The 72,089-nt window shown below is 37.6% G+C and overlaps 1 protein-coding gene and 1 long non-coding RNA gene across 2 annotated transcripts; both read left to right on the top strand.

The window, feature by feature from the left end:
* The first annotated feature begins 32,985 nt into the window (after nucleotides 1-32,985).
* On the top strand, nucleotides 32,986-34,219 carry CLDN17 (claudin 17). Its single transcript, XM_004062667.4, has one exon. The coding sequence runs from the start codon at nucleotides 33,174-33,176 to the stop codon at nucleotides 33,846-33,848; it is 675 nt and encodes a 224-aa protein (XP_004062715.1). The 5' UTR covers nucleotides 32,986-33,173; the 3' UTR covers nucleotides 33,849-34,219.
* Nucleotides 34,220-39,409: 5,190 nt separating this feature from the next.
* On the top strand, nucleotides 39,410-55,143 carry LOC129529228 (uncharacterized). Its single transcript, XR_008674687.2, has 3 exons — nucleotides 39,410-39,449; nucleotides 51,920-51,982; nucleotides 55,085-55,143. It is a non-coding gene; the product is annotated as an uncharacterized lncRNA (long non-coding RNA).
* Nucleotides 55,144-72,089: the final 16,946 nt, after the last annotated feature.

Here is a 72,089-nt window from a genome sequence, read left to right as displayed (position 1 = left end):
ATCATGCTGTTTTTGTTACTGTAGCCTTGTAGTATAGTTTGAAGTCAGGTAGCGTGATGCCTCCAGCTTTGTATTTTTGCTTAGGATTGTCTTGGCTATACGGCTCTTTTTTGGTTCCGTATGAAATTTAAAGTGGTTTTTTTCCAATTCTGTGAAGAAAGTCAATGGTAGCTTGATGGGGATAGTATTGAATCTATCAATTACTTTGGGCAGTAAGGCCATTTTCACGATATTGATTCTTCCTATCCATGAGCATGGAATGTTCTTCCATTTGTTTGTGTCCTCTTTTATTTCATTGAGCAATGGTTTGTAGTTCTCCTTGAAGAGGTCCTTCACATTCCTTGTCAGTTGTATTCCTAGGTATTTTATTCTCTTTGTAGCAATTGTGAAGGGGAGTTCACTCATGATTTGGCTCCCTGTTGTCTGTTATTGGTGTATAGGAATGCTTGTGATTTTTGCACATTGATTTTGTATCCTGAGACTTTGCTGAAGTTGCTTATCAGCTGAAGGAGATTTTGGGCTGAGACGATGGGGTTTTCTAAATATACAATCATGTCATCTGCAAACAGAGACAATTTGACTTCCTCTTTTCCAATTTGAATACCCTTTATTTCTTTCTCCTGCCTGATTGCCCTGGCCAGAACTTCTAATACTATGTTGAATAGAGTGGTGAGAGAGGGCATCCTTGTTTGTGCCGGTTTTCAAAGGGAATGTTTTCGGTTTTTGCCCATTCGGTATGATATTGGCTGTGGGTTTGTCATAAATAGCTCTAATTATTTTGAGACACGTTCCATCAATACCTGGTTCATTGAGAATTTTTAGCATAAAGGGCTGTTGAATTTTCTCGAAGGCCTTTTCTGCATCTATTGAGATAATCATGTGGTTTTTTGTCATTGGTTCTGTTTATGTGATGGATTACATTTATTGATTTGCATATGTTGAACCAGCCTTGCATCCCAGAGATGAACCTGACTTCATCGTGGTGGATAAGCTTTTTGATGTGCTGCTGGATTTGGTTTGCCAGTATTTTATTGAGGATTTTTGCATCGATGTTCACCAGGGATATTGGCCTCAAATTCTCTTTTTTTGTTGTGTCTCTGCCAGGTTTTGGTATCAGGATGATGCTGGTCTCATAAAATGAGTTAGGGAGGATTCCCTCTTTTTCCGTTGTTTGGAGTAGTTTCTTAAGGAATGGTATCAGCTCCTCTTTGTACCTCTGGTAGAATTCAGCTGTGAATCCGCCTGGTCCTGGATGTTTTTTGGTTGGTAGGCTATTAAGGATATGAACAGACACTTCTCAAAAGACATTTATGTGGGAAAAAAGCTCAAACCCTACTTCTGGCTACCCACTTCCACCCTACCCCCAGTTTCTAGTAACCATTATTCCACTCTCTAAATCTATGAGATCAATGTTTTTAGCTTCCACATAAGTGAGAACATGCTGTATTTGGTTTAATTCACTTAACATAATGTTCTCCGGGCTCATCTATGTTGCCACGAATAATAGGATTTTGTTCCTTTTTTATGGCTGAATCATAAACACCACATTTTAAAAATCCATTCATCTGTTGATGAACACTTCGGTTGATTCCATATTTTAGTATTATGTATAGTCCTGCAATTGACATGGGAGGGCAGATATCTCTTCAACCTACAGATATCCTTTCCTTTTGTTACATATCCAGTAGTGGTATTAAGAAATAGTCTTTTAACAGTAAGCCTTTGGAGAACCTAATGAACTGAGCAACTATCCAGAAGCATCAATACATGACTATCATGTCTTCAAAACACCCCCCAAATACCCAGAGTACTATGAATTCTCTCTGAAGCACTATGAAGCACCAAGAGGGAATGAAACTTGTTCATCAACTCAAATGTGGATAATCCTGGTGCATGACATAACAAACTGCTTAATAAAGGAGGGTTGTGCCTTGGATTAACCCAGAACAAAATTTTTCATTGAGGCATATTTGATCTACGGACTGATATCAACCCAACTTTATTTTAATTGTTTCATAATCAAAATTGATTTGTTAATTAGCTCTGTTTCCAATTATATGTTTGTCTAATATACAAAATCTTGTGGAATACTTTTCACTTAAAAATAAAATTACATACAAAAGTAAAAGTCATCTAAAACCCCTGCCTCAAAGAGATAAGCAATATTAACATGTCAATATTTGATTTTAAATGATCACTCTTCCCAAACATAGTCAATAATCAGAAAGGAAAATATGAACATATTATCAATCATGGTAGCCATGGTAGCCAATCTTTTCATAAGGCATACACTCTGTGATTGGACTTTACAAAAATAGCCCACAATCCTCACATAAACAATGAAAAGAAGCTCTTTTACCTGAGGAAAGTTATGTTCAGAAAGGCTAAGGAACATATCCCAAATTACATGGACAGTAAGTGGAGAAGCAGTGCGCAAATGCAGATACATCCAAATCTAAAGCGCTTTCAGTACCGTGTGCCTCTCAAACACCAGTGTCTCTTCCATTTCTGAAACAGACAAGGCTGGTTTGTATCCTGGGTCGTTGATAATTTTGGCATATTAAACTAATATCTTTTAAATATTCATTCAATAGTTATATAACGGAAACAGAAAAAACTGATTTTTTTTGTGAATGTGTATATTCAGAAACAAATTCACTTACTGATTCACTTCCAAGAGCAAATGCAAAGCTAACATTCTTTAAAAATCTAGTAAAATATTCTCTAACTCTCAGTGTTTTCTTCTTTCTCTTTGAGATGTTTTTATTGTTTTCCAACCTAGGCCACTTCTTAGGAGGCAAATTAAAGGGTTTTAACTTGAGATGTGAAAATTATTACTTATTCCCAGTAAACAGTATCACTCAATGCATTAATGTGTTTCAGAATTTCAGCAGAATTGGACTTCATTTACAAGTTGTAAAAAAATATGGAGTCAAGATGGGTATTTGCCAGCAAAAAGATATTTTTGCAAAAGCATTTTGCAAAAGCCAGTGTCTCTTACTTTGGGGTTTAAAAAGGATAAATGATGGTTTTGTAATTCTCCCTTCTTTTGGGGTTTAAAAAGAATAAATGGTGATTTTGTAATTTAACTAGGTTTCTTTTCTGTTTTTTGGGATCAGAGAGATGATCTTTAGAGACTGTCTATATTTGAACTGGGAGAGGAATCCTATATATTGCTGCTTAAAAGGAGAAAAAAAGTATAGCATAAGAGGACAGAATTATGAAGAACACACTCCCTAAACAGCGGTGGAAGTTTTTCTTCAAGCATCCACAATCCAGTTCAGTCTGAGAGGTCCTTCCAATCCTCTACTATTTCTCAAGTCTTGGTGTTGATAGGCCCTCCTAACCTTAGCATCAATGTCCTAAAATTTCATTTCTCTAAAAATTACCCAGCTTGGCAATTTAGAAGATCTAGTCCTTCATTCAGCAAGTATTTCTGGATGGTCTGCACTAAGCTCAGAGTCAGAGATTCACCAGTCTTCCTGGGCCAGTCTGGGGAGCTCCAGCGTCACTCCCCAGGTCAGTTCTGCAAAAACCTCTTCAGTTGTCTCTTCATGAGGAAATTCACAAATTTAAATGTTAGACCCTTACATGCAAAGTCAAAAAACTAGTAAATAATAAAATCTCTGTTCGGGATGAAATGGATTAAGGAATCTAACCTGAGTTATCCAGAGCTCAGACAAATAGAGATGATTTTTAGCTTTTAGTCATGAAATCTCATCTCTCTCACACACACACACACACACACACATACACACAATTTCTTGAGTTTTACAAATCACTCTGAATTTATGGGTATATTCTTCATTTAGGTATAATTCATTCATTCAAAAAATAATTAATGAGCACCTACTGTCTACAACATTCTAGATCTTGACTTTTAAGAAGCCCTGGATTACCTTGAAGGAATTTTACACTTAAAATACTTTATATTTTTTAAATTTTCAGATGGATACTTGCTGTATTCTATAGTGTTCAAAAAAGCATCTGGCAGGAAGCATATGAGAAAAGCTGAAATAAGACAATAGATGACGAAGGGAGTTAGACTGAAATTGTCGGGTTCTTTGGACTTAAATGCTTCATCTGTCTCATGATTGTGTTTAGGATCAGAAGTGTCTGTTAGTATTAGAACTTTGGTTCTAATTAAAAGGACCACATGGTCATTTTCAGAAAGTAAGGGATCCATACAGATGTTGTTGTGGTGGGGAGGACTGGTTTATTTTTGAAGACAAGAGTGTGAACAACTCAAAATAAAACATGTAAGAATGAGACTATATAGTAGACTAGGTAAGCTCTCTAGTTCATAAAGTTATATAGAACTGGCTGCAAATCCCACCTTTGCAAACCACTAGTTGTGAAAACCTAGGAGTTATGAAGCCTCTGAGAGTGTCAGTTTTATTATTTGAAATAAAATTTGAAATATATTTGTTATTTGAAATAATAACAGAACCTCATAAGTTAGTTTGTGAAGATTCAATATAATGATGCCTGCAAAACACTTACCACAGCTCGGAACAGTGTAGGTGTTCTCAATAATATTGAATTACAAAGAGCCCTTCTTGAAATGTAAGGGGATAACTGTATATCACTTAAAGACTATGCATAAATGTTTAGATATTTTGGGTGAAGATGGTAACATTTAGGGAAAACCATTCGGAATTCTGAGCTCAGATAAGAATTAATAGATCAATGATTCCCTAAAATCAAGATGGTTATAACACAACTAATGGGTCCAGAATTCAGTATTAAGTGCCAGACATTACAACAACAAACTTCTCTCATATTAACACTTCATGCAAACATAGAAACCCTAGTATACTGAAGAGGGTAGTGATGTCATCCAAACACCAGGGGGTGCTCTAGTCTACTTTGTGCAGAAGAAACAAGCATGGATCATCCTTGTAAATAGAGAAGATGAAAGGTATATGTCAAAACATGAAAAACGGTAGGACATAGACCTTTGGAACAACTCATCATTGTGGATTATATTTAGAATTGACCATAGCTTTATTTTTCCCTATTACTTTGGCTTTCAAACGTGAGCCATAAGAGAGGGAAAGCAATGCAAATCTATTTCTAGTTATTAAGCCAATATTACACAGTATAGCTTGTATCGCATGGTTTTTTTAAAACTCTTTAGAGACTCCATAGTTTGAAAGGTCATTTCCAAGTCATTTGCAGGCAAGAGAGCCTACACAAACAAACAAAATCTACTCAAACAAAATTACTGAATCTTGGCTTCTCAGATTAGGTAATTCAGTCTATTTGATGTGGCATATCTTTCATGTAACCACTCAAGAAAATAGGCATGACCATATATGGCCCCCTTTTACTCAAATATTTATTGATCATGTACTATTGCAAGGCACTGGGAATAAGAAAATTCACAAACATGAATCTTGGTTCCTAACATAATAAATCACCTGACACTGTCTTTGTCCCAAGATTTACATGTGAGTAGGAAGAGACAACTATTATACATCTAAAAGAACAAATATATGAGAAACTGGACATATAAGTGGACAATGTTCAAGTCATGTTCAAAAACAGAACTCTGACCAACAGTCTACAGGAACTTTCCCAGAAAACCAATCCTTTATTTACAATAAACATCCCAGAAAGCCAGACTGCTATAAGTCAGACTTGTAGGGAATCAGACTGCTATTGCTAGTACTGATACCATAAGCTAAACAATAATTTCTATAACAATCAGCCCCAAATGGCCAGAATTTCATTAATAACTGACAGTTTCTCACATTTTTGTCACTGCTTTCAATATAGGACCAACCAGAAAAAGCCAAAAATGCACCCCTAAACAATCACATGGAATATCCAGCTATCATTACCCCACCTGCAGCTTCTCCATGTTAAAGTCTCCAATTAGAGGGTATCTGAGGTCTTCCCACTTCTTCAATTAAGGTGTGCCTGAGGTCTTCCCTTTTCTGCATGATGAAGCTTTTCCACTCCTCTGCCTGCCTTTGAGACTTTGCCAAAATGCAAACATTGGTGGCTGACTCCCTGGCCATGGCAAGTTCTGAATAAACAGCCTTTGCTTTCCTCATTTGGTTCATCTTTGTTTATTTCCATATAAATAATATGACAAGTTGAAAGAAGTATTATTGAAAACAACAGATGAGGGTCAAGGAATAGAAATACCTGTGTAGGAGAAAGGCAAAACTTTTCAAGCAAAGACCTAAAGAAAGCGAGAAACTGAGCCATGGGAATATCCAAGGAATGTCATTCCTATGTGGAGAAAAGAGAGTGCAGCCTTGAAGAGGAAGACTGCTTATGCAGTTTAAGTAACTGCCAGGATTTCAGCTTCTCTTGGGCAATACAGGCAAGGAAAACAATTGCCAGAGATGAGTTCAGAGAGGTAGTGAGGTAGTGAGCCATTGTAAGGGGTTTGACTCTTACTCTGAGTAAGAGGAGATGCCTTTTCAGGCTTAAGCAGAGGAATGACATAATCTGACTTCATTTTTAAAAGACTATCCTGGTTGCTGTATTGAAAATAGATTGTAGGGGTGCAAGGGCTAGGAGACCAGACTGCTGAATGAAGACAAAATTGATGGTGGCTTGGATCAGCTGATAGTGGTGGAGGTGGTGGTGGAGGAGGTGGAGGTGGTGAGAAGTGATTTGATTCTGGACATATTTGCAGGCAAAACTGACATGCTGATCAGTGGAACCTGAAGAGAGAAATACAAAGATGCTATGAGGGTAGCACCAATGTTTTTGGATGAATAAACTCTGCAGGAGAGAATTGCCACTGAGATGGGATAAGCAGTTTGGGGTGGTTATTTGTAACAATTGGCAATTTGGTCTTTGTCATTCTAGATTTGAGATGCCTGTGGAGATTTTCAAGGAAAATAGCAGAGTTGACATTTGCATGTATCTCTGCATTTCAGGGGAGTGCTCCAAGCTAGGGATAAAAATTTGGAAGCTGTCAGCACATACACAGAAATCAGAGCATTTATATTGTCACTCTGGAACACGTAGTGTTTAGAGGTTGGCAAAATGAGAAAAATCTCACGAAAGAGAATGTGAAAAATTCACCGGAGAGGTAAGAAAATAAGCAGAAGAAAGAGTGACATCCCTAGAACTTAACACTGAACAAATAAGGAAGTTGTCAATGGACCACCTTTTTCTCATCTGTTAAGTAAGATGAGAGCTAAGAATTCGTAGCAAAATTTAACAATGTGGAAATTATCAATGGCTTTAAAAAGAGTTTTTTATGGGAGTTATAAAGAACAAAGTCCGCTTGAAAATAATTGAAAAGAGAATGGGAGGAAATATATCAAAGAAAACAGAAGAGGCAATTCTATCGATTTTTATTTTTAAAAGAGCTTAGAAATAGCAGTATGAAGGGGTTGTCATTCAAGGTAAGTATTCATTTGTTTGATTTTAAAGACTGGCTGTATTGCATGGTTTGAATGCTTATGTAATAATAGGTAAAATCATGACCCACCTAAGATGTCCACATTTTAATCCCCAGACCCTGTGAATATGTTATCTTACATGGCAAAAATCCTTACATGTGATGAAAAATCTTGAAAGGAAGAGATTATGTGATTTTAAAAAACTCTTGAAATGAAGAGTTTATGTAATGAAAAATCTTGAAATGAAAACGTGATGAAAAATATTCAAGAGATTATGTGGGAATATCTAGGTAGGCCCAGTGAAATCACTAGTTCCGATAAGGGAAAGAAGAAAGTGGAAGAGTTAGAAGAGATGTGAGAGGAGAAAGAGAGAGAGCAAGAGAGAGGGAGAGAGAGAGAGAGAGAGAGGAGAGAGAAAATGCTACACTGATGAATGCGAAGATGGAAGAAGGAGCCATGAGCCAAGGATGAAGGAAGCCACTAGCTGAAAAAAGACAAAGAAACGGACTTTCCCCTAGTGCTGCTAGAAGGAATATAGCCCTGCCTATCTATTTTGGACTTCCGACTCCAAGAAGAGTAACATAATAAGTTGGTGCTCTTTATGCCACTAAATGTTTGTAATTTGTTACAGTAGCAATAGGAAAGCAGTAAAATGCTCTATTAGATTGGAGTAATCCCATTTGGAGTTGTCCCACTTTCCTGGGCCAGACCAGTACACATCTTACACATATTGATTGATGTCTCTCATGTCTCCCTCAAATGTGTTAAAGCAAGCTGTCCTCTGACCACCTCAGACCCTTCCTTAATCTTGGCAAAACACGTTCTAAATTGATTGAGACTCGTCTCAGATATTTTGGGTTCACTTATTATTGAGAATAATAAGGGGTGAAATTATTGAGAATAAAAATGTCTAGGCAGTCATTCTCTTGGGCTGCATATAAGCCCCACCTGGCGAATTTAAATCAAAACAATTAAATCAACATCTGGGAGGATAGAGCCCAGATGTTAGTATTTTCTTAAATTTCTCCTATATAATTCTAATATTCAGTTAAGATTTGTGTGCCTTTCAAGTAGCTGGCTGAGCTGAAGTAGAAAGTAGGATCATTGGAGATGATGGTGGGGAATGAAGAGGCCCAGGACATCAGCCAGATTATCATAATGTATCATGAATTCATTTTCAATAAAGACAAAAATATTGGTAGACAAAGCAACAGAAAGGCAAAAGCTAAAATGTTCAAAGAATGAGAGAAAGTGACGCAGGAGTCTTTAAGTGACTATATCAAGTGTGAAGAAGAGGGATAGAAGTATATAATATAATCTGATAGCAAGATCTTTAGATTTGGAGGTTTTAGGACAATGGGAGAGGTATTGATTTAAAGTTGGCAGTGACACTGAATAAGAGGAGAATGCCTCTTTGCTTCCAAGGCTGAAATCAAATTTAGTTGAAGCATTTGGGTCAGTAAAATAGCCTTCCCCTTTCTCTAGATCACTGCATGCAAAAATACATTTTCAGGGAGGGTGTAAGTGGCCAGGTTTTCCTGGAGCGCACAAGTGATGGAAATATTCATAACGGAGGCTGGAAGACGCGATTTGACTGATTAGGGAACACATGATCCAGAAGGAACAGGAAATGACACTTACATTGTAAACATGAATGAGATAACATGTGAGGTGGAATTGACTTTTTTAAGGAAAAGCAATAAGGAAATCTCAGCTGTTTACTGATACAGTTCTTGGAAACTCTCATTATTATCATAGATTAGGCTTTTGTCCCTCTTAGCACAAGGACAATTGAATTAATTATTTTTCTAAGGAATCTTGGGTAGAGTGTTGCCTGGGTGTTATTAAAGATATAAGAAAGAAATAGGTGAGTTTCTCTCCACCCGCCTCTACCATTACATATGGGAAATGTTTATAGAACTGTAATTTCAAATATTTGACAAATATATGGATCTAAACTACAAATTGTATGTAACAGTAGTTCTGTTTAAAGACTTACTGCTATACCCAGAGATCCGTCCCAAGAATTACTGGACACTCAATTACCCTTGAGTAAGATACTCTTATGCATATGTATAATTCTGTGACAGACCCTGATAGTTGGCTGCCCAGTATCCATTTTTCCTTCTTATTTTCTAAGAGAACACTGACATTTTTCAGAGCATAAACGTGCCCTGTTAAAAATATTCTCCTCTCAATATTTTCTTGACCTAGAGATTACCACATCACCCATGTCTGGCCTGTGAGACCTAAGTGAGAATCTCCTAGGTCAGTCTCCCCAGAAAGTTTTGTATTTTCTGATAGAGACAGTCTCAGGAGCATGGACACACTTGCCTTTCCTTTGCCTGCAGGTGACAGCCGTTCTGAGACTCTGAGGACAAATGGCACAAGCTTGGTTGCTAGAATCAGGCCTCCAGACAGAGTTTCTGTCCTTGAGGACTTAACAGAGCAGCTGCACCAGCCCTGAGCTGCCAAACTCTAGAATTTTTTTTTAAGAGAGAAAAATAAACATCTTATTTGTATAAGCAGCATGAGTGTGTATTACATAAAGCCAAGTGTAATTGCAAGCAAATATAATTTACTTCCGAAAAAAAGTTCAAAAATACATTATTTTATTCCCTACTATAAGTAAAAAAGACATTTAATCAGTAGATTACATAAATTATGCTTGTGCATATTCACACAATGAAACACAGTATCATCATAAATATAATGAGCTAGACAAACATGTAATGACATAAAAAATGTTCATGATAGAGTATTAGGTGGAGGGAAAAACAGCCAACCAAACAGCATCTCTACTATGTCTTGACTAGATTTATTTTCCTCTAAATCTTATCTTTTTTAATTTTAATTTTTTTCACTTTTATTTCAGGTTCAAGGGTAAATGTGCAGGTTTGCCATATAGATAAATTGTGTGTTGAGGGAATTTTGTGTCAAGATTATTTCATCACCCAGATAATCAGCTTAGTACCCGATAGGTAGTTTTCTTTTTTTCAGGTTTGGCTGTGGTGAGACAGGGTCATAGTCAAGTTCACAGATAGAGCCAAATGGGAATACCAAAAAGACACCAGTTTGTTCAGTCTGGAGTGGCTGGCTGCATCACAGTATAGGAAACATATGATTATCTCTTCTATGTCACTGCAAATGGTGGCAAATTCTCAAAATTCTCCCAAAGCCAATTTTAAAAAGTTTTAAAAATTGTATTATTCATTTTTCTTTCATCCTGATTAAGTACATTGGCTAATTTTTTGCCACGATATAGCTTATAACTGCTGCAAGAAAAACCTTTTACCCGTGATTTTGGGGAAATCAATATTATGCAACTATTAAATTTATTAAATAATATTTAGATTTGGGGGTAAGTTTTTAGAATTCGGAGGACCTTATGTCTCTAATTATTGTTAATGTTGAACTCATTTATTTGCAGGCAAAAATTGCGTTATAATCTGGCTTCTAAATTCACATGTGATATGCTCCAGGGAATACTGTGTTTTCATGTTTTTTAAAAAAAGTTCTTTAAATGCTATATGTTTAATTATAGAAAAAAGTAAAGTCTAAAACTACTCTGACTCATAGGCTATTCGTGTGAGCAATTGCACGCCTAAATAATTAGCACTTCTATTTACAAACACAAGCTTAATACCAGCAAAATATCCACTGTAAAGTCTAAGATGTTTTAATGAAGCATTTTACATACACTCGACTCACAAGTGCTTGGGAAACCTAACAGGCTTATTTTATAACCCTTCACATCATCTGGACAAGAATTATGATTACTGTCGAAAATCTATCCACCATGTTTACACCGTTTTTCCCCCCAAATCACTGATTAGTACATTTACAGCCCGCTAAGAGATGCATGGTTTGGTTTTTCTGTTTTTTTGTGTGTGTTATGTTTACGGCTGGTAGCTTTTGAATATTCTTTGAAAATGCTATACTCTAGAGATCACCGCCTGATTGAATTTTGCAGGCTTTGCCACTCAGGTGAGTGAAGGTTTGGCTTTTTATTGCCTTAGACATGGATCACACACACTAAGCAAAACAACAACAACAAGAAATCCAAAGCTATTTCAATTTATCAAGGGGGCCACACCTAAAATATTAAATAAGGTGAAACCTTTCGTGACCAGTAATTCTCTTAAGCTTTAGGTGCTTTTTTTCTATGCAGTTTTTTACATTTCTCTAATGATTATATGAAAAAGTACAGCTGATTTATGTGGCTGTCTGCTATCTTCTAGGCATAACACAGGATTGCCTGGGAGAATAACACCCACCTGTTGCTTTGAAAGGACAAAACTTGAAATGCCTTAGGAATAGAGTCGACTGTCTCTGACAGATGACAAAACATGTTTTGACTATGGATGTAATTGTGTATGACTGGCAAATTTAGGCATAACCTTTTAGAAAGATCATTTAACATGCCTTAGATATAACAACAGAGGAATAAAGTGATAACCCACTGGATTTCTATTAAAACAGTCATCACATTTTATATTGGTGTTAGTTTCAAAATAAAATTAATCTGACATATTCTTATTTTTATTTTATTTTATTTTTTGTTTTATTTTACTTTAAGTTCTGGGATACATGTGCTGAATGTGCAGGTTTGTTACATAGGTATACATATGCCATGGTGGTTTGCTGCACCTATATTCTTATTGGTCACAGAGTATTTAAAATTTGTTCAGTGTTGTGGAAAGAACCAACATCAAATGAATAAGTGAGAAACGCCCTTGAAGATGATTGAGTCCAGGGACAAAAGAAAGGTGGCACAGATTGGCACGTGACTGTTACTTGAAGGGGCAGACTGTCATATAGAAAGACAAAGTGCTACTGGTTTTTACTGAAAAGAGAAAAAATAGATCATATCTGGGGGTGAGTACAGGAGAAACACAGTAAGGTTTTCATGTATGAGATGGAAATTTAGATGAAATTTTGAGGGTAAAGAGTTGGAGATTCAATTGGATGGGGAGGAGTTAGAAATGTTCAGATAACGTTGAATGAGAAGAGCTTTGACCAAAATATAGAGCTGGAAAAAGATAAGGTGAGTTTAATTTGGTTGAGAGCAAATAAAAGGAAATAAGAGCAAATAAGATCAGAAAGGTGGTTTCAAGACATAATATGGGTCCAAGGCCATAAATGCCAAGTGAAGTCACTTCACTAAACCGCAATGGTAACACAGGAAAATTTGGAGGGAGGCAATTACATGATCAGAGCTGCCCAATGCTGACACTGAGCCACAGGCAAGCTCTAGCTTCTCAATCTCTATTGTTCTTGACTTGCATCCTGTGCCCCAATGAAAAGGAGCCATGCTTGGTTCCCTGAAGATGCCAGTGGGTTCACACCTCTGTGGCCTGGCTAACACCGCCTTCATTCTGCAAACAATGCCACATGTCCATTCCTTACTAGGGGCTCCTTTGCTACAAGAGACACAGACACAGACCCCAGGATGGCAGGATTTCTGCCATTGTGAGAACAGTAACAAAAAGCACAAGGTGGCCCTGAGTCTGATGATGCCCAATGCGCTTTCAAAGCCTATGGAGGGAACACCTCATTTAGACCTCCGGCTTGGGGAGCAGGGAAGGCATGTCAAGTTGGGAGAGGTTACTGGTGAGCTTGTTTGCCTGGAAAGCACACAGATTTCCAAAGCTGGCTCAAGTCTCATTTCTCTATAACAATGTTTCTGTCCCTTTCTTCTCTACTTCATAGAATTCTCCGTGCTATTTTCTGAGCCATACATGTACATTATAATACTTATTTCTTATCATACATGAGTGTTCTACAGCACATGATCCTTCAGAAAGAATATAAACTAACGTAGATTAGTTTCCTATTGGTGCTGAACAAAGTACCACAAACTTTAAACAACATAAACATATTCTTTTACAGTTCTGGAGGCCGGAAGTCCAAAATGAGTTTTACAGGGCAAGATCAAGGTGTGGTGTTGGCAGGGCTGCACCTCTACTGAGGGCTCCACTCCAGGGAATAACCTGCTTCCTTGCTTTTTCCAGTTTCCATAGGATACCAGCATTCCTTGACTCATGGTCCCTTTCTCCATCTTCAAATTGCATCACTCCAGCCTCTGCTGCTATTGTCATCCTCCTTTTCCTAATGTTGACTTTCTTGTCTCCCTCTTACGTGAATCCTTGTAATTACATTGGGCCCATTCAGATAATCCAAGATGATAGCCCTATGTCAAGGTCCTTGAGTTAATCACATCTGCAAAGTCTCTTTTTCTATTTTAAGGGGATTCGGATGTGGACATCATTGGGAATGGGAAGAGAACATTGTTCTGTCTAGAATATCCTCTAAGGCTAGGGCTATGTTTTATTTACTTCTGAAATCAGAGCAGGTAGCTCGTTCAGTAACACTGCTTAGTAAGTAACAACCACGACATTTATATTTGTTGCATACATTTGGGGTTTGGAGAAGTGGAGATTAGCAAGACGAATTAGGAAAATATTTCTCTGCTCTAGAAGAGAAGCTCTCTGTATCCGTCCCTCCAAATCCTATATTCCTGCATTTCTCTTAGAGGCAAAAATCTCTCCCTATTTTTAAAGATACTATTCCACTGCCTTCTGGCTAAATTTTTGCTGTTGAATAGGCAGCTATAATTCTAGTTGTAGTTCCTTGTAAGCAAACTGTCTTTCTTTCCCTCAACTTGTATTAACATTTTTCTGTCTTGTCATTGATGTTCTGTAGTTTGTCACAACACATCTGGCAAATAATATATTTTTCTCTGCTTAGAATTAAACATGCTTCCTAATTCTGACAAGTTGGGAATTCTAATTTCAGAATCTGACTTTCTGAAAAATTATCATTCATGTTGAATATGACCTTCCCCATCGTATATATTAATTCCAGTTAAATATAACCCCACTTTGGCTGATGCTGGACATTCTCTATCCTCCAGAACACTCAAACTTTTTCTTACCATTCAACTTTATTTTCCATTGTTACGTGTGAATAATTCTTTAAATGTATCTTCCAAATAACGAATTCTTTTTTATCTCTTGTAAAAACAATTTTTCAGTTTTTTATTTTAATATTTCTTAAATTTCTACCTGCTTTGTTTTGTTTGAAATACTCCTGCTTATTTGATAAACTCTTGCTACTTGAGTCTATATTTCATTTCATTGTACAGATTGTACTTTATTTACTGTACCCAACAATTTTAATATCAACTTTTTAGAGGTCTTATTCTGCTGTTTTTTTTGCTTGTGTAGTTCACACATATCTTGATATTTCCTTGTATATTTTGGGATTTGTGATTGTGAATCCTGTCTAGTGGTGATCTATCTGTGAGAATTCATTGATTCCCTCAGAGAAATGTTTCGTTTGTTTTTGTTACTTACTTTTGGGCACTATCAACCCAAATTCATTTTAGATTAAAATTCCCAGCCTGCATTTTATGAATCACGCAAATAGGATTAATCTAGGCCCAAATCTCTATAGGGACAGAATGTCTCAGGCTACCTGATATTAGGCCGAGATAAACAAATTTTCTTTTTTGTCTGACTTAATGGTGAAATTTTTATTCTAGTTTAATATTTCTCCTTAAGATGTTCTTCTTTGAGAATCTTAACTTTATTCTGAGATCTTTAATCTGAATCCAGGCTTACGTCCCAATCCATGAGCACCAAATACTCTAACTGCAACTGTAGCCCACCAGGGAATGGAAGGTTCTCTGAGGGCATTCACAGATGCTTCTTCTGCTGGTCTCCCCAAAATTATATTTCTTCTTCATTCTTATTCTAGAAAAAGTTACCTTATTTTCTCAAAAACTTCCTAGGCATTAGATAGTATATTTTTTCCTCCAAGAATTTTCAATTTTTTTTTTTTTTGAGACAGTTTCACTCTTATCACCCAAGCTGGAGTATAGCCATGTGATCTTGGCTCACTGCAACCTCCGCCTCCCAGGTTCAAGCAATTCTCCTGCCTCAGCCTCCCAAGTAGCTGCAATTACAGGTGCTTGCCACCACGCCCAGCTATTTTTTGTAGTTTTTAGTAGAGATGGGGTTTCACTATATTGGCCAGGCTGGTCCTGAACTCCTGACCTCAGGTGATCCACACACCTCAGCCTCCCAAAGTGCCAGGATTACAGGCGTGAGCCACTGCACCCAGCCCAAGAATTTTCAATTTTTACATGAAGGAATTTAAAAACTTTTAGGAGGGAATGTTAAATCTTTGTATGAGGGAATTTTAGGATATTAGCCTGCCATATCAAGAGAAAGTTGTGAATATCATTTGAAGTGCTGAATTGATATTTTATGCTTAATAGCACAAGAAGATTCTCTAACTAAAATCAAATAGCAATTGACTTAAATTTAACAAAGATATAATAAATATTTCCCAGGTCTTGTGTGTCATCTTAGTATCTTTCTTGTCAAGTAGATAACCGGGTTAAGAAACATAATTGATCTCGATTTTCTATCTTAAAAGCTAATCTCTTTTGCCTAGCTCTTAAGGCTCTCAATGTTTATCCCAACCTTATCCCTTTACTGTGATTCTTACTAGAATGTGTGAAATTAAAATATTCAGTAAGTTTCAAATATGACTCTTATGCCAATATATACAATGAACATGTTTTATACATTTTATGTTTAGGAATGCTGATTGCAGAATATTAGAAGAAAGCCATACTGAAATAAGTTTGCTAAATTAAGTCTCTTTAGTGTCCAAAGAACAGTAAAACCAGAACTTATCTTTCTACTTTTCACAAAGACAGTAGAAAATCTATAAGTTAGCATGCAACTTTACAACATTTGAGCCCTAACCAATAGTAAATACCGAATAAAACAAAGTACAGTCTCCTAAATAATTAAATAATCTTCGGTTGAGTTTATTAGGCAATGTTCCAGTATGACATTGAAAGGATATGTGGGCCTTATTTTGTCTTATTTCTAAGTAGTGCTAGTTTCTTTATTACAAAGTAAAGGCTATGAGAATAAGAATTTACTCTTATTCACTGTTCTAGGACCACTGCACAGTAGTGTAGGCTGACACATAGTAGGTGCTCAGAAAATATGTTGAAATAATGAAAAAAGAATAAATAAAACAGCTCTATGCCCCATGCCCTTTCTGCATACATTCATCTAAACTAGGGCATCACAGCTCTATCATACCCTTTTATAACAAGTATTGTATAATGTCCTGTTGCTTATTCTGGAATGAAAGTCACAGATGAAACAAAATAATCATTTGGAAATACCAACAGCATGCCCTACTTATAAGGGAAACTTTAAAGGAAAATAATTTATTTAAAAGATATTTTATTATGTGGTTGACTAAGAACATCTTCACTGAAAGATATAAAAATTATCAGATGCTTGTTTTTTATGTGAATTCATTCAAAATATGAGAGGTAGAAAGACCGATTGATACAGATATTAGATTTGTGACTCAAATTCCATGGCTACTATTGCCATGGGTGATATGATTTTTTTAAATGTTGAACAACTCTTAGTATAAGTTCAAAACAAATCAAAAGTCAGCCTTCCTGTGATTTACTAGTTTCTGCATTCCTGCAACTACACTGTGCATTAAAAAATTTACTTCGGGTTTTAATCTAAGAGGAGTAGAGTTCTATGTTCATGATCATAAACAAGTTTTTCAGTTATTATCCAAAAGATCATTGGAAAGTTACACAAGTTACAGGATAAGCCATCTTTTTGCAGGACTGATGATTTTATGTCTTGTTTATAAAGGAGGACTATTAGGCCTCCATCTATTGAATGCCCAGGAAGTCACCCAATCATTGTGGCAACCAAATTCCACTCTTCTAAACACACACATACACAAACACACACATGCACACACACACACAATTTCAAAATGTTCCTAAGATGGCATATCCCAAGTCCAGGACCAATGATTAAGGCATATATTAATTATTTTTAAATGGCCAGTTTGAACCTTGAACCTTCATTAGTATTTTCCAATGATTTCTGTGGACATTATTCTCTCATTTCTCCACTAATTGACAGATGTTAAGGTCTGTGCATAAGGCAAAGCCATTGAAAACATGTACTCTATTTTGTCCTTGTCTGGGTTTCTCTCTCAGACAGCTCCTGTGTTAGTTGGCAGCTCACCTAATCTCTCTCTGTTTCAATTTTCCCATGTACAAAGAGTGAATAAAATTGGTACCTATATCATTGGATTGTTGTAAAGAGAAAATTCATGCCAATTGCAAGGTGGAAAAGGTATCTTAGTATATATTACCTATTTTTCTTATTATCAATCAGTTGATCCCTTAAATACTACGCATCCTGCTTCTTTAGGTAGATAGGCAAACTTCTTCAACACAGGGTATTTGCAGAGAGCTAGATAAACTGTTGATACTTCATAAATATTTATTTGTCAGTTAAGTATATTTAATTTGAGCCATTGGAAAAGCACAATATTCTTGTAAAAAACACTTGAAAATGTAAGTGCTAGAATTGCCAAGAATACTATCAGTTTGTTCCTGAAGAATTATTATTAATTCAAAGAAGAATGCTCAAAAACAAAAATACAGACATTTTTCTAGTTACTGATTTACAGAATGTTTTTGGCCAAGTCAGTGAGCTACTCTATATTCTCACTTTTTACCCACAGCCAAGTGCAGATGTTACACCTGCTCCTTCCCTTTCTCTTGAGAATGATGTAAGGTTAGATAATCTGTATTAAGTCTTTGTTTCTCAGGCCATGGTACAATTATATGTTCTCTTATTAATATTGTTCTGTCCCATGACATCAGCCATAATAAAGAGTCTTGATAAATCATGTCCTTTTCTGAATTTTCTTTATTAGAGGGAGGCGTGTCTGTCTCTTTTTTTTTTTACAACCACTAAACAATACAAAATATTCATTACTTTATTTCATACTTGGGAAGTATTACATAAAGCTTCAAGTATCCCCATGATCAGCTTTTATGATTCCCCATAAAAAGTTCAGGAGAAAGTACTGAACTCAGGTGATAGAGAGCTTTGGTTTTATATTCTCATCTTTCACAGTGAAACATTAACTTTCAAATTAACTAGGAAAGAAAGTGACCCAGGAGATGGACAATTTTCTATCCTTATGCAATTAAACTAATAAGTAAATGCCAATTGTTACTGATTTTCAATTTGTTCTTCTAAGATAAATTCATAGATTATTAGGACTGAAGGAGACCCTAACTTGAATGTAACTAAGTGAAAAACACTTCAAGTAGTACATACTATTATAAATGTGGTTCTGAGGCCACACTGCCCAAGGCTGAATCTTGGCTTGAACTATTAACTGGATGACTCTACAATCTAGTTTCCCATGCTCAGTATCTTTTTCGAAAAGATAAGGATGAAGATAATGCTAACCCCGGAAGGTTATTCTGAGACTTGATGACAAGTAATGCAAGGATAACATGAGTAAAATAGTCCGTGTGTGTGTGTGGCATATCCAAGTGCTTAGCTGAGTGTTAGCCATGATTCTTTGCTCAGGGGCCTATGCTGTGTGATGTAGGATGTTCAGCAGCATCTATAGGCTCTGCTCACTCGATACCAGTAGAACCTTCCCAGTGTGACAACCAAAAATGTCTCCAAATATTTTCAGATTTTCCCTGGGCGGGGTAGGGAACATCCCCCAGTTGAGAATCACTGTTTTCTGTTGTAATAGCTGTTTCTACGGGGATGGGGTAGAGAAGCCATGAAATGACACAGCTTCTGAAGATATGAGCTTACAGTCTAATGGGAAAAAGAACCTGGAAAACAGCATTTGAACTGAGATAAATGTGAGCTCGAATTAGCTGTCTCTAGTCGCCTCATTTCATCATCTGTAAAATGTAGATAACCATTAGAACTACATAGATAGTTCAGGAACTTAGCTAGTAGCAAAATGAGAGCATTTAATTAATAATATTATTATTTTACAGTTTAAAATTACAATAGATAAATAATCTAATTTGTAGTGACAACAAAAATATGACCCCTAGGAATAAAACTAATAACTGTTCCTCCCCACCCCCAAATCCAAACTATCTAAATAATTATGAAAGGATATAAATTAGAAAACTTTACGATATAAATTGTAAAACTTCAGATCATCCCCAACATGATCATATCATTTACATATTTCTAATCAGAATCCTATGTAGCTTTTTTTTTCTGTTTTAACAGAACAATTTTGAAGTTCAGCTGGAAAAAAGCGCAAAACATTTAAAAAGTAGAATAAGAGAAGATTGTTCAGAACTTTTAAATAATACTATAACTAAAATGTTATTAATGTGAAAATAGACTAAAAATCCAACACAACTGTAAAAGCAGACAAAGAATATGAATAGTTTCCTAACATACTACATTGTATACGTTTATGAAGTGGACTAGAAAATCCAGAAAAAAATCCGAGTATGCTTTTAATAAGTGAAATAACTCCAAAAACATTTGCTAAACACACACTATCTTCCTGGCACTTGTCTAAATATTGGGAATATATTAGTACGTAAAACAGAATAGGTTATTATTCTCAGAGTTTATTTAGAGTAAGCAGAAAAACAATTTAAAAATCAACATATAGATTTGTTATATAATGTGCGATAGTGATAAGTAATTAAAAATACATAAAGCAGAGTAAAGTGATAAACAGGGATGGAGGCGTTCGAATTTAAAATCAAGGGTTCGGTATGACTGTGTTCCTGTTAGAAGCTTTGGAGAATCTGTTTCTTTGCTCTTTCCAGCTCTTAGACGTTGCCTGTGTTCCTCAGGTTGTGGCTTCCGTCCTCCATCTTGAAAGCCACACATGCTGCTATCGCTCTGGTTCGTCCCCTTCCGCCTCCCACATTAAGGATCCTCTTGATTACTTCAGATCTATCCCGCTGATCTAGGACGATCTCCCTATCTTAAGGTCATCTGCAATCACTGAAGTTCACCTTCAGACATAATTCTTCTTTGTTGTGTAACTAACATAGTCACAAGTTCCAGGGATTAAGATGTGAACATCTTTGGGGAACCACTATTCTGCTTACTAGAGTATATAACAAAGACAATGTGTTGGAAAAAAGTAAGACGATAGCTTTTTCAATAAAAAGTATTGATAAATAAAAGGCATAGATAAAAACTAAAAAATGTGAAAAAGAGAATGAATTCGTCTTCTCACATCATGCATTAAAATTTATATGGACAGATCTTCCTGAGAACTAGAATAGTTATAGAAGAATGTACAGAGGAAGTCAAGAAAAATAGAAAGCATAAGGGAAAATATTAACTGATATTACTGTAATACATCAGTATTATATAAATACTGTATGAAGTTTGTATATCAAAAGAAAGCATAAATAAAATTAAGAGGCAGACAACAAATAAAGTTATTTACATGGATTTAGATTTCATATTCTTATTTCTGCTATGTAAAGAGTTACTATAAATAATTTCAAAGCATATATGCCAAAAGCAAAAATGATCAAAGAAAATGAATACGTTGAAGAGACATGAAAAATAGTTTTGCCTCGCCAGTAAGCAAAGAAATGTCATTTCTAACAATGAGAAAATACAATATTTCACTTGTTAAATTGAAATTTTTCATTGTGTCATAACAGTGATGGTGAAGAAACAGAGTATTTGGATACTTTCGAACAACTGCTGGAATAAAGCAATTAAAAATATATACAAATATTTTGTATAGTATTTGTATCATGTGTTATTTGGTCTGATAATTACAAGTCCAAGAAAATAATCAGAATGGCTCAAAAGACAATTTAAGTAATTTAAATATTAGAAACAAGCTACGGGAGATTGGATAAAGGATTTTCTTGTGTACATCCTATTAGTTCAGCATTGAATCAGGTGCTTTATATATTTTATCTTTAATGCTTATACTAATAAAGAGTCATATAATAGACTGATACTCAGCCCTAAAAAATATCTCATAGAAAGATACTTAATGAAATTTTAAAAAGTCATAGTATCTAATTAACAGAAATAGACTGTTCCTTTATTTATTTATCCAATAAACTGTACGGCCATCTTGCACTAATTTATATGCCTGGTATTTTGTCTGTTGCTAGAAAGACATCAGATAATAAGTTCAAGGCATCTATTCTCAATGTGCTTACAAAGTCAGTAAATCAATAATTGCAAGGATTTGGGGTCTAAATGTGTTTGAATATGTGTGCTTGTGTGTATGCACATCTTAGTAGACATGCACATATTTCTTTGCTATGTTAGCAGAGTGGATTAAAATAAATGGAGAAGTGGCTGATTTGGGGGCTGGGTCAAGAAATAAAAAAGATGAACATGGGGCATTTTGTAGTGCTATAAAGAAAAGAAGTGCTATTTTAAAGGCACTTAGAAAACAGCTGAGGCCAGGCGCTGTAGCTCACGCCTAATAATCCCAGCATCTTGAGAGGCCAAGGCAGGAGAACTGATTGAGCGCAGGAGTTCGACACCAGCCTGGGCAACATGGCAAAACCCTGTCCCTACAAAAAATACAAAAATCAGCCAGGCGTGGTGGAGGGTGCCTGTAGGCCCACCTACTTGGGGGCTGAGGCGAGAGGATCACTTGAGCCTGGGAGGTCAAGGCTGCAGTGAGCTGTGTTCCTGCCACTGCACTCCAGCCTGGGTGACAAAGTGAGACCCTGTCTCCAAAAATAAAAAAGAAAACAACTGAAAGAACTTCCAGTGGCCAAAGCTAGAACAATTTGAGCAAGAAAACAAAGTGGTTTGGGATTACAACTCAAAGAATAAAACATAGGTCATGAATCCATTCTGATGTAATTAAGTGATTGAATAAATTAAGAAATGGGGGATAAAATATCTCATATGCAAAAAAATTTCAAACAGTTATACTCCACTCATTGAGTGTGTGCTGTGTATAGTAAGTTCTTTTTGAAGAGTATAGTACGGAAAGTGGAAGAGAGTAACTTAACAGTGGAGAAATCTGACAAACCCTACCTCAGCCAGATGAACGAGGTCAGCACCAACAGTCATAAATCGTATTGAAAGTATGTACTCGATACTATGTGATGAAAATGGTACTTTATCTCTGTGATCTTCTTTCCCCAAATTCATACTCTTAGTCTAATTATGAGAGAAACATCAAACAGATTCCAGTAGAAGGTCACCCTACAAAATAACTGGGTAGTACTCCTCAACTGTCAAGGTCATCAAAAATGGAAAATCCGAGAAACCGTCACAGACAAGAGAAACCTAAGGAAGGAGACATGACAAAGGTAATTTGGCACCCTGGATAGGATCTTGCAATAAACAAAGGACATTAGCTAAAAACAAAAAAATCTGAATAAATTATGAGCTTCAGTTAATAACAAAGTATGAATATTGGTTTATTTATTGTGAGAAACGCCCTATTTCAATCTACAGTGAGTAATAAGGGAAAGTGAGTGTGGGGTATAAGAACACTCTGTACGAGGCAGGCTGGGCGAGGTGGCTCAGGCCTGTAACCCCAGCACCTTGGGAGGCCGAGGTGAGCGGATCACCTGAGGTTAGGAGTTCAAGACCAGCCTGGCCAACATGGTGAAACCCTGTCTCTACTAAAAACACAAAAATTAGCTAGGTTGGGTGGCACATGCCTGTAATCCCAGCTACTTGGGATGCTGAGGCAGGAGAATCACTTGAACCCAGGAGGTGGAGGTTGTAGTGAGCCAAGATCGTGCCATTGCACACCAGACTGGGTGACAGAGCAAGACTCCATCTCAGAAAAAAAAAAGAACACTCCGTACTATCTTAATTTTTGCAAAACTAAAGCCATTCTAAAAATAAAGTCTGTATAAAGTATTAAAGTATAATAAAATTGACTATTCAGGTTATCTTAAAGGAATGTCATAAAAACAATTATTAAACACAAACATATTTTGATCAATTTTTGACTATAAAATTAGTATATGGAAAATATGTTTATTGTTTTCACCTAGTTAACTTACTTATGTTATTTATCTCATTTAATTCATTTATGCAAAAGCAGGAACAGAGGGTTAGAAAGACAACTTGGCATCTTTTATACTGATATCTATAGGAACCCGGAAGTCTCCAAAATATTTAGAGAGACATATCTACTCAATTAGAGTTTTTAGTTACTTTGGATTATCTGAATAACAACTATACTTCCTACTGCTGTATGAATCCATGTTCTGGATTTAGCAGTGTGTTAATAATCACATTGACCCAAGTTATTCACTGAAATAAAAATGTTGCACATTGAATGTTCTTGATATGCATCTGATTTCTTTCAGGTTGACCTGCCTAAATTTTAAAAGAAGTACATTTGGTCTGCATATCGTGGTTACTGGTTACATTATTTTTGTTATTTACACAATATGATTTTTTGCGGTGGGAACTTGCAATATATTTAAAATTAATCTTTAGTTTATTAAGTTATGTAATAAAATAAAGGTCAAATATGGTCATGTGATCCTGTACATATATAGAGTTACTCACAAAGCCAGTTAGTAAGGTATTGAGTCTTTACAATATACAGAAATAGACAATACAAAATGAAAAAAAAATCTTTCTGCACTTTTCTCATATCTGGATCAAATGTAAGGAGCACATCTGACCTTTGTGCAGCTCATTAGTAGTAAGTGTAGAAGTAAATATGCAATAAAGAACAGTATTTTTTAATTTGCTTGTATTTTACTTAGAGGCATGACTCAAATGTTTTGGCTCATCAGAATATTGAATCACATTAAGGACAATCTCATTGTTAAAAAGAAAAAAAATGGCAGTAATAAATGATTGCCTCAAACAATGGTATACCACATTTGAAATCTAATAAATAAAAAATGAGAAGTAGAGGACAAATTATGAAAAGACATCTTTCTTCTAGTAAATCTAACATCCAGAATTTAATTTTAAAAAGCTCAGGATTATCTACCAAATAGAAGTAACACTGGTAATTTAAATATTATTGCATGTACCGTTGTTAGTATTTATAATTGTTTTGGTTTTATGGTTTTTGAAAGTTTATACCATGTTTTTATCTGAAAATAGTTGAAGTAATATATCATAAATATGTTTCTAAAAAACTTGTTTTTCTAAGCTATTTGAACATCATTCACAGTTGAGAAGCACTTTGCTAATGCCCCAGTTAAAGTGTTTTTAATTATAATTGATAAATGTCATTCCCTCCCCGTTTTTAAAAAATAACATAAGAGCAATGAATTCTATAGAATTCAGTAGAATTCTTTTATTTCAGAGCTATTTTACCACCTACTCACATAAAACTGAATTTAACCATTAATGGTTAAATTTACCATCTTTACACTCTACGTTCTTCTCAAGGGGTATAACTTCAAAGTTACCCTTAAGCCTTAAAAGTTTTACTGGGACAAACCATAACAAACCATAGTAATGCAGAATTGCCTTAAGGATATACAATCCATCTATTCACTATAGGTCAGGGGTCTCAACCCCAGCTGCCCACTAGAATCATCTAAGACACTTAAAAAAAAAAAAAAACCTGGTGCCTCGTCCCATCTTTAGCTATTTTGATTTCATTGGTTTGATGTGGAACCTGATAAGTTTTAATAAGCCTCTCTATATAATTCCAATTAAAAACCAAAACTGAGAACCACTGGAACAGAAACTCAAAGGAGTGCTTCTGATTCCAGTCTGCATGTTAGTATTGCAGGGGGTGCTTTGAAAATACTGATGCAACTATAACAAAATAAAACAAAAACAAAAATAAAAATGCTGATTCCAGAGCCCCACCTCCAGGTTCTGGTTTAATAGATCTGGGGTGGGGCCCAGGCATTGCTATTGTTTCAAAGGTCCCAAAGGTGATTCCAATATGAAGTCAGGGCTGAGAACCACTGATAAAAATGTTTAAGACCTGAACACCTGGACCACATTCTTTGGCCTCCAGCAAAATAAGAAACACCAGGGCAAATGTGGCAACTTTATTTACTATAAAAATGTTGCTCATTGTATTCCACAATGAAAGAAATTTCTTTCTAGTGTCAGAGGCATGAAGAGTTATACAACTCCTGAAAAAAAAAATGAGTTTTTGTTGCACAGACACTCTGCCTTGCTCCTAAAATCTTTACAGGCAAATTCATGGCTAATGTTTAGCAAATGTGGCATTTATTTTGTGAATAAACCTCATGCCATTTTTATCTTTTATTGCCTAGCTTTGTTTTACCCTGTCACCAAAATCCTCATTTTTTTTCATGAATCACAAGCTGTCTTTTTTTTTTTAACTAGTCTTCTTAAATTATTTTGGTAGCTATTTGAAATGCAAAAAAAAAAAAAAAAAGGGAAGAAGAAGAGAAGGAGAAGGATAAATTCAAAGATTTCTACAGTATATACTCAAATCTGTGCACAGAAGTAAAAACACGTACAATTAATACATTTGCTTTGCCTGGAGCGGACTCTGGATATTCCGGATTGGTTTCACAGAAAAGTGTATTTGCAATGCTGATTTGCAAGTAGACTTAAAATAGTTGAAATTTGAGGTCACAAATGTGAGTTAATGGGATAAATTTGATTGAGTGGGTGGTGGTATTAAACTTTATTTAGATGGTTTTAGGTCACCCCGAATGCATTTCTGGAATACAAAACTGTTGTTGTTTTTTAAAAAAGAACAAATAAGATAATATTTCATTGTATAAATCCAGTCTTTACTGATGTAGAAAAGTACTCAAACTGAAAATGTATAATTTAGGAAAATATAATTAAACACGGAACCTTAAATTAAAGGATGGCCCAGCTAAACAAACATTGTATTGATCAATTACTTCATTATTCATTCAAACAATATTTCTTGGGCATCAACTATGGATCAGGGAATTCATGATCTGCACTGGGAATAGAATGGTAATAGAATGGGATAGAATAGAATAGGACTAGACAATGGACACAAGTCTCTGTTCTTATAGAATCTGTACTCCAGACGGGAAATGACTTTATGAATGGAAATGTATATTTATATAGAACTTGTGAAAAAATGCTGTGAAGAAAAATGCATAGCACTATGAAAGACTGAAAAAATGGCAGGGATGGGGATTTTGTCGAAGCTGTTATGATCTGAGAATTCAGGGCAAGTTTCTCTTGTAACTAAATTTGGACCAAAATCCAAAGGAGAATGAATAAGTATTAAGTGGACAATGTGCATGTGTTGACATGAAGAGGGAATTGAGAAGGTACTTTAGGTAGAGGGGGCAGATATATGAAAGTCAACAATACAATGAGCAATAACAGAGTGGGGAAGTGTGTGTGTGTGTGTATGCATAAATATACTTAAACACAACTTCAAATCAGCCTAATGGGCATCCAGTTAAAGCTTTTTTGACTCATTCGTATCTGTTAAAATTTGAACTGGCTACTGTGGGAGACAGGGCATTCTCTTTCAAAATAGACCCACAGGCTGAGTGCAGTGTCTCACGCCTGTAATCCCAGCACTTTGGAAGGCCGAGGTGGACAGACCACCTGAGGTCAGGAGTTCAAGACCAGCCTGGCCAACATAGCAAAACCCCGTCTCAACTAAAAATACAAAAATTAGCTGGCCATGGTGGTGGGCACCTGTAATTTCAGCTACTCAGGAGGCTGAAACAGGACAATCGCTTGAACCTGGGAGGTGGAGTTTGCAGTGAGCCGAGATTGTGCCACTACACTCCAGCCTGGGTTACAGAATGAGACTCTATCTCCAAAAAAGAAACAAACAAACAAACAAACAAACAAACAAAACAAAATAGACATACAGTAAGTTGTGAGAATGTTTTAATATGTTCTGGTTTGGAACCCCTGAAAGGGGAGACAAGGCAAGAGAAGGATGCTTTGTGTCCTAATTTTTCCATTCGGATGTTATACCTCTACTTCTATTCATTTCAAGCTGATGCTGAAAGTAAAACTAACACATTTTTTCAGAGGAAAGCAAAAAACTCCTCAACGTAAATTAGATTCCCTAAGACCTCAGTACAAGTCTCAGGAGGACATAAGAATACCATTAGTCAGCAGCCCTTATTAGCAGATTTGTCTCACTGATTGTGATCTAATCAGAGATAATTTGTGGACAGGATGGAGGTTATGGATTCTTGCATATGTGTACAGCCCAGATTATCTCTAAGTGCTCCAAAACATCTAATTCCTATAAATTATTTACTGGTATGGCTCACAGGCAGCTCAGACTTCACATCTAAAAATTGAAACCTTAATCTTTTTCTAAAAGGTCACTCAACCTTCTGTGTCTCACGTCATGGTAAATGCAACTCCGAGTACAATGATGCTCATGTCAACAGTACAACAGGCATCTCTGAAACCTTCCCCCACCTCCAGTCCATCACCCACCTTCAGCAATTGTAGCTCCTCTACATAGTGTAAAGCCATCCACACCTACATTGCCCCTACTCTAATCCAGCTTCTATCATCTCTCATCATCTCTCACTTGGACTATCGCAATAACCTTCTAAATAGTTTCTTCGTGTTCAATTTTGTTCTTTCTAATTAATTTCTCCAAAATAGCCATATTGTTTTGGTGGTTGGTGTTTTTTCTGTGTGGTTTGTTTTTTTTTTTTTTTGATACAGAGTCTTGCTGTCACCCAGGCTGGAGTGCAGTGCTGCAATCTTGGCTCACTGTAACCACTGCCTCCTGGGTTCAAGTGATTCTCCTGCCTCAGCCTCCTGAGTAGCTAGGATTACAAGCATGTGCCACCACAGCCGACTAATTTTCATATTTTTCATAGAGATAGGGTTTCACCATGTTGGTCAGGCTGGTCTTGAACTCCTGACCTCGTGACCAGCCTCCCAAAGTGCTGGGATTACAGGCGTGAGCTACCGCATGTGGACTTTTGTTTTGTTTTTAAGCAGACTTGAGTCTTGATTGTGTGAGTCCCATGCTGAAAATCTTTAAATGGCTTTGCATTGCTCTTAGAAGATTATTACATGGTTCACATTGCTTGCATATCTGGACCTTGTCTACATTTGCAACCTCATCTCAATTCTCTCACCCTCCTCTGGCTTGGTGTTCCACTTGCATTAGACCCAAACTCTCTTTGCCTGCACTGCCTTTACCCAGATGGTCTCTTGTGCCCAGAATTCTCTTTCTCTCACTCTTTGTTGAATTATCTGGCTAATTCCTACTCAAGCTTCAGGTTGCAGTTTAAATATTGTTTTATCAGAGTGCCCTTCCTTCATTAGAGAACCCTTAGTTAAAACTAAAATCATTCCTGTTTACACCATATATTTTTTAACCATACCTATACCTTAATTTTTAATAATATGTATTTTGGCAATTGCATGTTTAGTATTTATCATGCTCACTAAAATGTAAGCTCCGTGAAGACATGGAATGGAGTCATGGTCAGAAGCTAAGTTTTAAAGTTGGGCAGGGGTCATTCAAAACTTGGTCTCACGCGTCATGCTAAGGAATTTGGATCTGATTTTACAGGCAACAGAGAAATAATGAAAAATTTTAAGTAAGGTGGTGGCATGTACAGAGTTTGATTCCACAAGGTTTTATGGTTCTTCATTAGAAAATGAATCAGAAAGTAGTAAGAAAGGGCAGAGGCAAGGAGGTTAGGTAAGACATTCTTGAAATGGTACAGATGAGGAATGTCAAAGGGCTGAACTAAGACACAGCATAGAACAGAAATCATATTTAATCTGTTTGAATAAGGTGTCAGTCAATGGTTGGGTTCCCTGAGCATGAGACTCTGAGGCAGAGATTAGTGTGCATTATGTTTATTATGAGATCAACACCTTAGGAAAAGAAGGTAAGGAAGAGGATTGGCCATATGGAGAAGTTTAGTTGGGATACAGGGCTAATGAAGGCCTTATCTGACCACACAGTGAGCTCTGGAGCTAGAATAGCCCCTGAGTGTTAACCCCATGGGGCTAACAGGGCTAGCAGTCAGGACCATATTGATGAGTCACTGGATATGGGCTACATCTATGAATGGGGAATAATTTGAGTGACATGCCTATTTCCAGGTAATACCTGAATGAGGCTGAGAGCTGAGGGTGTTCTGCCCACAGCACTCTAAGCAGCTGAAAAAGACATCTGGGTGGAACATCACAGTGTCCACTCTAGGCACATATTTATTAAAGAATAAGAGAGAAAAATGAGCTGAGGGTGGCAAACAGAAACAGGCATGGACTAAAGACAACAGATTCAGAACTTACGGCCTGATAGGAGGTAGGTAATGCTGTGCAAACATAGGTGAGGTGCCTTAGGGAGAGTGTACCGAGTGAGAAGAGTACTGAGGTATATCAGGAAGTCTGGAAGAAAACAAACAAAACAAACATGGTGAAGGGCACCTACAGAAAGAAGAGTGAGAATGCATATGCGGAGAAGTAATAAGGACGATAATACAACAAAAACAAATGAGACAAATATTAACAGAAAACTTTTCCTGGGTGTTTGCTCAGGACCAGGTTCTTTGCACACATTCCATTTAATCTTCAAGGCAGCCCTGTGAATTTGATGTTATTATTATCCTGATTTTGTAGAACAGGCACTTTTGGGGGGATTCAGAAACATGCCTGAGATGGATGGCTAAGGCATCAAGCCAAGACTGAACAAAATCTCTCTCCAGAGCACATGCCCTTCACTGTCTCTCATTAGAAGACAGTGGTTTGTTGTGACCTTTACTGAAATATCAATAAGCAGAAATATGGAAGCGTTTTGTAAAGATAGTAGCTAGGATGTCCAAGAAGTCTATAACATTTTTAGGAAGGTGTTTGTGGGTAGCATGATGACTAAAGGCAGATTTCAATGTGTATAGCAGTGGGAAATGTGAGAGAGGACCAAAAGGTGTGTAGAGATACATGGCAAGGAATACAGATCTGGCAAGATGAAATTTCATTTTATTTTATTTTATTATTTTTATTCATTTCTCTTACATTTTTATAATTTCAACTTTTATTTTACAGATGGCACACACCTGTAGTCCCAGCTACTCGGGAGGCTGAGGCAGGAGAATCATTTGAACCCTGGAGGTGGAGGTGGCACATGTGTAAGTCGTTTACTGATGCTGAGATCTGGGTGTGAATGATCCCCTCACCCAGATAGTAAGCATAGTACTCAATCATTGGCTTTTCAACACTTTTCTCCCTCTTCCCTTCCCTCTCTAGTAGTCCCCAGTGTCTGTTGTTGCCATCTTTATCTCTACACGTACCTGATGTTTAGCTCCCACTTATAAATGAGAACATATGAAATTTGGTTTTCTGTTCCTGTATTAATTCACTTAGGATGATGGCCTCCAGCTGCATCCATGTTGCTGTAAATGACAGGATGTAATTATTGTATATGGCTGCATAGTATTCCATGATGTATATGTACCAAGATGGAGTTTTAAAATAGAAGAAAATTGAGTATGTTTATTTTCTAAGGGACACCTCAGAGAGAGGGAGAAGGTGTCAGTACAATGAAAGGAGGGAATGATCAATAGAGCAAGTCCCACTGATGAGGTAGAAGGGAATAAGATTCATAGAAAGGTTGGAGAGGAAAGCAGTATCTTCCCCTAAATACAAAGGAGAGAAGGTTAAAATGTTTTTAACAATTGGCTTTGTCGGTGAGAGGCAAAGACCAAAAGCTTCTGCGTTATTTATGTTTTTCAGGTTATTCATTTTTTGGGGGTTGGGAATACAGTCTCACTCTGTTGCCCAGACTGGAGTGCAGTAAAGCAATCACATCTCACTGCAGTTTTGATCTCCCAGGCTCAAGCAATCCTCCCACCTCAGCCTTCCGAGTAGCTGGGATTGCAGGCGTTTGCCACCACATCCAGCTAATTTTTTATTTTTTTGTAGAAACATGGTGTCACTATTTGCCTAGGCTGCTCTCAAACTCCTGGGCTCAAAAAATCCTCCTGCCTCAGCCTCTCAAAGTGTTGGGATTATAAATGTGAACCACTGTACCAGCCTCAGATTATTTTTATATTTAGGAGGTATCTCCATATCTTAAACAAACATGTGTTCTCACTTATAATACAGATAATATGCTCTAGCTGATGAGAAAGCAAATAATTGGAAAAAAACACTGGAAACTTCCAGGACAAAATGAACATAGTAATAAAACTGAAGTAGAATGAGGAAGAGGAACTAGAACGAGGAAGAGGACCCAGAAGTAACAAATCAGAGTAATGCTGGAAAATCCTGTCAGGGAGGGAATGGTTAAGCCTATGTCTCAGTAACCATGAACAAAGGGCCAAAGAAACCCTTCATCCAATCCGGTGTTGGGAAACTGTTAACGACACGGAAGTCATCTGTTTGCTCAATGATTCACATTCCTTACAGAGGGAGTTCTCAGACCAATCATTTTGAAAACTCAATGATTTTCACATTCATTAACTCAGTGAGTGGACTCTTTAAATCTGGATGTCATTGGACCACCCATTAAATCTTTGGCCTGTAATTGACTGAAATGGAGGACATTTTGCAAATTGTAATGCCTCCCACCTGGAGTGTGGTTGGCGTGCTTGCTTTGGAGACATTTTCATCCTTACAATGGATCCCTTGCCAGTGGGATGTAAAAGAAAAAGGAAAAGGGTCCACTTCTCCCACATGAAGCCCCCCCACTGCCTCTAGGGAGAGGCAAGAACGCGGCAGTCAAAAGCTACAACTTGACTCGAATTTTGAAATAATCTCAGTTGAATTTTTCTTCCTTTGAAAACCATTTGAAAAACTATGGAAAGGATAGTGTTAAATTTCCACTAGGTTTAGTCCCACTTATATGAAAAGATTCGAAAAAGCAACTTTCCTTCCTATTTTTGAATCGGACTGGACAGAGGAGGTAAGCATAGTGAGTTACAGGGCTGGGCTTGTTCCTGGATCAGTTACCACATGGCTTGTCTCAGCCAAACACTTTGCACACCTCCCGTTCATCTGGCAAATAAGGGTCTTAAGTTTGATGGCCTTGAAGATAACTTCCAGCACTAAAATGTTCTCTAGCGTCTAAATTTTAAGTGACTGCATAGCTTATTTCAAGGGCCACTTTTATATTGTTCCATAAAAATGAAAGGTATGTGTTTGGCTTTAATAAATGTGATATATTTCAAGCTGCCATTGAAGAAACATTGAATGAAAGTTTCCATACTAAACATTACTTCAATAGAGAGACAGGTGTTACTTAACAGTTAATGTAATAATTAACAGTTCATTCAAATTAATTATAAGGAGTACTTCTCTATTTTCTTCTTTTCTGGATCTTAAGAATAAACTATGAAATGTTAATTTCTTACTTAGGGCTCCTCCTGCATATCAACAGTTTTCATGTGTCTTGAAACTAATACCTAAACATTTCTCCCTATTGAGGCATCTTTATTAAAGCCAGAATTGATTACCATCTTAAGGAAAAGTGGCTTACACTAGAATAAAGTAATAGTTTAGAGTCCAAAATGTTTTTTAATTACTCCCCAATAAACTCACAAGGTTTTGGCATTGTCTTCAGCTGTGTCTTGACATATGTATTTATACTTTTATATCAGAGTGATTTTTACACAGGAAGTTTCAGCTCTGTAATTAGCAATCCACAATAGAAACTTTGACACTTAATTACAGCATTGCTAAGGCAATAATAATATGAGAAATCCTAAACTTGAATGCAGCATTTCTTGACACACCCCTAGCTACCCTTCTTATTGGCTGGGAAACAATTATATATGACTAGTAAATAATCCATACAGGAATGAATGTGTATGAAAAAAGGCAACATACATTTACAACAGGTACTTCTAGTTAGGCCAAGTTCAGTCACAGCTACTGATTTGGACTAAAACGTTATGGGCAGCAGCCAAGGAGAACATCATCAAAGACTTCTCTAGACTCAAGAGCCTTCCACGTTCTACATCTTGAGCATCTTCTACCACTCTGAATTGAACCAGTCTTCAAAGTAAAGGCAATGGCATTTTATCCCTTGCAAATTGCTGGGCTGGTTCTTGGGTTCCTTGGCATGGTGGGGACTCTTGCCACAACCCTTCTGCCTCAGTGGAGAGTATCAGCTTTTGTTGGCAGCAACATTATTGTCTTTGAGAGGCTCTGGGAAGGGCTCTGGATGAACTGCATCCGACAAGCCAGGGTCCGGTTGCAATGCAAGTTCTATAGTTCCTTGTTGGCTCTCCCGCCTGCCCTGGAAACAGCCCGGGCCCTCATGTGTGTGGCTGTTGCTCTCTCCTTGATCGCCCTGCTTATTGGCATCTGTGGCATGAAGCAGGTCCAGTGCACAGGCTCTAACGAGAGGGCCAAAGCATACCTTCTGGGAACTTCAGGAGTCCTCTTCATCCTGACGGGCATCTTCGTTCTGATTCCGGTGAGCTGGACAGCCAATATGATCATCAGAGATTTCTACAACCCAGCCATCCACATAGGTCAGAAACGAGAGCTGGGAGCAGCACTTTTCCTTGGCTGGGCAAGCGCTGCTGTCCTCTTCATTGGAGGGGGTCTGCTTTGTGGATTTTGCTGCTGCAACAGAAAGAAGCAAGGGTACAGATATCCAGTGCCTGGCTACTGTGTGACACACACAGATAAGCGAAGAAACACGACAATGCTTAGTAAGACCTCCACCAGTTATGTCTAATGCCTCCTTTTGGCTCCAAGTATGGACTATGGTCAATGTTTTTTATAAAGTCCTGCTAGAAACTGTAAGTATGTGAGGCAGGAGAACTTGCTTTATGTCTAGATTTAAATTGATATGAAAGTTTCAATTTGTTACTGGTGGTAGGAATGAAAATGACTTACTTGGACATTCTGACTTCTGGTGTATTAAATGCATTGACTATTGTTGGACTCAATCGCTGCTCCAATTTTCATATTCTAAATTCAAGTACACCCATAATCATTAGCAAGTGTACAATGATGGACTACTACTTTTTGACCATCATATATTATCTGATAATCTGAAGTTGAAATTGATATTCTACAACAATAAAACATATACCTATTCTAAAATGTAACCTATTATTTTTCCTCTACATTGTTTCTTGTACTACGTACTAACAACTAAATGGTGACCTTTTTAAAAAGATTATCATGGAAAATTGTAGATATCAAACAATAATTTTTAGTTGAATTTGTCAAAATATGAAAATGTCCATCTAATGAAAGACTTTGTTCCTTTAGGAACTCACACAATAAAAATTAGACACTTTAGTGAAAAGGGAGCTCTGATTTCTCTTAGGACAATTAAGAAGACAGATTTTAAGGTCTCTAATTTATACAGTTAAACTCGCCTAGAATTACTGTTTAAAGGAAAATAATTTATAAATGAAAACTAACATTTTTCATAGCCTACCATCTGCACGTCAAGCAAACAGAAGCATCTATCTTGATAAGACACATCAATGGGAGGCTATTAACACTCAATTCTTATCTAGAGGTTATATGGTCCCAAATAGAAAATTGCAGTTTGGGCATTGAAGGGAATGGTTTCTTTTCTTTGTTTTATTCTTTAGTCATTGCACAGGTATAAACATGCTAAGCAATTCGAAGAATCAAGGTAATGATTCAGACAATTAGTCAGGCTAAGATAAATACCTTTTTTTGTATTCTCTACTAAACAAATAGGTATGGTGAAGGTTTTTTTGTTTTGCTTGAATTACACACGTGATTTTCTCAGTTCTTCATTTCCCATATCAATATCAGGGTTAAAAGTGTGGTGGGTCATGTGGGGTGAGAGTGAGTGGGGAGTGTTTATGAGGCAAGATCACCCCTATGGGTTGCTTCTGAATAGCTTTTAGATCTTGTGAATCAATCAGTGTTTACATGTTCAGTTTCAACTCTTCAAATATTGTGCTTATTTTGTAATAAAAATGTATTTAATTTTGAGTATATAATTGCAATGAGAAGCTTGAATTTGCTCACCAAATATTTATTGCATCTTCATCCTTATTGTAATAAAATAAAATAGATTACAATGATGTTGATATATTTAGCTGTGGGGTCAATTAGAATAAATTTCTGTCCTCACAAGATCGCTTAGTAACTCTAAAACATTAAATCAGGGCTACCTCAAGCCTGGATATGAATATCCAACCTTCACTCTGTTCTACAAACCACCAGCAAGATGTCAGTAGGTGAAGCCCCTGGTAATATAAAACTGTATTTAAAACACTGGTAATATTAAATGATAAGATCACACAAGTGTAAATATCTTCAAAGATTAGCAATAAAAATGAGAAAAATAGTGATTAAGATGAATTTTTCCTAAGATTGATTTTTTAAATCAGACTTGATTCAGAAAGGCCTGATATTGGGTATGTTGGAAAAGAGTCATTTTTCTTTTACAGACAAATAAGTTGTCATAGAATCATTTTTCTTACCTTTTGACTCACCTAGAAGTAATTAGCTTTACAAGAATGGATTCCTCAGCCTAAATGGGGAAGTGTGTTATTCTGCTAGCCAGAGGATCAAAGAGTAAAAAGGTATAACACTTGGTGCAATCATAAGATAATATTAGCTATTGAATATGTGTTAACATTTCAGGAACTAAGTTTTTTGTTGCTTGGCCTTCCATTAATCAATGTGTAGCTTTGGAAAGATTATTTTTCCCTGCTCCACTCTGCTGTAGTATTTTTCCAATTACACCAAAAATAAATTTTACTAATTTTCCATGAATTTAAAGACGCATTAAGAATGCACATTTCCTACTACAAACCCCAGCGTGCATGAAATTTATCTTTATTTTCTAAAATTTAACTGAAGTTCCACTTCTTGAGTACTTCCCCACATATTGTACAGTTGTTAGGATCTTATGCAGGGCTAAGCAGTGTTCCATAGTGGTTTCCGGGGTCAGTCCATGGTCATCAGTCCCTGCAGGTATCCGAGAAGTTGTCTATTTTATCTGCCCACAGAGTCTTTGTAGGCTTCTTAGCTCTGTCAATTCTGCCATACTTGGCCTTTTTTTTTTTTTTTTTTTATACTCTTGTTCTGGGCTGCTTGAACCAGTAGATTTCAACCCTGGCTGTATATTAGAATTGCTTGGGGAACTTTGGAAAATACCAATATAGCTGGTGTTGAGATGATCTATGGTACCATTATCCAGAGTCATAGCCAGGAACCTTACCTGCTGACCTGGTTACCAGCTATCCACAAGCAGTGGTAGAGAAAATGGCTACTTCCCAATAAAATGTTTCTAATGTCGCCTCTGTAACCCTTCTTCTCCTTCCCCACTGTCAAAAACCTTGTGCAATTTCATAGAGGTTTTCAGAAGCAAATGCATAGGCTAAAACTCTTCAAGAGTACTTTTGTCTTCCGTTTTTCTACATACTCAGTGAAATTCTTTGCTAATCACCTTCTGGAATGGGGACCAGGGAAAAAGGGAGAATATAAGAAGAGAAAAATAGTTAACATCACAAAATAGAAAAATAGTTAACATCACAAAATATAATTTAATCACACATGGTTGAAGATGTTTTAAGAGAGTAATACTTCTGCAGTTTACAAATTTAATTAAATGCACACCAGTAATCTTTTTCATTTGTAAAAAATATTGCTATATTTAAAAGCATTTTGTTAAACTGTTTTGATCTTTGTAACCACCATGTGCTGTAGAGAGTGTAGATATCGTTACCAAAACATGCCAAGTAAAAGAACTAAGACATACAAGGTTATCTCACTTGGCCAAAGTCACATAGTTAACATGCAGAAATCAAGAATTCAACAACAGGACTAAGTTGTTACTTAATAATAACTTGAGGAATGATCAAAAAACAGTATACATACAGAACAATGGTTTGAGGGTTTAACTGCTATGCATCCCCTCTTCCCCCAGAGAAGAGATGAAACTATGGAATTCAGAAATGTAAAGAAAGTTATTGGCTTTAAGTATAAAAAGCACAGATTCTTAGGAGATCGTGGGCCAACAATAACATGGTTATCTTTAAGATTAAGAATATAAAATGATTTCCTTGGATGAAGGTATAATAATAAGGAGCAGAGTTTAGAGGGTCTAGATATCAGTGTGTCCCTGGGAGTAGCCTGGTGGCCACTCCCTCGTCAAGTTCCTGGGGACTGGGGCACAGGGGAATAATAAACTCTTAGATGGGTTTGAGAATCCAAGGGCAGAAATGATCTGTGTCCTAACTCAGGTGGAGCTGAGGATGTCAACAAAGTATTCCCTGTGACCTCACAGTGCTGGAGGATAAGTGACATCTCTGTGATGTATTTAGTCTGACAGCCTAAAAGATAATCTTGCCAAGTTCCCCGCAGCTGGAACGCCGTGGGAGCAGAAGAACATTTCCTACCCATCCGAGAGGGGCACAGAGCATGCCAGACCCAAAAAGGTCTAGTGGCTGGGACTAGGTGAGACACAGCAGTCAATGCACATGGACCAGCAGCTGGCCCATCCATGCCTGCATGCCTTCAGAACCGCTCCTTCACTCCTCTGTCTAATCTGTATCCTATGGAGGTTGATGCTCACGGCTGGGCGGTGTGTGCCAAGAGCTTGTGCTAAGAGTAGTCCTCCCCAGGTACAGGCAATAGGAGGGGGCTCTCTCTGTAAATAATAGAAAAGCAATAATAAAACCTATTAAATATTGGTCTGTTCTTTATTATCTTCATATGCTGACCTTTCTAATTAATGTTAGTGATAAAACACCACATCAAAACAAACAAGAAAATGTAATTTCTTGATGTAAGTTCTGAACAATCATTATGATTACTCTTCAGAGAGGTAGGTAGTGTTATGGGCTTAACTGTGCCTTCCCCCCATTTATATGTTAAAGATCTCACCTCTGCATAAATGAAAATGCAACTGTGTTTGGAGATAGGGTCTTTATAGAGGTAATTAGGTTAAAATAAAATTATTAAGGTACGATATTAGATATGACTGGCGTTCTTATAAAAACATGAGGAAATTTGGACATAGACTGGTACAGAGAAAAGGTGATGTGGAGACACATAGGGAGAAGATCGTCATCTGTAGGCTAGAGAAAGAGGCCTGGAACAGCTTCTTCCGTCACAACCTTCAGAAGGAACTAACCCTGCGGACACCTGGATCTCAGAATTCTAACCTCCAGCCCGGTGAGACTATAAATTTCTGTTGCTTTAAGCCACACAGTTTGTGATATGGGAGCCCTAGCAAACTAAGATAGATGGATAGGCAGATAGGTAGATAAATAGATAGTAGGTACATAGAGAGACAAACAATTAATAGACAGATGACAGATATATGATAAATAGATAATATTTAGACAATTGATGGATTTATTGATAGATGAGAGATAATGATAGTGATTGATAGATAACAGAGGATTAGATAGACACATAGATGATAGATAAAGAGATGTCATCTATGCCACAAATGAATAGACAGAAGATGCCATCTACACTACCATGCGCCCTGACACACATGGACTTGGCTTCATGGGTCTGTTGCCAAAGTTAAAGAGTTTTCTCCCAGATTCCAATTCAGCAAGGCATGATTTTCAAATAATTTTTCTCCAGCCATTCTGTTTTACTGTTTTAATTTTTTTAAAAAACAAATAAAACCCTCAAGTCATGATAAAATGACAGAGTTCTGTTCTGTTTCCATGTCTTTGCAATTTCTGTGCTACCAAAATGGGAGGCATAGATTATACGCTAGCTAGCTCAAGTGGTTCTAACCTGTATGAACGCACCGGAATTTCTTCAGAGTAATGTCTATAAAAATGTTTATTAATGTATAGATAATAAAAACGTGTTAACTTGAAGCTTATTCTGGAAAAAATCTTCTCTTACAGAGGAGTGGTATGTTTGCTCCAAGAGTCAAGTATACTAGATGGGCTACTGAGGCTGGTTTTCCCAAGCTCCTGTGTTCAGCTGCCACCTGCTAGGTGAGAGATTGGAGGACAGAGGCAGAGAAGACTATAAACTTTCCGTCACTCCACCCTCCATCTCTATCAGAAGGGGCCAACTGAAGCCTAGGTTCTGCCTTTTGCCAAGTGAACCCCATTCCTGGGTCTGGCAGTACTCCCTTTCCCTTCATCATCTGGGAAGTCGCAGCTTTCTGCTGTTGTTAGTATACGGGAGGTTCCATAGTCCTCTCCTCAGTTTCATAACTCTCCCTGTAACCTGTGTAAGCAAATCCCTCTATTAAATTCCATTAATTTTAATATCTAGAATAATTTTGGTTTTCCTGGTTTTATTTGACAGATACAACTGAAAATCATCCTGAAATAGGGGCTTCTCAGCAGAATCCAAGGTGAACAACTGAAGATTTTAAATATCAAATCAATGACTTGGTTTGACAGGGGCCCACAGAACTTAGATTCAACCCTGGGAAAATTTTGCATTCTCAGAGAGTAAGATGAAGTGTATCTAACATGTAGGCTTGAAACAAAAATTAAGTTCAGTGTTTAAAAAATGTTTAGTAATTGCATGTCAAAACACTACACATAGGAGATGGCAACTGTTTGCTGAGAAAATGAATGATTGATGAATCAATGAAGAAAGAAAGTAATAAGTAAACCATAATATGAAGCACCTTATCTGGGGAAAATCAGAAGTTCAATTCCTAACTGGGTCTAAGCAGTTTTGTGTTTTTAGTATTCTTTTAGCAGGATTATTTCCAAGAAAATAGCTAATGGACAAACACTGCCTGTTAAGAAAGTGTTGAGGACAAAATCTGATACAAAAAATATCTTTAGGTCTGAATTCAGATTACAATTAGTAAAGCTTGGAATTGGCTAGTAAAAGTGACTAGCAAAATATTAAGTAAAAAGCAAATTATGAAATGGACATGACTATAGCAAAATGGCTAAAACTCCTACTACCATAAAGATGTATCAGACATTTTATCATGGTTGGGCTGCTTGAGGGACAAAGAATGCTTTTCTTAGGGAATAAATACCCCCATACACACTGAATAACTAGGTTAATTGTGGGTATGGGTTTTCTGGAAAGAAATTTGTCAAACAGATTCTCAGAATACAAATAGATGGCATATAATAAGGGAGAATTAAAAGTATAAATAGAGGGTACAACCAGAAAACAGGGCAAACAAACAAAAAAGGGAGAGAGGAGAGACTGCAGTGATTGAAAGAGAGGATTTCAGTGAGTACAGAGGGAAAAAAAGGACATTCAGGTTCACCATAAGGAAAATAATTCTTAGAACACTGGTATTTAACCGGTAATGAATATTGTCAGAAGCATTGGAGACAAAACTGCCACGTATAACGCCCTTTTTCCATTCCCTCTTCCCTAGAACTGACAACTTGGTCAGAATCATACAATTGTGAGACTGAAAAGGATCATGGAGTAAACTGAGGCCAAGAGCAGTTAAGCCTGTCTGGCTAACTCCTCCCCACCTCAATCTAGACCTCACTACATTCATTGGACATTATCCAGACTGAAATCAGCCAATCTCAGGAAAGACCTGCCCTTCAGCTTTTCACTCACCTTCTCTTGCGTCAGTGATTACTCCTCTTCTCTAGTCCATCAACCTCAACTTGAACTCAGACCTATTGCCTTCCAGCTTTGAGCTGCCATTTATATTGCATTCTGCATCTCCTGAAATGTCCTCCATTTTTACTTCTCTAAAAAAGTCAGATTCATTAAGATTGCCAATATTTGTTTCAATAAACTTGTAACTGTTTTTTGAAGCTTTCTTAATTTTTTTCCTTAAATTATTATTGAGAATTCTTTTCTTTAGGATGTTGGGAGATGTATTTTTTTTATTCCTTCCCTAGATCACATATATGCTACTTCCTTTGAGAACTCATTCATTCCTGTTATTTCAACTGCCAGTAATCGGCAAATGGCTTAGCACAAAGAGCCCTGGACTGGGAGATTTGAGTTCATTATGTGGCTCTTTCAACAAAACTTAACTTCAGCTTTCTCATCTACAAAGTGTGGAAAGGGATAAACTTTTCCAATATACAATACATGCTTGTAACTAGACATATATATTGTGTGTATATATACATAAGTTAAATTTCATATAAATAAACTATACATATATAGAGAGAGATTATTTAATTCTCATTATTACCCTTCTTTTATGGGTTAAAAAAAACCTGATGCTCAAAGAGGTTATATAACCTTTCCAGGGATACACAGCAAGGTCACTGCACCTGCCAGCCGTAATGAGGCATCTTGAAAGAGCATGCTGTCTTCTGTGTAGCACTCTTTCCCCCCATATAAGGAGGATAGTAACCAGTCTCTCTACCTGGAAGGGCTACTGTAAGGATAAAATGAGGCAGTGTCTGTGAAAGTATTTTAATCATAAGGCATTATGTAAATGTAAAATATAATTACTATTATTATCTCCCAGCAATCCAGGTTGTAAGCTCTTTATAGTTCTCTTGATTTCTCTACCCACAGAGCATTTCACTTGGGTGCCCTTTTGGCCTTAAACTTTAGCAAAAGTCATATTCATTATGTTTTTCTAAGCTTAAAATTTTATCAATTTTTCTTTACCTTTGTAAGTGTCACAATTCATTTGGTCTTCTAAGACACAGATAACTGTATGTAGATACTGGCTTAGCTCCTGTTTTCCTGGAGCAATAATTAATAGCACTCTTTTTCTCTCAAAAATCCAATTTTGGATGATAAATCATGTGTTCACCTAACATCTCTTTAGATGCCTCCTGCTATGGTTCTTATCTTCTCTATTCTTGCTCATTATGCTCTAAAACATTACTGAACACCTATCCCTTTCCTATTTACACTCACAAACTTTAACCCAATGGCTAATTGCCTGGCTTACTGAGACAGACCTCTCTCCCCTCTTCTCATCTTGTGAATCCCTCTCTTCCATGTTTCATAGACAGAAGCATGGATTCTCACCTCCAGCTGTGGTTATTATCATTTCACTTCCTTTATTAGAGCTCACAGGCTTTTTGATATACTTTCAATTATCTTTTATCTCTCTTACTTTTTCTTCTTCAACTCTCTCTTTACAATGATACGTAACTACTTCGTGTATATACAACTGTACTCAAGTTGTCTCATGTCCCATCAATCACACATGTTTACCTGAAATCTGAAGCATACTTTTGGTGGCTTCATTGCTTTCCTAAGCCCTGCCTTCTCCAAGCCACCCTCCATCACCCTATCTCCTCTATTTTGATAGACTACAATTAGCTACTAATCATTTGCAGTTTCTTCCATCAAGAGGTGGACCCTACTGCTCCAGACCTAGAATCAGGGCTGGCCTCATGGCTTTCTGTAGCCAACAGAGTGCAAAGGAAACTTTCTAACTTGTAATGCTCCTGCCATGTTATTAATCCAGACTATGCTGATGGAGGATAAGAGGTCAGGTAAAGAGAGACCCATTTTTTAAGCCGCCTGATATGGTTTGGCTGTGTCCCCACCCAAATCTCATCTTAAATTGTAGTTCCCGTGACCTCCACGTGTCATGAGAGGGACCCGGTGGGAGGTAATTGAATCATGGGGGTGGTTACCTCCATGCTGTTCTTGTGACAGTGAGTGAGTTCTCATGAAATCTTATGATTTTACAGAGTAGTTCCCCTGAACATGCTCTCTTGCCTGCCACCGTGTATCACGTACCTTTGCTCTTCCTTCACCTTCTGCTATGATTGTGAGGCCTCTCCAGCCATGTGGAACTGAGTCCATTAAACTTTTTCTTTATAAATTACCCAGTCTCGGATATGTCCTTATAGCAGTGTGAGAATGGACTAATACACCATGTCAATCATTCCAGCAATCCCACGTGAGGTCCCTGACATATGAGTGAGCCCTGTCAAACTGTTTGGAGCAGAGAGAAGCCACCCCAGCTGACCCCAAACCAAATTACTGCCTCATAAAATTCTGAGCAAATATTATAAATGTTGTTTAAAACTTTTTCAAATTGACTTTATTTCAGTCATCTCTTAGTATTACGTATTATCTATATATCAATATCAATATAATATTTTTTGTTTTCTATCTTCTGTACTTTTTTGCATCTACAAGGATGTTTTTGATATTTTAAGTGTATGCCAGTGCCTTGCATAAATGGCCTCAGTTCATCTTTGTACCAATCCTGCAGAGCAGATGTTGCCATCTTTGGTTTATGAATGAGGACCCCATCACCAAGAACATTAAGTAATATAAACTTTTTGAAATAATAAATAACTTAGATCAAAATTGAAATTATTCATTTTTGTTATATCAATAACTTACATAATAAATATTTCGTGCTTATGTATAATGAGAACTGTAGGACTTCCCACACCACAGAGAAATCACTGCAAAAAAAACATGTAAACTAAATAAATCAAAGAAACAAAGTAATACAATGCAAATTCTGATAACTGCCATCAGGAGATCAGGGTGCTTTAGAAGGGAAGGTGAGGAGAGATACTCCTAATCCACGTATTAGGAGTGTGAGCAGGTAAAGCATCTGGAGGGGACATGAGACTGACCTTGAGGAAGAATGGGATTCCCAGGGGTAAAAATAAGTGAAAGAAGGTTTGAGAAGACAGCACAAGTACAGCTATCAATATGGAAATCCTCTAGATATGTCCATTGACATGTGAATTAGAACTCAAGCATACAAATAGGGAGCAATCTGAGATATGTTTGGAAAAGTTAAGTGTTCAGAACATGAAGGACTTTGAAAACTAAGGTGTAGAGTTCTTTGTTTTATGATCTATCAAGGAATTTGCACAACAGTCATATTTTTACAATTATGAGAAAGTGTTCCATAGCATTTCAATCAACTTTATTATTTTACGCCCATATTACATTTTCTTGTCTCTGACATTTAAATCTTTGAAAGGGTATCAGGTCTTCATCATTGATTAGTAAACTCTTCAAAGCCATCAATATGTTAACAAGTACTTGATGAACACACACTATTCAAGGAACTGGATTAGATGTGAGAAATCTTAAAACTGCTAGAACTATGTCAAACCAAAATACTTCTACACAACAAGCGAAACCATCAACACAAAGAAAAGGCAACCAATGGAACAGGAGAAAATATTTGCAAACTATATCTGATAAGCAATGAATATGCCAAATATATAAAGAACTCATACAACTCAACAGCAGAGAAAACAAATCAAAAAATGACAAAGGATCCGAATAAACTTTTCCAAAGAAGACATACAAATGGCCAACACAGACATGAAAAGATGCTCAACATCACTAATCATCAGAAAAATGCAAATTAAAAACACAATGAGATACACCTCGCACCTGTTACAATGGCCATTATAAAAAAGATGAAAGCTAACAAGTGTTGGCAATGGTGTAGAGAAAAGACAACCCTTTTCTTCCCGTATTCTAGTCATTATGGTTTCAGGGATTTTAGTGCCAATTATTAACAAAGGCAGCCTCTTTACTTTTAGAGCACACACATTCTTCACAACCCCTAAGACATTTATATCTCATTAGATCTGGAAATTACTGGATTGTCCTTCATCTCTAATTAAGGGTTGATAGGATCTGTCCAACCTTGAAGAATTTTCAAACATCTGTGGGCTAATAAAGGAAGTGTTTTGGGAAAAAAATACATTTACCCTGTAGATTTCTTAAATCTCACTGACTGCTATTGTTCCCCTATAACGACTGTATCAGAAACAACCTGGAATACTTGTTGAAATGCACATCTCTGTGCCCCATCCTGGATTTATTCAATTAGATCATCTGGGGAGGGGCCCAGCATCCTGTAACCTACACACACTCTAGAGTAATCTTACGCATACCTTATAGTTTGAGGAAGACTTGCCAAAGGCAATGGGATGGATACGCCTGTTTTCTCCCTCACTTTGTAATTATCTGTAAGCAAACGGAGTAGGTCTTGTAGGTGTTGTCAAAGGCATTAGTCCAATATCCACTCAATTAGTCTAATGATCCACTCAGAATTTCAGGGAGCTCTTTTGAACCAGCCTTATTATTGCCTCTTCTTGCTTTTGGCAGATTTGCTATTGTATTTTCAACACCATCTCAAGTGCAAAACTACACTTCCAAATGTCTTCAACAAGTACTTATGGCAGCTAAAAAAGCAACTTTAAATGGATGTTTGCAGGTGTCTGCCCATAAAGACTGCTATTGCGTCAGCTCTACTGGAGTTATTATGGTTTACAATAGGAGTTTAATTTAAGGGAGTGGTATAAAAGTGCAAGACTTTGGGAAAGAAACGTGAGAGCAATTATCCCTGGATTATGTCTGGACAGGACTGGATCCTTGAATCTTGGCTGGTTTGGTGCAGCCTTGCCTGCTGCAGAGTTGTGGTTGTATCTGCATTTTAGAAGCCAGTACGAGTCTATGTTTTTATTAAGAGCCACTAGAACCTACTGGACAAAGAACCTCCCTCTCTTCTTCATGTCAATCTCTTGAACTCATCACTGATACCCATTACACATACATATAAATGCATGCAGTGTCTTGCATTCCAGAAGATATAATCATTTAGCTAGAGGAAAAACTAAAATATGTAATGTAAATATTAGCTGAAATTAATTTGTCTGGTGAGAATTAACTACAGTTAGAAAAAAATCCTAACATAGGTGTGTTTCTGGTTTTGTTTGCTGTTTGTTTGGAAATTCCATCACTCTCCACAAGATATTTGCAAATTTGGAATTTTTTTTATTAGTCACTGTTAAGTCTGGATCTTAGATTTCACTTCTTGTGGTTGACTCTCTTGTGTGTGTATCCTGCTAATTTACATGTGGATTACAATCCCAATCTCTCACAAAGAAATCTACATATAGCAGCTTCTATCTAGAGGTTTTCAAAGAGGGCTTAGGTACAAAAAATGCAAAAAAACCTAACCTTAAAAATCAAATATTAGCTATTCCTGATTGTAAAAGCTCTTCAGACACCTGAACAGCGGAAATTTCTCACAAGGTGCTTTTCTTTTTTGCATCCAATTTTTTATATTCTCCTTCACTCTGCTTCTCATGTGATCTGTGAGGTTTTCAATGTCCAGGATACCTTCTAATTTCCCGTGGATTTTGTTACACAAATAAACTAAGACTCTATTTTTCAGTTGTAGGTTTCAATTTGCATTTCCAAAGATTCCTTCTAACTTCTCTCTTCAGTGTCTGTAAGAAATACTTTCGGTTTTAAATAATGACTGTTTTACCAAAAGATATATAAATAAAATGATATGTAGAAAGGGAACAGAAGTGTGGATGGATAAATAGATACATGGATGGATGGATGGACGGATGGATGGATGGATGGATGGGTGATAGAAGATACGATAGAGATAGACAGACAGACAGACAGACAGATAGATAGATAGATAGGTAATAGATAATAGATAGATGATAGATAGATAGATAGATAGATAGATAGATAGATATAGACTGATGGACATGTGTATCTTTTCAACACTGTATTTCCAGTGCCTGGAACATTTCTTGACACATAATCAGTGATTAATACATATTTATTTAAAGAATAAAAATGTAGCCTCCCTAATTTGTCACCAACTCATCCATTCATAGATGCATTCCACAAATATTTCACTAAGCTTCTTTTAAGTGCCAGGCACTTTTCTAGCTATGGAGATAAAGTAGTGAATAAAACATCAACAGTCTTTGTCTTTATGAAGCTCACATTCTAAGGAGCTTACACTCCTGTCAGTTCTTCCTGAATAACTCTGGAACTCATCTCCTGTTTTTGTGGCCAGATCTTCATCTTCTATCTAACTGGATGAATGAGAGAGCCTTCTAGTATTTTTCTTTCCTCTGTAGTCTTGATACCTTGCAATTCACCATGCTTATTTTAATCACAATCATTTTCCAAGACTGAACTCTGATTATGTCCCTACACTGGATTTCCATCCTTTTTAAAGTTTGCATTCCATAGATCAGCATCCAGATCTGTTTATGAGCTCACCCTCATCTAAATTTTCCGTGTTATTTCTTGATATTCTGAAATACACCTTGAACTTAAAGCCATGATGACTTACTCGCAGTTCTTGAAATTTGCCTTAATACTTCCTACTTTCAGCCCTTTGTACTGGCTGCTCTCTCTGCCATCCCCACTCTTCTCAGCAAGGCTGATCCCTCAGTGTTTAACACAGACATATCCTCCCTGATACTCCCCAGACTATCCGTGATGAGTTAAGAATTTCATTCCATTATGTTCCTGAATAATATACGTGACTTTATAATAGTTCTGGTCTCACAGCTTTCATTCTGGATCCTCCTACCCATAGCATAAGCGATGAGATTCTTTTCTTTTTTCTTTTTAAAAATGAAAATCTTACTGTGTTAACATTCTCATGTGTACTATCTCACTCATCTATTCTCCACCTATCTCTCCAATCTCATCTCTCCTAGTTCTTCTCTTTGTCCATTGCACGTAACTCTACTAGCCTCCCTTCTGTTTTTTGAATACACCAACTTTATCGTGGTGATTCTCTGCCTGGAATGTCTTTTTCTAGCTCTACTCAAGGCAGACTCATATTCACCCTTTAGGTCTAACCTCGGCTGTGACCTAATCAGAAATGCCTTTAAGGATTACCCCTTCTACAATGGCCTTCTCTGATTATTGTGTATCTTAATACACTGTTTATATCCCTCTTTGCACTGCCTGTAATATAGACGGATCTAGTTTTTCGTTAAGGGTCTCTGCTGATCTCTGGAATGCAAGTTCATTGAAGACAAGGACTCTTCACCATTTTCAGCCCTCTGGTTCTAAAGCCCAGCATGATGCTTGGCAAATAGTAGGGCCTCAAAATATATCAGTTGAATTAACAAATAGTACTGACCATATGCTGCTATTTGCTTCTTTCTCTCCAACTAGGCTGTGGAGATCTTATGTAATACCATTATCCTATTATAGGTAACTAAGTAATATTCTATTGAATATTAATGCAACCAGCAAAATAACAACCTGTACCATAAAGATACAAAATTATTTTAAATGGAATTAAGAAAATGATGAATAATAAGATTTTTTATACATAAAACTGATCAAGTCAGAGGCTATGAACTGTCAATCATAACGAATTGGGACAGGGGACAAAAGTCCTGCCTATGGGTTAGCAAAGTAAGCCTGAGTCCTCTCTGCCCTTTGGATGATGCAGCAGTGTGTCCTAATACAGTATCCTTATGGTCACTGGCCTGGCTTCTACTGTGCATGGTGGAGATGAAAGAAAATGTACCCATTGTGAGTTGCCTAACAGAGCAAGTACTTATTATGCACTCAGTAAATATCAGCCTCATATTTAAAGAGATCAACAAAATAAATTAATTTCTACTATAGACTAATATAATAAAATCTAGGCTCAAAAATGCATTTTTGCAGATTCAGCCTTTGCATTGGTTACTTTTAATTATTGTCAAATTCAAGAAATAAAATGTTATTTTCAGAGCATTATCACCATATAAATGGTTATGAAAGTATTTAATAAGTAGAAACACATGTCTTTTTGGTGAACTATAGTGATATTTTAATGTATTTTGTTTTTGAAATTAATATTTTAATGTTAACTAATGTTATTTGTCAGTTTTCAAATTATGTTTTTGAAAACAAATTATGTTTTGCATGGAGGAGGACCCTTTTACTGTTCAAATCACAGAAGAGATACTTATTAATATCTAACTTTCATAACCGAACAATAAATTTAAATGAGTTTTTGGTCTTCTAGCATAGCTAAAAGCATCATTGTGGCTGGGTTTGGTGGTTCATGCCTGTAATCCCAACCCTTTGGGAGGCTGAGGTGGGAGAATCTCTTGACGCCAGGAGTTTGAGACCAGCCTAGGCAACATAACAAGACCGTGTCTCTACAAAAAGAAAAAAAATCAAACAGAAAAAAATACAAAAAAGAACATCATTGTTTCGTTTAGTATTGGAGTAGCCAGCATTCAAGATGGCCCCCAGTGATCTCTGCCTCTGGGTCTTCACACTCTTCAGCAGTCCTCTTCCACATGGTTCCAGACTTGGCCTGTGTGACCAATAGTAACAGAAGTGATGAAACGTCACTTCATAGGTAGATTATAAAAGCTCTTGCCTTCCATCTTGGCCATTTTGGGAGAAACAAATTGCCATTTTGTAAGCGGATGCCCAAGTGGTCAGAAAGTAAGCCTCCCCAGGCCCACAGCCATTGAGGAACTGAGATCTGACAATAGCCACATGAGGGAACTTGGAAAGGCTTTCTCTAGCAACAGTGGAGGCTTGCAATAAGACTGCAGTCCTACCTGAAACAGCATGGCTGCACCTCCAGAGAGACCTGAGCCAGAACCACTCAGCCAAGCTGCTCCCAGATTCCTGAGCCACAGAAATTGAATGAGAAATAAATGTTCTTTGCTTTAAGCTAGCCAAGTTTTGGGGAAATTTGCTGCAGATAACTAACACAAGTATCCAGTCTGATTTAGTTGGTATATTGCATATCTGAAACTCAGCATCCATAAAAGTAATCTAGACTTGTATACACAGTACAATATTTATAAAGGACAAAAGAAGTAAAGTAGCAATTAAGTGATAAAAAGAAAAATAAGAAATAAAGAATTGATGGTGAAACTTACGGTAGAACTGTTGGTCATATGTCTGTAGCTGTGATAAAGAGATTTTGGAGATAGTGGAGGATTGTGCTGAGCTATAATTCCTCATTAAAGCAGAAGGCTGAGCTATAACGTTCGAGCATTTCCTTTGATAATGTTAAGGTTATAAAGGTTTTATAAGTTGTAAGGTGGCTAAATCATATTTATTTGACTAGCACTGTCCATTTCAAGTCCTTTTTAGATGCTTCTTTTGATTTTCCAAACTTTCTCCAATGAGTCTATATTAATTATATAGTCAGAAAACGTAACTATTGGTTGGGTGCTGTGGCTCATGCCTGTAATCTCAACACGTTGGGAGGCCAAGGTGGGAGGATCACTTGAGCCCAGGAGTTCAAGACCAGCTTGGGCAACATAGTAAGTTCCTGTCTCTACACCAAAAAAAATTTAAAATTAGCCAGGCATGATGGTGCACACCTGTGGTCCCAGCGACTCACAGGAGTGATCCTTGAGCCTGGGAGGATCCCTTGAGCCTGGGAGTTTGAGGCTGCAGTAAGCCATGATCACGTCACTGCATTCCAGTCTGGGCAACAAAGCGAGGTTCTGTCTAAAAAAGAAAAATGATATTTTTTCGATTCACTTAATCAAGTTTTTACGTACTCAAATGTGCAAGTTTTTCAGCATCGCTGGAGCTAGGAATTGGAAATGAATAATTCAATTGTCTGTGGCAGATTTTACCCAAAGGAGATACCTTAAATCCAGTTCTGGAGTCTGTGTATTTAAGAAATCTTTAGAACAATTGGAAATGTTTATCTTGGACAAGTGATCATGCGAAGAAAATATGAGAATACTTCCAAATATTTCAAAGTTTTTGTCTGCCAGAAGAAAGAGACTCCTCATTCTTTTTACTCCAGGAATAGTGTTAGCATCAAATTACAGAGCTTCATGTTTCAGCTCAATATAAGAAAAAAAGTATGATGTATCTGAAAACACTAAAATATTCTGCCTTGTGAAATTGTGAGTTCCATGCCACTAAAACAGAGTAAGCAGATGCTCACTGACTCTCACTGGACATCTTCCATGAGGGCCTGCAATAATATTTCAGTTGTCAAAGGAATGTCCCACCAGCCTTACGATTCTGTGATTTTATTGAATCAATGATCGATATTTTAATTTAATTAAGTGGGCTAGCAATGAACACCTCAGGAGAATTTTTGTTTTAGATAACACTCTTCCATTATTTCATTGATGATATTACTCAAATACATGAATATGTGTAAGAAATCTGCCACATCTGCTTTTTGTGTTCTAGCTCTACTTCCTTGGCTTCCATAGCTGGGAAAGCTTTGGAAAAGCTGATAGAACTCAAGGAAGAGCTACAATGAACCAGGGCCTCAAAGATTGAGCTGGTCCTCCAGGCTTCTGGACACTTCGTGCTACTCTCATTTTGGCACATCTCTGCTTGCTTCTAGTTGCACACAAGTCTTTTCAATATGGTCCCAAATTTTTATCTAGCTAACACTATAGTTCCAGAGGGAAGGTCCACATCACCTGAAGTTCAAAATATCGGAATGCATTAGCCTGTTTCGATTAAGTTGCCTATCTCTGAACCAGTGACTATGCCCAAGGAAATGGGAAAAAATTTTGGTGACTTGCCTTGATCCATGTATACTTCCAAGAGTTGACACACAGGAAGCAAATAATCAAAAGTTATAAAGCACACATGGCAGTCAAAAGCAATTTCGGTCCACCGTAATCTCTTATCCTTTTCTCCTTCATGATTTTTTCCACTTACTATTTCATTGTATGTAGTTATGAAAGTTATAGCCAAATGCATTGGCGCTATCTACAACTGAAAAAAACCTGCATATTTATTTTCTCTTCATAAATATATAACACATTTTAAAATTTCACTTGCTTTGAGAGGTATAATTCTTTTAATTTTAGTTACCTGTGTAGTTTTAAAACAGCATAACAAAATCAATATGATTGAAAGGTTTGGTTATTAAGGAGCACAACCCTAATCTTAATAGCATTTCAATTGATAAACAATTCCAATCACACTCACTACCACAGAAAATCTGTGAAGGGGCTCCAATGAATGCCTCTGTGAGCCTTGGCCAGGAGCCCCTTCTGGGGCTGCTCCCTCTGGGAAGAACGCCTTAATTCAGGTAGATGAAGTATTGCATTAGAGATACTCTTCATTGCCACAGTCTATTTCTAGGTGTTTTTTAACTTTCTTGTGATTTTATTATTTTTCACGCAGATTTTCGGGGTGGAAATTGGAGATTTCCTCAGTAAAACATTATTGAGTTACTGAAGTGACAATGTAAGCAAATCTTTTTTATAGCCTAAATATGACGGGAATTAGACTAGATAAATATGGAACAACTGTAATAAACACAAAGATAAATTGTTTCCCTTAGCGCTCAAATTTCATAAAAATAATAGTTGTGAAGAACAAACAGGAACTTTCCTTTATCTTCACCTCATTTTCTGAGTTCACAACACTGAGAAAAATCATGAACTAAAACATAAACCATTTGATGAAAACACATAAATTAAAACATGAACTATAGAAACATTAACTGTGAGTAAAAATCTGAACAATTTGGTGACAGAGCAGGAGCATCACCATCTTGGACGAGGCCCTCATTCTAAAGTTCACCTTAATAAAAAACGTCTAAATCCAAAGGGCATCAGCCTAATGGCTAAGATCTGTACGACCATAAACCACACATAACATCTCCAACCAGAAAGATTCCAAACTGCTTCCGGATCAGAGGCATGCTAGCCCCGAGATAACCCACCTCGGGCAAGGAAGATGCCAGTCTCGAGATAACTTTGCTCTGGCGGAAAGATGGCTGCCCCAAGATAAACTCGCCTCCTCCCAGAGACATTCCAACCCCGCCAGAAAACTTCTCCCTCAAACAGGAACATTCCAAACTTCTGATAAGGCCCCTCGCCCTTCCCTCAAACAGGAACATTCCAAACTTCTGATAAGGCCCCTCGCCCTTAAACCAATATATGCTCTTAGTCTGTCAGAGAAAGCGCTCCTGACTGAAATCGGCCAGGAGTGCCTCTCTGGTTTTAATTAAGGAAAACCTGTCTTTAACCGCCAGCCTCGTTTCGTGTTTCTTTCCTCTTTCTTTAATTTTTAATTTGGTATATTCCTCCTAGTAAATACCTGTGCCAGTGGAATTTGCCTCAACCAAGAATAATAGCTATACTGGAACATCTTAATTGCATGGTTGGCTACAGTTCAAACTTCCTGGTGTGTATGATGCAAGCCATCCCTCGGGCGATCATGGTTTCCTGATTAACCTGGGAAATGAACGCAGATGACTTAATAGATAATTGACTTTTTGTGGAAGGCCCAAAGCCAGAGAGAAGCAGCTGTCCCACCCAGGTGTTTCAGAATATCTTTGGGTGACTCCAACTACCTTTTGCCAAAGGTTTTCTCTTATGTGCACTACCGTGCATATTAAGGAGAGTATGTCATCTGTTTTAATTTGTTGGGATTGAGTGTGAGACTGCTTCAAACTATCTACAGATATGTTACATATGTTCATAAACTCGTACATTCATAATATAAACCAAACACCTAACTTCTTCTTAAAACACTGGAAGTGATCATTTTAAACATAATGAAAGTTTTCCACTTGAATTAACTACTTTTCATATATTTTTATTACCTTCCTAACATTGTACCTAATTATTTTTGATTTTCAGAATTACTTGAATTTACAAGATTAAAAATAATGCCAAACATCATTGATCAATGAAATTAGAGTTATATTTTTTCAATCATAAACCCACTTTTTGGTATTTTTCAATAAAAGAAATTTTAAAATATTAAATATTTACAATATTAAATGTTAAAAATTAAAATGTTTGATGTTTACTTACTGAAAAATTTTAGCAAAGTCATTTGGCCGGGCGCGGTGGCTCAAGCCTGTAATCCCAGCATTTTGGGAGGCCGAGACGGGGGGATCACGAGGTCAGGAGATCGAGAGCATCCTGGCTAACACGGTAAAACCCCGTCTCTACTAAAAATACAAAAAATTAGCTGGGCGTGGTGGAGGGTGCCTGTAGTCTCAGTTACTCGGGAGGCTGAGGCAGGAGAATGACATGAACCCGGGAGGCGGAGCTTGCAGTGAGCCGAGATCAAGCCACTGCACTCCAGCCTGGGCGACAGAGTGAGACTCCATCTCAAAAAAAAAAAGAAAAAGTCATTTATGGTAATTATACTACTGAAACATCTCATATGTCCAACTAACTGGTATAAACCTTAACCAAAAATACAAATTAATTTAGAAAGGTATTAGCAAGTAGCTGGCACAAGCGTCGCTCTAAGTAGAAAAATGTTTTCAAATTCTGGAAACTGCTCTGTAAAAATACTGTGTAAGAGGATTCATTCATATAATTTAACAGTATTTGATGAAATCTCTGTTTATGCTGTGTTGGCTTTTTACTTCCTCTTCAAAAAACTCAAAGAAGGAATTTTCAAGAAGTAACATAACTTCCTGATGGGATTCTACTTTGAATCTAAGTCACAGCCTTAGTTGGTGACTAAATGCCAGTCACTAGAACCATCCAGATCCAGCTACTGCTGAAGCTCGCTGTGGAATCTGCCTGGAGCAACAAAAACAATTCTATTAATATATCAGAGTGTCGACAAAAAGAGTCAAACTCTGTAAAATATTTGAAGAGATTTATTCTGAGCCACATATGAGTGACCATGGCCCATGACACAGCCCTCAGGAGGTCCTGAGAACATGTGCCCAGGGTGGTCGGGGTGCAGCTTGGTTTTACACTTTTAGGGAGGCATGAAACATCAATTAAATACATTTAAGAAATACATGGGTTTGGTCTAGAAAAGCAGGACAACTCAAATTAAAGGGCTTCCAGGCTATAGGTACATTTAAACATTTTCTGGCTGACAATTGTTTGAGTTTGTCTAAAGACCTGGGATCAGCAGAAAGGAATGCCTACATTAAGATAAAGGATCTTGGGCACCCAAGTTCTTATTTGCAGAGGAAGCCTTCAGGTAGTAGGCTTCAGAGAGAATAGGTTGTAAAATGTTTCTTATCAGACTTAAAGTCTGTGTTAATGTTAATGCCAGAGAGGTACAATGAGAACCCCACTTCCCAACATGGCCTGAAACAGACTCTCAGGTCACATTTTAAAAGAGCCCTGGCTGAGGAGGAAGTCCATTCAGATGGTTGAAGGGTCCTTGGAATTTTAGTTTTGATTTACAAGAGGAACATTCAGAACTTCCAGGCCAGCTAACCTTGCCATACCTCTCACCCCACCATCTTTAGTCACCACCTGAAAGGGAAGTTCTTCCAGTCATTATTACTATCTATCTGATACCCTCATCTCCATGTAGACCTGTGATGCTTCCCATTGTGGATTGTTCTTTCAACAGACTTCACTATGTTTGCTGGAATTCAAATGTTACCAGAAAGAGTTCCCGATCCAGACCCCAAGAGAGATCTCATGCAAGAAAGAATTTGAGGCGATTCCACAGAGTAAAGTGAAAGCAAGTTCATTAAGAAAGTAGAAGAATAAAAGAATGGCTACCACACAGACAGAACAGTCCCGAGGGCTGCTGGTTGTCCATTTTTATGGTTATTTCTTGATTATATGCTCAACAAGGGGTGGGGGCAGATTATTCACGCCTCCCCTTTTTAAACCATACAGTGTAACTTCCTGACGTTTCCATGGCATTTGTAAGCTGTGATGATACTAGTGGGAGTGTAGCAGTCAGGACGACCAGAGGTGACTCTTGTTGCTATCTTGGTTTTGGTGGGGTTTGGCCGGCTTCTTTTTTTTTTTTTTTTTTTGAGACTGAGTCTCACTTTGTCACCCAGGCTGCAGTGCAGTGGCACAATCTCGGCTCACTGCAACCTCCGCCTCCCAGGCTCAAGTGATTCTCCTGCCTCAACCTCCCGAGTAGCTGGGACTACAGGTGCACGCCACCACGCCCAGCTAATTTTTGTATTTTTAGTAGAGACAGGGTTTCATCATGTTGGCCAGGATGGTCTCAATCTCTTGACTTCATGATTTGCTCGCCTTGGCCTCCCAAAGTGCTGGGATTACAGGTGTGAGCCACCACGCCTGTTGGCTGACTTCTTTACTGCAACCTATTTTATCAGCAAGTCTTCATGACCTGTATCTTGTGCCAACCTCCTATCTCATCCTGTGACTTAGAATGCTTAACCATCTGGGAATGCAGCCCAGTAGGTCTCAGCCTCATTTTACCCAGCCCCTATTCAAGATGGAGTTGCTCTGGTTCAGATGCCTCTGACACAAATACTGGAATCCCTTCCTATTATGATCCCCATTCCCTGCCTTACTTTGTCAGGAACTAGGCTCCCTCTGGAATCACTGCCTCAGACACCCTATTCAGTGGTGGCTGGTCATTCTCCTAAACTCTGTGGTCAGCCTCCTCCCAGTGCCCCATGGCTACTTTCAAAACTTAAATTTTCAGACAAGGAAACCCACCTGTTTCTCAGACTTATGATATTTATCATATGCTTTATCACCTCCATCTATTCACAAGATTTCTTATTTATTTTTCAAAGTCTTAGACACCTAGTTCGCTGTTGCTTCCATGTTATTATCATGCTAGAAACCTTCAGCACTGGACAGGTAGCACCTCTAACACAGTGGTTCTGTTGACCTTTGCTTTGACCTCCCTTGCTGCAATAGTTACACATCCCCTCTAACTGACTCTAACATGCGCATAGTTAACTCTTGCAAGCACTTACATTTTGCATTGCTGAACTTCTGTATCCCATTCTCCGATCTTCACATACCCCTATTCTTTCATTGCTTGATTAAAGGTATGCGAAGGTCAGAGAATAGGATACTAAAATTAATTTATTCATAAATTTTATTATTTATGTCTGTATATTGAGAGGTTATTCATGTCACACACTCAGCTAGTTTGGGTTTACAAAGACCAGTGAGATGTAGCTTAGGCCTGCTCAGGTGGAGAGGGTATAAAAGTTACTGGGGATAAAGAAGTCAAGATTTGACAAGGATGGGTGCTGATGGGTCAATTACAATTACACTGACGTTGCCAGAATTATGTCAGAATGTAGGTGGAGAAGAAACCTGGGATTTGCATGTGAAAAAGTTCTGTCACTTGCTGTCTTCACTTCCCTTATGTTTTATCCTTACTCAGTTTCTGAGCCTCTCCCTTGATCCTCAGACTATCAGACTGGTCATACTTCCTTCTCTTAGCCCTCAGTTTTTCTCTTGTTACTGTTATCAACTTCCTTCCTCTTCATTCTTTCACAAATAAAAAGATTCACTTCTCTTATATATGGCTAATCTCTTTATATACACCCCAAGTCTTATTTCCTTTAAATTTTGTTCAGACCTCATCCACCAATTATTTCCCTTGCATTATGGATCTTTAATTTCTCCCTCTCTTTTTTGTTACCATATAAATGTACTTAACTCTAATTTCATCATTAAAAAAAACCTCTTGACTCTTTTCTCATTACATGTTCCTTTCCTTTATAGCCAAAATTGTCCTAAGTTTATGGTGGTTCTGTATCTGTCTTAACTTCCCATTCAGTTGTCTACCTATTGCAAATTGATTTACACTATCCACGCCACCATGCCCTTGAAATTACTGATGGTAGGATTACGAAATCCAAAGAACACCTTTAGTCTTTATTTAGCACGATTGCCAGGAAGCCTGTGATGCTCACAAATAATAATTCACCTCTAAATGCCTCCTGGTTCTTTTTTTTTTTTTTTTTTTTTAACTTTCTCACCATTCTTCCTTGGTCTCATTCAATTCGCTTCTTTTCCTCCTACAGCTACTTAATATTGTGTTAATAAAAAAAAAAATTTTTTTCCTCTCTTTTTGCATTCTACTTTCTTTCTCCAGGCATTTTGTCTAAACCAATTACTTCAACTGCATCCATAAACTAAAATTTCCCAAGTCTCTTTCATCACCTATTTTTCAAAAATTTGAAAAAAAATTTCAAAAAAGTCTCTTTCATCAGACTATTTTTCCAAAATTTAGACTCATATTTCTGCCTACAAGTTGTATCCATCTATATATCTTCATGCACTATCAATTCAATCTTTATGCACTATCAATTCAACCTACATATGACTGAAATAATTGTTTTTATCCTTCATTTTGCTTCTCATAATGTATCTCCTAACTTGCTGAAAGGCACCATCATCTACTGAGTCACATAAGACAGACATCTGAGGACTTTCTGGATTCCTCTTCTGTAATCTCTAATTCCGTCAGTTAATAATCCTTGTCACACCTTCATTGTAAATACATCTCAAAGCTGTGTCTGACTCTTGTTCCACTGCCAGTCTCTTAAATAGGTCTTTCAAACCTATCACATGCACCATTGCATTACCACTTCAATTAGTTTCAATGCTTCTAGCCTTCTCTCTTTTAAATCCTTTATCCACAATTGTCAGATTAGTCTTTCTTTGAAAAATAACTGTGTCATCTTGTACCTGAAAAATCGTTCCAAATTCTTCCTGAGCATCAAAATAAAGTCCAAACTACTTGTCAAATAACAGTAAGCTCTTAGTTATCTGGTCTCTGCTTACATTTCCAATTTAATTTATTTAAGACTTACCCATGAGAACTTTTTACTCCAGCCAATAACAATGTGTTCTCACCCAATATAATCCAACTAGGCACTTGCCCTATCATCACAATGAATTGACGACCCAGAGACTCGTTACATCTGTATCTTCATGACATTTATTTCTCCTTATTTAGGGTGTGACCTCACCTTGGGCTTGCATAACCTATGAACTAAATTAATTATGAATCTATTCAGCACCAGTACAACTCATATATTATAGTTGAAGAAAGAGGAAAAATAAGATAAAATTGATCTTGGAATGCTGACTCATGCCTATAATCCCAGAACTTTTGGAGACCAAGGAGAGAGGATTGCTTGAGGCCAGGAATTTGAGACCATCCTACGAAAGAGAAAGAGACCCCATTGCTACAAGAAATTTTAAAAATTATCCAGACCTGATGGTCCATGCCTATAGTTCCAGCTACCGGGAAGGTTGAGAGAGGAGGATCCTTTGAGCCCAGGAGTTCTAGGCTGCAGTGAGCTATGATTGCACGACTGCACTCTAGCCTGGGTGACAGAGTAAGAACCTGTTTCTTTAAAAAATAATTAATTAAATTGGTTGTATGAATAAATATAAACTAAACAAGAAGAAAGAGATGGTCTTTAATTAATACCACTCTCATCTTAGCCTTGACACTTTCCTCTGCAGGAATCAAGATGGAATTCAAAACTCTTCCATGGTAAGAACCCTCGCCTCCTTCTTCCATCACCCCAAGTCTCACAAACACAATTGACCTTGAAGCCAGGTAGGACATGTCACTTGTTTTCCTTTACCCTTGTCTGATATACATGTCCAGAAGCCTACAATTTCCAATTTATCCCTTCTTCCCAAGGCCCATGTCCTTATTTTGACTAAGCTCTGTTTACACGTGTTTCTATCCCTCCTCAAATCTTCAGGTTCTTTTATCTGTCTACCTTCCTTATTTTCTCTGAAGTTTCCCTCGGCTTTCTGCTCTAACGCCTGGCTCTACCTGAAAGACGTGGATTTCAGTGTGGTTCTGTGGAGTAAAAGTTGTTTTCTTTCCCACATCCCTCAAAACACCACTTTGCAGGTTCTGTAGAGATTCTCCATACTCCTGACTGCCAACCAGACGCTATCCTTTCATCCCTCCTAAAGTCCTCACATTAAAACTCATATTTTCAGATTCTACCACCTGTTCCCTCACCTTGTGAAAATCACTTACAAACCCCTCAGACACTCAACCTTATTGTTTGAAAATTTGTATCTTCTTATTCACTGTCACTCTTTGAACTCCACTGCTGTCATAATCTCCTGTGATTTTGACATTTACATAGATGATAAATATAATACCATAGCTCCTCCATTGTTTAAATCTCCTCCTATCCAATGATCCTGCCTTCTACTATATCTCTAACACTCCCTCTCTTAATCGTAGCATAAACTTTGTCATTGTCATTAATTGCACACTTTCCAGACTCTAAATTTCAAGAATCCCATACTCCAATCACTTTATTCTATTTTTCTCATCCATTCCTTGTGATGTTCCAATTGAAAAAAATCATTTGGCTGGGCCAAAATAATCAGCTGGGCTCACCCTGTCCTCACTAACTTCATTCCTTTCATTGTTTCTCTTTCTAGCTTATCCCTAACCCATCTTTATAATCAGTTTCTTACACACACTCTCAGATAACTTGCTGATCCCTTGCTTCATTGCGATGAACTGGAAAAGTCCCATCCTAATTAAATCCAACCCTCCACTCATTCTGCACCTGCACCCATGCACCTGAGCAAAGTCGAGAGAGACACATCAGTACTTTGAGTCATCTAATTTTTTCATGACCCTTGCTGCTGCCAGAAAGTCTCTTATATTTCTCTTGTCCATTTTTCTCATCTCTCACTCTCCTGGATGACTCTTCCGTATCTTTTTTGCCTTCAAATTTTCACTATTTCCTTTTCCATCTTCACTGTCCACTGAGAGCCTTGTTCCACTGAAAAAAAAAATGTAAGATATCAGAAAAGAATCACAAACTCTCCAGCTCACAATTGCCATCTGCATGTGCCGCTTACTCTGCCTTCCTTTGTAGTTGTAATGAACTATTTATTTGCTTCAGATTCCTTGTATTTAGATTCCAGATTTTATCCCTTCTTGCCCACTTAAGGAAGGGGTTCAAGAAATGTCCCTCTGTTTTCTATACATTATTATTTTTACCTTCTTCACTGAATCATTCCCATCAGTGTAAAAACATGTTAGAAAACACAGTCTCTTCTGATCTTATATCACATTCCAGCTTTCTATCTTTTTTTCGTTTAGTTTAGTTTTGTTTTTCTCTGAGATAAACTGGGAAAGAAAGAATTTGCAATTTTCCTGTTGCCAATAACTTTTCTCTCTAAGCTTGAATTTTAATTGCTCCCTGGAGCCTGATGACCTGGTTAAAGGTCTGGGAGCAATGATAGCTGGTAGGTGTAAAACATGGAGAGAAATGGCTGCCCAGTGCAAGATGCTATTACACATGATTTATAACTAGGTCTTTTGGCAATGCAGGCCCAGTCCCTTCACAGAAGGCAAGACGGTCTGTTTCTGCCGGCCGGCTTGGTAAGATTTAATATGTCATCTCAATATTCCCAAATCACTATTTTAATTCTAATGTCTCCTTCTTCTCTGATAATTTATCTAACATAATGAATTCAATTTGTGTTATAATTGAGTAATAAACAGAATCGGACTCTGAAGTTGACTTTTTGCCAAATCAGCTTTAAGATTAAAGAATATAAGGTATTATTTAAGTCGATCTTAGAAAACTTTAAGTTCTCTGATAACACCCTAGGTGGAAAATTTTAAATGCTGACTTTTCACTTTCTAACATTGAGCTCTCTATCGAAGCCTACAGCCTTTCTAATCCTTGAGACTCCAATAATGGTCTGTTTCAGTAGTTACCTTGTTCATAAAAGACTTGCCTTTATTTGGCATCTCATACCTGCCCTATCTTCGAACATTAATTGGCTTCTCACTGCCTTCAGATCCAAATACTTAAGGTAGACTTTTCCAAATTCCCATTTTCCTGAAGGTCTATTGCATGTAACCAATTCTATCAACCAGGATGGTGGTCATTGTTCAGTTGTTAACAATAGAAACGATGTTAGCTGATTTAACCCAATACACACTTGGTACAAGGACTTAGGAGTTTACAGAGTTGTTGGAAAGCCTGGAGACCGCATTAGACTGAGTTCCTAGAAACAATCCCCATTCATCAATTATTCATTTTCTGTTGAAGTTAGTGATCTCCCCTTTAGAAAGCTAGCAATCAGGTAGCTGCTGCTCCTCCTCCTGACTATTAAACCGCACTGTGTTGGCCATGTTTGGTAAAACTGCTGCTGCTGCTACCGTGAGCTGATGAATGCAAAGCTGCTGATGATGCCACATCTTCCATGGTCTTGTCCAACAAAGTGGATACGTTCCACCAAGCCTGTCTCTATGATTCAGTTCCTAATCCAGGTATCATGGGAATGCATCTGAAAGGTAAAATCAAAAGCAGATGCCAAACTTGAGCTAGAAGTCGTGGGAAAAACATTGTTAATTTGGTTTTCTATCTTTCAACTCTGTAAAGGGTTGGAGTGGGTGTTGGTAGACCCAATCCGAGAATCCAAAACAACTGTAAACACAATTTTAGGGCCACTGATTACTGTCGTGAAGGTGAAATTATAGTTGTTACTCTTCCCATTTCCCCGCCTTCACTTACTTTAAAGTCCCTGACATTTACTTCTACCCTGGATTACAGATTTTACGTCTCACTTAAACAGGTTTGTTAGTGACCTCATCATATTACGATATATCAGTTTTCATTCTCTTGTGATTCATGAACTAGTTCTATTTTCCTAACAGCCATTCTGTTTTTCAACATCAACCATGCATGCCCCTGATTCTCAACTCTTTACGATTATAGGAATGCCAAACAAGAAAAAAAAAGAATGAATGTACAGGGAAATGTGGGGTGGAAAGAAATTGGGTGATAAGTTGTTTAGCATCTGTTTGCAAAATAAGGTAGGGAGCAACATTATCTACTGAGATGGCAAAGAATGGGAAATAGATCTTAGATTTGGAAAAGATGAGAAAGATCAGAATATTGTAGAAACTATTTCTAGTGATTACTAAAAGTTTCAGTTTTCCCTCTAGTTCACAGAGCTATGCTTCCATTACTTGTGGTAGAGAACCGTGAAGGCTTGTGACAGACGCACTATTAAAGGGCACAGAGTCCGTCTCCCTGGGTCAGCAAAACCATCCCCCACCTACATGAACCAGCATGAGATTTATAGCGTTTGTTATTTTAAGCCAGCAACATTTTAAGATTGTTCATGAAAGAAAACACAGCCTATTCTGTCTTTTTCAAACATCAACTCAGCTAACTGTCACAGGAATGCTGAGAAAAAGTGAAGATGCTGCCAGTTTTTTAAATTATGAGAATTGACATTGTTAGTTGTTTATTGATGATTCATTTATTATTCTTTTTTACTCACAACAATGTTTGATAGCTGAGGTATATGAGATAATGTTTACTCAAGATTGTGCGTGTATTTGTAAAATATTGCAAACTATTAGAAGACAAGGGATTGATTCTAAGTCCTTAGTAAAATTATTGTTGAAATGATTCATGGTGAAAACCAGGAAATGAAGAAATAAAGCTAGGGGAATTCTCAAAGATGATAAGAAAAAACATTTATAGAAGAAGTGAAGGTCATAATGATGGTGAAGATCTGGTTCAATGCGGGAAAGAGAATGAATGAAGTACATGATATTGTTATAAAATAATTTTCTAGTACAGGATATGGAATGAAAGTAGTTCAAGTGATGGTGTGAGCCAAGGTATGACAGCACGTAAAGGACAATAAAATGAAACTGGGTGGAAGTTATTGAAATGGAGGAATTCTATGGAGTTTGACAAGTTGTAGATGGGGAGATCCATTAACATAAGCATTGATGTTGGTCACTTTGATCACAGGAGGTGCTCCAGAGAGCAACCCTCTGAGCCACCATGCAAAATAATACACTTCAAATTTGCATATCTCAGTAAAGTGTCCATGTGATTTAGAAAATGCAGACAACAGAAGTTTTTCTATACATTTATGTGCTCCTCTGATCTTTCTATACTTTTAAAAACAGCTCAACACTTCCCCAGGATATTTTTAAAATTTGCATATACTTAAAAAATATCAGTTGGAATAACTAGTTCTTCCCCTATGCTATCCTATGACATGTCTAGTACCTCAAATAAAGCATAAGATGAGTACTTCTAGAATTTCTATAGCCCAATATTTGATATTAATAATGATTGTTTTGAATTTGAATGGAGCCACATGGGAATATATAGTGACTTCAAAAGAAAAATCTAGCCAGCCACTGAAGCAAATCTAAATTAGGATAGAAATAGGATGCCTATGAATGGGACCAGCTGAAGACAATTGCTGCTAGAATGATTACTTCATTCATCAGTTTCCGAGTGCTGAGTGAGCCTCTCTGACTAGCAGGTTCTTTTCAGGATTTGAAATCACTGACCTCTATTATCCATCTGTTGTGCTTTTTAACTTTTAACAAAGGATAAAGATGGTGCTATTAACCCACATAAAGAAATTTCTCTCTCTGCATCTCTCTTATGGAAGTTTGGAGAGTAAAATTTGCATCTTTGCTTATCAGTTGGGATGGGTTTACTTCCATGCTTATGTATAAGCCAGCTCATAACATGGGGACAAAGTCCATTGATTATAGGTATCACTTGGGAATGCAGAAATAGACAATCACTCAGTATAGACTATGCTTGGATTTTTGTTACTTCTCATTACGTGGAATCTTGTCTCTAAAGTTCAAGTGAAAATAACACACTGTGAGTAAGTGATGGCAATTTAATTTACGTAATGACAGACTAGGTAATAAAAATAAGTCTTTTAAAGGATTACTTGTTTTTTTCTTGCTGATTTGTTTGAGTTTTTTGTAGATTCTGGATATTAGTCTTTTGTCAGATACATAGTTTGCAAATATTTTCTCCCATTCTGTGGGTTGCCTGTTTACTCTGCTGATTATTTATTTTGCTCTGCAGAAACTTTTAGTTTAATTAGGACTCACTTGTTTATTGTTTTTGATGCATTTGATTTTGGAATCTTAGTCCCTAATTATTTGTCCATGCCAATGTCCAGAAGAATTTTTCCACTGTTATCTCTGAAAATTTTTATGGTTTCAGGCCTTCAGTTTAAATCTTTGATGCATCCTGAGTTGATTTTTATAAAAGGCGAATGATGGGGATCCAGTTTCATTCTTCTGCATGTGGCTTGCCTGTTTTCACAGTACAATTTATTGAATAGAGTGTCCTTTCCCAATTTATGTTTTTGTTTGCTTTGTTGAAGAACAGTTGGCTGTAAGTATGTGGCTTTATTTCTAGGTTCTCTATTCTGTTCCATTTGTCTGCCTATTTCGTATATCAGTACCATGTTCTTTTGGTGGGCAAAGGACGCAAATAGACAGTTCTTAAAAGAAGACATACAAATGGCCAACAAACATATGAAAAGATGCTCAGCATCACTAACCATCAGGGAAATGCAAATTGAAACCACAATAAGATATTACCTTACTCTCACAAGAATGGCCATAATTAAAAAGTTGAAGAACAATTCATGTTGGCATGGATGTGGTGGGAAGGGAACACTTTCATGCTGATGGGAATGTAAATTAGTGTAACCTCTATGAAAACAGTATGGAGATTATTTAAAGAACTAAAAGTACATCTACCATTTGATCTAGCATTCCCACTATTGACTGTCTACTCAAAGGAAAAGAAAGCCATTATATGAAAAAGACACAAGAACATGCATGTTTATAGCAGCACAATTCACAATTTCAACCTAACTGCTCATTGACCAATAAGTAGATAAAGAAAATGTGGTATATATACACCATGAAATACTACCTAGCCAGCCATAAAAAGAAACAAATATTGCAGCAACTTGGATGGAGCTGGAGGCCATCATTCTAAGTGAAATAACTCAGGAATGGAAAACCAAACACTGTAAGTTGTCATTTATACATGGGAGCTAAGCTATGAGGACTCAAAGATATACAGAAGGATATAGTGGACTTTGGGAGCTCAACAAAGGGAGGAATAAAAATACTACATATTGGCTAAAGTGTGCATTGCTCAGGTAATAGTTGCACTAGAATCTCAGAATACACCATGTTATGGTTTGGCTCTGTGTCCCCACCCAAATCTCATCTCAAATTGTAATCCCTATTGTTGAGGAGGGACCTGGTAGGAGGTGATTGGATCCCAGGGGCAGTTTTCCCCCTTGCTATTCTCCTGATAGTGAGTGAGTTCTTACAAGATCTGATAGTTTTAAAAATGGCAGTTTCCTCTGCATGCTCTTTCTCTCCTGCCACCATGTAAGACATACCTTGCTTTCCGTTTGCTTCCATCATGATTGTAAGGTTCCTGAGGCTTAAACACCAGAGATGTAAAACTGTGAGTTAATTAAACCTCTTTTCTTTATAAAGTACCAAGTCTCAGGTAGTATGTTTATAGCAGTGTGAGAACTGAGTAATACAGAAAACTAGTATCAAGAGTTGGATACTGCTATAAAGATAACCTAAAAATGTGGAAGGGACTTTGGAACAGGCAGAGGTTGGATCACTTTGGAGGGCTCAGAAGAAGACAAGACCATGTGGGAAAGTTTGGAACTTCCTAGAGACTTGTTAAATGGCTTTGACCAAAATGCTGATAGTGATATAGACAATGAAGTCCAGATTGAGGTGGTCTCAGATGGAGATGATGAACTTATTGGGAACTGGAATAAGAGTCACACATGCTATGCTTTAGCAAAGAGACTGGCAAAATTTTACCCCTAAAAATCTGTGGAACTTTTAACTTGAGAGACATAGTTTAGGGTATCTGGCAGAAAAAACTTCTAAGCAGCAAAGCATTCAAGAGGTGACCTGTCTTATTCTGAAAGCATTCAGTAATATGCATTCACAAAGAGATGATTTAAAATTGGAGCTTATGTTTAAAAGGGAAGCCGAGCATAAAGGTTTCAAAAATTTGCAGCCTGACATTGCGGTAGAAAAGAAAATCCCATTTTCTGGAGAGGAATTGAAGAGGGCTGCAGAAATTTGCATAAATAAAGAGGAACCAAATGTTAATAGCCAAGAGAATGGAGAAAATATCTTCATTTCAGGTCAGAGGTCTTCTCTGAGGTAGTCCCTCCCATCCCAGACCCAAAGGCCCAGGGGGAAAAAATGAATTCATGAGCTGGGCCCAGAGCCCTACTGCTCTCTGCAGCTTCAGGAGTTGGTGCCCTGCATCCCAAGTGCTCCAAATCCAGCCATGGCTAAAAGGGGCCAAAGTACCACACTTGCCATTACTTCAGAGAGTGCAAGCCCCAAGCCTTGGTGGCTTCCACATGGTGTTGGGCCTGTGGGTACACAGAAGACAAGAGTTGAGCTTTGGGAACATCTGCCTAGATCTCAGAGGAAATGAAACCTAGGTAGAGGTTCCCAAACCTCCTGGAAAAGGAAGATGTCCAGAAAATGCCTGGATGTCCGGGCAGAAATCTGCCACAGGGTTAGAACCCTCATGGAGAGCCTCTGTTAGGGCAGTGCGGAAGGGAAATGTAGGGTTGGAGGCCCCACACATAATCTCCACTGTGGCACTGCCTAGTAGACTGTGAGAAGAAGGCCACTATCCTGCAGGCCCCAGAAAGATAGATTCACCAATAGCTTGCACTATATGCCTGGAAAAGTCACAGGCACTCAATGCCAGCCTGAGAAAGCAGCCACAGGGGTTGTACCCTGGAGAACCACAGGGGCAGAGCTGCCCAAGGGCATGGGAGCCCACCTCTTGCATCAGCATGACCTGGGTGTGAGACATAGAGTCAAAGGAGATTTGGAAGCTTTCAGGTTTAATGACTGCCCAGTTGGGTTATTTGTAATGGGAACACTTACCTAATTCCTACACCCTCATTGTATCTTGGAAGTAACTAACTTGCTTTTGATTTTACAGGCTTATAGGCAGAAGGGATTTGCCTTGTCTCAGATGAGACTTTGGACTTGGACTTTTGAGTTAAGGCTGGAATGAATTAAGACTTTGGGGGACTGTTAAGAACACATGATTGGTTTTGAATTGTGAAAAGACATGAAATTTGGGAAGGGCCAGGCGGGGGATGGAATTATATGGCTTGTCTCTGTGTCCACACCCAAATCTCATCCCGAATTGTAATTCCCACGCGTCAAGGGAGGGGCTTGATGGAGGGTGAGTGGATCATGGGGGCAGATTTCCCCCTTGCTGTTCTCATGACACTGAATGAGTTCTGAGGAGATACGGTTGTTTGATAAGTGGTGCTTCCACCTTCTCTCTGTGTCTCTGCTGCCACCTTGTGAAAAAGGTGTCTGCTTCCCCTTCACCTTCCGCCATGATTGTTAGTTTCCAGAGGCCTCGCCAGCCATATGGAACTGTGAGTCAATTAAGGCACTTTTGTTTATAAATTACCCAGTCTCAGGTAGTATCTTTATAGCAATGTGAAAACAGACTAATACCCACCACTATAGAATTTATCCATGTGACTAAAAACCACTTGTAGCCCAAAAGCTATTGAGATAACAAAGAAATGAGCCTTTGGCCTTCTGTACCTGATAGAAAGGGAACACTACAACTTACTTTCAAGGAGAAAAAAAAGCATGATGAATCCAGAAATATGCAATATATGTGGATGATTTGAAGACAGTAGCCTATTGACTTTCTTTAGCCCTTTGATTTTCATGAGAAGACATACTGAACAGTAACTTTAAATCAATATTTCTGCTTTCTAAACTAAGATGTTTACAGCTTTCTATGACATAATAATGTGCCTTTTTATAGATTTACTTGCACTTGAACTGACGGAAGTAGGGACTTGTTGAAAAAGGAAGATCTTAGCAGTGGAAAGAAATGTGATAAAATAAACTCACTTGGATATACAGGAACAAAGTGGTATAATTGAAGAATAATGAAAATGTCAATTACTTAAGATTGATGAAGATTTTTAACACAGAAATAGAGGCAGGCTGAAGTATACTTTTCTCAGTTTAGTTTGTGAGAATGGTAAAGGAGAAATTAACAAGCCTGTGTTAATATAATGTCAAATCACTCCATCAATCAGTTTACTGTTTCACTCAATGAAATGAATAGTTCATTTAAAATAATTAATTTTAACAGCAAAATCAGAGAACATTTGATTGAATATTTTACTTTTTAAATATCATATAGTCACATTTTTTAGAAATTGGCAAGACAGAGTAATGCCATACAAGTAGGGAATTAACATAACATAGTGAAAATCACCAATGACATTAAGTAACTAACAAAGCCATCTGTCCTGGAAGAAAAGAAAAATGGTGAGTTCCAAGATTGTTGTCTATTAAGAAACTCTGAAAAGTTATGTACCATTTAACACATTAATTATAGCTAATGTCAAGCAATGCAACAGGAAAAACTAATTAAACCAAATATTTTGTTCATTTCAGAAAGAAATGTCAGTATAGTTTAGTCTGTTATTCACTTAGAATGTGCAGAAGAGATAGAGACTACAGTCCTGGGATGAAACCATAAAAGACAATAGTGTCCATGTACTGCTTTTGTCCTATTGAGTAAAATTTCCCCCAAAATCCCTAGGTCTGAAACAGGCAAATACAGATAGAAAATAGGAGGACCAAAATGCCATACCTCCCATGTATAAGAGGAGAGGGGAAAATTCAAGATGAGAATTATATACTCAGTAAATAACAGACTGCTAATATATAGCTTTCTGGGCAAATAATAATAATAGGTCACGTTAATGACCAACTCTGTTATTATAAAAAAAGTATGCATCCAATTTATGGTTATGTGATGCAATTTAACTTGTACACTCTACAACAGTGCTTTCCTAATTTTAATGTACAGATGAGATCTGAGCTAGGGTCTGACTTGAGATTCTGTGTTTCCAAGAAGCTCCCAGGTGACACCATTGCTATTTGTCTACGACACTTTAAGTGTGAAGCTCTTATGTAAACTAAGATGGAACTTTAGACTTACAAGTTACCTTATGTGATATAAATATAATGTCTTATTTTATAGGTGAATAAGAAAAATCTCAGAGCAATATGATGACATAATGCTCACAATTTTTTATTCACTGACTTGATATTAAAACTGAAAACCTAGACTCCTAGTCAAGTGTTTTTTGTTTTTTGGGGTTTTTTTGTTTTGTTTTGTTTTTTCCCGCAGGCAATGAGTGGAAGCCACCTAGAAACATAATCCTAAAAAACATGTGTTGGTGACCCATATCGATAAACTTTTAATTAAGATATGATAATGCCAATTTTAAAACTAAATTCGAAGCATCATTTTGATACAGACAGGAGGCAGGAAAATACTGGGTAGAAGAGGGCGGCGTCCCTGGCGAGGGCTCCACCTTCAAGCCTGGACCCGAGGTCCTAAATGAGAACAGTTATCCCTGTTTTCCCGCCTAAATGTTACTTTTTTGGCTCACCCCGCCCCCCTGTCCTGTACCCATATAAACCCCAGACCTCAGCTGGCAAAGAGACAAGCAGCTGAATTTCGAGAAGAGAAGAAGCAACTGAGCATCGGAGACTACAGATAGATGCGGCTTAACTTCCGATGACACGACTTCGGAAAGAAGCCCAGCGCAGACGGCCAGGCTTCAGGGAAAGATCACCTTCTTCCCGCACCATCCGCTGACAGCCACTTCCACTGACAGCCACTTCCCTTCCACTGACAGCCACTTCCACCGCTTAATAAAATCTCCGCATTCACCATCCTTTAAGTCCATGTGACCTGAGTCTTCCTGGATGTCGGACAAGAACCCGGGTACAAAGAGGGCAGAGTTTAAAAGGCTGTCACCCCGAATCTCCACTGAGCTTCTGAACACTTAGCTGTCCAAGGATGGCAACTGCTAAAAGAACATTAATTGTGACACTCGCCTAGACGTTATCAGGGGGCCGGAGCCCAGAAGTGCTCGCCCCGGACCCGGCACCCGCTGGTGTGCTCCCCTTCCTGCAAGGGGTTTGAGCGTGGTGGTGACAGAGTAAGCGAGCTGCACCCCTGTCGCAAGTCCTGCGAAGGGGTCAAAGGAACTCTCCCGTCTCAATTTCAAAGTATTGTTTACCTTGGGAGTATTTTAAAATTCTTATCTCTCTGATTCCAGTTCCCATTTGACGTTTGTCCACTACATTTGTTTTGTCTTGTTTTGTTTTGTTTGACACAGATTCTGGCTCTGTTGCCCAGGCTGGAGTGCAATGGTGCTATCTCTGCTTACTGCAACCTCCGCCTCCCAGGCTCAAACGATTCTCCTGCCTTAGCTTCCTGAGTAACTGGCAGGCACCCACCACCATGCCTGGTTAATTTTTGTATTTTTAGTAGAGACAGGGTTTCACCATGTTGGCCAGGCTGGTTTTGAACTCCTGACCTCAAATGATCCACCGGCCTCTGCCTCCCAAAGTGCTGGGATTACGGGCATGAGCCACTACACCTGGCCTGTCCATTGCATGTTTACTTTCACAACAAAGTCTATCTAAAATAGTAGCTCAATTCATCTTTTAGCAGCACATGTGTCTTTGTACAATATGTAGGCCATGTGTAAGACACCTTAAAAATATGTCTCCACAAGTAAGTTGAAGCTATAAAACTTCAAAAGGTAGCTTTCAAGCTTTACTTGCCATGTTAATTTAACAAGCAATTATTGAGCAATTAGTTAGGCAGTATTTCCAAAGAAATGCAAAGTGTGACATCTGCTCTCACAAAAATTTTAATTCAGTGGAGATAAAGCATAAATGCAGGAAAGAGTTAAACAATAATATGTAGTATATGCTTATGATGTTCAAAGTAGAGAGAAGAGTGGATTGTAGACATTGTGGAAAGTAAACTGAAACTTAAATTTGGTCATAAAGGAAAGAGTAGACATTCAGGAAGAAAGGAATCATGGTGGAAAATCACTACCTGGCAAATAAACTATGTACATAAAATTCAGGATTCAGGGCCAGGTGCAGTGGCTCACGCCTGTAATCCCAGCACTTTGGGAGGCCAAGAGGGGTAGATTGACTGAGCTCAGGAGTTTGCGACCAGCCTGGGCAACACATTGTAACCCTGTTTCTACTAAAATACAAAAAATTAGCTGGGCATGGTGGCGTGTGCCTGTAGTCCCAGCTACTTGGGAGACTGAGGCCAGAGAATTGCTTGAACCCGGGAGGCGGAGGTTGCAGTGAGCCAAGATCACGCCACTGCACTCCAGCCTGGGCAACAGAGTGAGACTCTGTCTCAAAAAAAAAAAAAAAAAAAATTCAGGATTCAATGGAGAAAGCAACTGAGAGTGTGGAAGGAAAGGTGCCATGCTTTAGCCCTGCATGCCATTCTCCTTCTCATTGTTCCGCATGTGGACAGCTTGACAGTGGAGGACACTTGCAACCTGAGACATTCACAAGGTGAATTCACAAGGAGCAAGGACAGGTGATGAAGAATTTTGCCACACTGCCTTACACCCGCCATGTGATATGTCTTGGTGGATGTGCACATGTGCTCTTCAGAAGGTTGTGCATTTTGGATTTGTTGTATTTATTGTCACATAGGAGAAAGCTTATTCAAGCAGATTGAGTTGGTAGGTAATATTATCTGTATCTATAGCCACACCAATTTTTAATGTATTGTCCTATCAATTACTGAGAGGGGAGTGCTAAAATCTCTAACTTTATTTATGGATTTGTTTATATCAGAAGTATTTCTGTTAGTTGTTGCTTCATTTATTTTGATACTCTATTAAAAGATACC

This window comes from Gorilla gorilla, chromosome 22 (assembly GCF_029281585.2).
Source record: "Gorilla gorilla gorilla isolate KB3781 chromosome 22, NHGRI_mGorGor1-v2.1_pri, whole genome shotgun sequence".
In the NCBI taxonomy this organism is placed as follows: domain Eukaryota; kingdom Metazoa; phylum Chordata; class Mammalia; order Primates; family Hominidae; genus Gorilla; species Gorilla gorilla.
Note: the sequence above shows the minus strand (reverse complement) of the source record. Positions and strands in the feature narration are given on the sequence as shown.

Excerpts from the sequence above, each read along its gene's own strand:
- CLDN17 (XM_004062667.4), top strand. The coding sequence starts at position 33,174 with ATGGCATTTTATCCCTTGCAAATTGCTGGGCTGGTTCTTGGGTTCCTT.